General features: G+C 38.3%; 1 protein-coding gene across 1 annotated transcript; it reads left to right on the top strand.

Annotated features, from left to right (window-relative positions):
* Positions 1-6609: 6609 nt before the first annotated feature.
* On the top strand, positions 6610-60936 carry LOC149278797 (integrin alpha-2-like). Its single transcript, XM_089501725.1, has 31 exons — positions 6610-6705; positions 19673-19718; positions 27558-27657; positions 29073-29182; positions 29704-29795; positions 30362-30476; positions 31269-31396; positions 31704-31852; positions 33082-33232; positions 34189-34354; positions 34936-35012; positions 36620-36758; positions 37749-37894; positions 38063-38203; positions 39624-39827; positions 40369-40499; positions 41202-41341; positions 43871-44022; positions 44961-45071; positions 45355-45437; positions 49039-49180; positions 50216-50308; positions 51112-51188; positions 51291-51374; positions 52292-52394; positions 54615-54731; positions 56085-56180; positions 56818-56931; positions 57619-57708; positions 60492-60608; positions 60859-60936. Exons 1-31 carry the CDS (start codon positions 6610-6612, stop codon positions 60934-60936), a joined length of 3588 nt encoding a protein of 1195 aa, XP_089357851.1.
* Positions 60937-61704: the final 768 nt, after the last annotated feature.

Here is a 61704-nt window from a genome sequence, read left to right as displayed (position 1 = left end):
AGCTTGTTAGTCCAACCATTTCTTAACTATTCCTCAACCCACTGGTCATCCTCCACCCATATTTAACAATGCCCTCCCCTCCCCCACCCATGTCCCACCCACATTATTTTGATAATTAACCCAAACCTTCTAGGTACAGTTTTTTCTCAGTATAATATTTATTAGTATAATGGCAACTAGGTAAAGGTGTGTAAATATTACAAGTCTGTGCAATGTGGCTAATAGACAGCTTGCAAAGATTGAGAAGGCTGAGCTTGACTGATAGGTTGGGAGATGAGTAATTTAAGGGTGATACTGAAAAAGTAGTGAGATAGTATGGACAAGAATGGCGTATGGAATAAGAGAACGTTAATCATATAGAAGGTGGTATTGACAACACAGGGATATGAAAAATATAGCCGTAATATCAGGGTTTGAAATCGATGGAGTTGTAAGGATTATTGGTTAAAAAGACCACTAAATAGCAACTTTAATACCCTTTGATCTATTTCATTGAAAAGAAGAAAAATATGGGAAGTTTCCAAAGATAAAATTATCCAAAATTCTTACTAACCAAAATTTAACAGACCTGATCATACAGGTATGGCAGGCAATAATCTTAAATAGGTACAGAAGATCTTCTCCTATAAAATGACAACATGAATGAATTGAAGATACTATTGAAAAAGGATGAGGAAGTGTTGGCCATCTTTACTTATACTTATACATGACACATGTATCTAGTGCCAACATATTGCCCCATTTGTACAATGAAGATATACATAAAAAAATACATATACTGCATAAACAGTGACAGATGGTGGGGAGAGCCCTGTTCATTGGAGCTTACAATCTAAAGGACAGACATATTTGTACTCGGGCCCGTATTGGCCATCTTGCACACGCGGCAAATACATAAAAACATAGCATGCAGCCATCACCTGTACCTTTGTAATCAGGAGGCCGCTGGACTTAAAGTGACAGTGCCGCTTTGTTTGTATTTTAATCTCTACATTTTTCTCACCTTAACTGGAAACCCCAAATAATGCATTACTAAATATTTTAAAACATTTTTCAGCATGGTATTTTGTTATATTTTTCTACTTTTGCACTGAGTTTTATTAGATATTCTTATTTCCACTTTTTAATGCATATAGTATAATTTTAGGAAACATTTTGTGCACAGAAAATGATGTAAATATAGAGTGTTTTATTTTTTATTGGACACAAAGTGAAACAAATGGTTTAGCACAAAGTATTAATAAAATGTATCCCCAGAAGGTCTGTTATGATAAGAGCTAAGAGCCAAACTCTTCTCTTATTGCAGTGGGTTATTTGTGGGTTCAGATGAACATCATAGGAACTTAATAGCACTTGGTAGCTGAGACCTACAAGTTTGAATCAGGTTTATCTGAAACTCTTTATTCAAGTGACGGTTGTCAGGAGAGGAGTTGTTTTAACTTATAGACTTCATTATTAAGGAAGCCCAAGCCAGTGAGATTCTGCTTGGCTGTCCCTGTATAGTTAAATAAGTGATATTTGTTCTTAATTATGCATTATACGGAGCCTCCTCAACACTTCTTTTTGTAGAAACGTGGCAGCATTGGCCCTTTACAATGAATAGTGAAGTGGGAATGTTGAAACCACAACTTTCCGCTATACTCTCCTGTTGACTCATCTGAACGCTCTCTATAGTGAATAAACTCCTCTCTCCGATGTTTTTGTTATCCTTCTGAAATAATAAATTAATAGAAGAGATAAACCCAAGTTCTGTGTAAAGAATATGGGAGCTGATCATTTTTTTTATCAGTTATTCACCTGAACTTGGATGCTCTTAGCATTTAATGTGGATCTCCTAACATAAATAATGACCTTATTTTATATAGTACATGGTTGTAATAATGCACATTAAGAAATGGAATGGTATGTGTTATGTACACCACTCTTTTTGAAGCAAGGATAAATAATATGTATACTTGGTTTTCATGTATAAATAAAATATCATAAGGTGCAACTTGTGGATAATATTAAAAATAGCATATAAAAAGTATAATAAATACAATTAATTGTGATATTTTGTTATACATTTTGGTTCTACAAATACACAGTCCTAATTGATGGGATGTTCCTTACAAATAAAACATGTAACAGAAAGAAAAGATGGTGGTTATAAAAAAGGCAGATGACAGAGAGATTAAAGAGACAGCTGGGAAAGTATAAGGGATCGGTAAACGAGCTCTGGGGGAGGGGAATGAGAGTGGTAGGCACTGGCCTTCCAAACATCTGCAACTTGGCTCCATGCCTGGGAGATATCTGTAATTATCAATGTAACAAAAATAGCTTAAAGTGAAAGAATACAAATATAAAGGGATGAGTCAGTAGGGTCTGGAGGTTGTGGGTCGATCAGATGGCTTGATTAGGATGATGGCTGTTGCACATGGAGATAGTGATGTAGTTTCCCTCCAGTGCAGCTCCCATCTGCCCACTTATAAAGGGTCCACTTGAGATGAGTCCACTGCAGCTACATTTCCAAGCAAGGAGTTCAGAGGTGGATCAGATGCAATGAGATCATTATACCTGTCAGAGAGGGAGATGGTTGAGATTAATACGTATTGCAGGTGAGCAGGTGGATTAAAGCATGAAGCCCAGGGATGGGTGTCTGGATAGTCCAGTGCAACTCTTATCTCTCCGCTTATATAGAGTCCAGGACGGTTCAGGGGTGGATCAGATGCAATGAGATGATCATACCCGTAAGAGAGGGAGATGGTTGAGATTAATACAGGTTGCAGGTGAGTAGTTGGATTAAAGCATAAAGACCAGGGGTGGGTGTCCGGATAGTCCAGTGTAACTCTTATCTGTCCGCTTATAAAGAGTCCACTGCAGCTACATTTCCATTTCAGAGGCAAGGACATATATACCTTTATTCATAATGCTGCAGTCTCACAATTCTAACAGAATGTTTCAATTTACAATGAGGTTGAGCAAACAGTACAGCCAGCACAGCGAAATAGGAATACACAAAGGTGCATATTTTAAAATCAAAGCGGAATTATCCGTATTGTTGGAAATTTATTTTATTTTACTGCCCTTTAATTAGATAAAATATTTGCATCTACTTTTTGTTGTTATGCCGGCACCTAATTACAAGTAACCTGACGTGCACAGTGCTCTCGATAAATCTGAAGGTCTCATGAGCTCCATCATTCAGTCTCAGGAAGACATCCATTGAGGTCTAAGTGCTGTGCTGTCATTTTGGGTGGTGGTAACGTCGTTATAAATCTGAAAAAGCAGCACTCGGGAATGCATGAAATAAAATATGCCTGAAATAAAACATTTTATGTTCACAAAAATAATCACACATTATTAAGCCAAAATAAAAAGCCTGCACTTTAATGTTAATTGTGGAATAATTGTGAAAGGTATATGTGTTATTAAATACCTGCATAGATTAGAGAAAGGACATTATGATAGACTGAACAAATATCGAATGTGGTGAAGAAACAAGTGGTGTTAAGTCTAGGTCAATTGACTTATTTTTAACACTTAAATGTGCAGTAAAATTTGAGAACATTTCAGACACACACACACAGCTGGATCCACAATTTTTTTTTCTGTCATTGACGAAACAGAAAAGGAATAAAAGGAAGACACAGATACACGGTCCAAAAACCGATATTTCTTTAACCTTTACTTTCTATATTATTTTGCTTATTTGTGACTCATAAATTATTACTCTTAAAGGGACAGTTTAATGTCCCTGAGAATTTCACTAAAGAGGAATGCATATTAAAGTACGTTGCGGGAATTTTAATATACATTCTTTAAAAAAATGAATGACTTACCCAAGGTAGAAACTACCGCTGCCTCTGTGGTCAGCCAATTCTTCAATGCTTCAAGCAGCCAATCCGTGGCAGGAAGAATAAAATCATGGAGGGGTCTTATTACAGCCAGCACTTGGGCAAAATGGGGGTAAGTATACCACATGCCAGGCGCCAAACACATCTCTCGCATGAAAAATTTCAGGTAGTGGGCAACGGGGCAGATGCTTTTGGAGGGGGTAAGTGGCAGGGAGCAAAGATTCTCCGAAGGAGAATTTTTATTTAACTTAAATCCCCATCCCACTACAAACAAAGTGGGGAATAAGAGGACGCCTATAGGGGTTTTTATATACTATTTCATTGCCCCCATTCCTGGATTTCCACCAGGAAACTTTGAGTCACAGGTGCCATTTCCCAGTTAAACAGCTGTGCGCCCCACAACATCAGTGTGAATGGGACCACCCGCCTATGTCAACGGGACCCCTGACTGATGTCCCGTATCCCGCAGGGGAAGGTTCCGGGTAGCCAGAGCCATAAAGTTCCCAGGTATTAATATATCTCCTTAGGTTTCTTTAATTTACCCCACCACACTGCAAGCTCGTGTTTTTTGCCAACTGACACTTTAGTGAATAGATCACCACATGGCAGTGTGAACAAAGTCTGTTCCTCCATAATCTGTCAGGATGGGCTGAGAAATAACAGAACGAGAGCACATACAGAGGGCTAATGTGCATTTTTCCAAAAACATTATATCATGTAAAAGCTAGAAAAAAGAAAAAACTGTTTTGAAAGCTTTGTAAAATTATGAAGACTTCCTCTTTAATGCCACAACTACCTAATATTTGAATTAATTTCCTACAAATGGAAGAAACATGTACTCCGATGTCTAGAACGATACCGGAGATGTCTGATCTGATAAACAAACCATCTACACATTTCATATTTGGCCATTTTTCTAATGTACTGCCTAATGGCTTTTGCTGGCCTCCTCGTTTCACATCCTGCGGTTTGTTTTCTATAATTAATGTAATTATTGGCTTTTCTGTAATCATACTATACATTAGATGTATACGTAAATGTTTTTTGCGTCTGAATAAGTACCGTATGTATATGCCATTAGCTGTGAACAGAGAAATGGGAACGTTTTCATTCATATAATCATGCCAGGATGAGTTCCTCCAAGGTCAGAGGATTAAATGGTTTAAATTCTTAAAAACTAAACATAAACTTATCCACCAGCTGTGATAATGAAGTGATGATTTAGGGAAAACAAGTAAGAAAAAAAAAATGCTGAGCAACACGTTGTACATGGGAACGATTCTGGGATTTTACAGGTAAATTGAACACTACACTTACACTACTGATATTTGAAGACAAATAAATAATGAAGCATAGTTGCCAATTGTTTTGGGATAGATAGGCCTGGACTGGCCATTTGGCACAACGGGCAAATGTCGATTAGCATACCCGGGAACTCTCAACCCCCAAATCCTCCAGGTTGTGGGAGCGGGTCTTGACATGCCCCATTCCCCACCCATTGGGGAACCCCAATGGGGGTGTCAGCTGGACCGCCCACCAACATTAGCGGGACCGCCCACTGACGTCAGTGGGCAGTCCTGGCCTTGTCCTGCACGGGTATCCTCCTGGTAGCCGGAGCCTACAAGTTGCCAGGTGTGCCCATTAGGCTGGTGGTTCATATGGATGCAGATTGCAACAGGTCCTGACACATCCAGACCCCGACTGCACGTACGTTACTTGCCAACTGCAGGCCTTAAAGTGCCAGAGCCACTTAGTCATCCCAAGTCTGGCCCTGGGCACTATATACACAGAATTTATACAGATATTATGCCATCTTGCCACCTCAAAGTTCTTTGTTCATCTGTCTTTATACAGTATTGGAAACTAAATGTAAATAAAATTAGGGCTAATAGCATTAAAATGTATAAACTTTTATACAAATGCTGGAGACAATTGTAGATCATTATTAAATGCTTCATTTTACAGCAGTTCACTTACAATCCACCCAACAAACCTTACAGCTGCTCTATGGGTTTCAACTATGTGATCTCTTTGTAAACCATATGGATATTCATAGATATTTCTGGATTTCTCGATGTCTTCTCTTAAACATGGCTTGTAGTATTGTCTATAAAAAATAACTGGAAGAATTGATTATTATTTATTATTATTATTATTACCTTTTATTTATGAAACGCCAGCAAATTAGGCAGTGCTGTACAATTTATGTGAGGCAGTTTCAGATGGTGCTTTGCAGAGGGCTTGGGGTGTTTCAGGAAAGCTACCTAAGGTGACAGAGATGAAGAAGAGAAGATATGTATTATTTAGAAATTATAGAATTATATACATCTATTCAGAAAGATAGTAATATGAATAGACTTTGTTATTTTTTCTATTCCTAATTTTAAAATGAGCTTCAACTATTTAAATCCTAGATGCATTTTCTAATTTTGTCACAAGGTGGTGCTATTGTATTCTGTGTTGGAAGTTTTCCAATGTTTGCAAACTTGTGTGAAAAGAAATTCAGCTTAGAAATTACAAATCATGGTAATGGTTAATGAAAAATGTATAAAATGAAATGTAAAATTAAAAGTTATAATCTTTAACATTAACATGAAAAAGCACCACTATAACACTCAAGATTTTTGTTGGAAACAAACCTGGGAGTTAAATGTAGGAATAAAATTCCCATAAAACTGAAACTTGTTGGTTGTTCTATTTAACCATAAGAGACAGACACAGGCTGCACCTCCTACTTTATAATCAGTATCTCTGGTATTTATGGATACTCGGGATGGCTAGTTGTCTCGGCTCCAATCAAGACTCCCACAAAAGACTAATCCGTGCTCTGCGAACCATGGAGCTGGACACCAAAGACAATCCACAAAAGGTAGATTTAATAGAAAGTATTAAATGAACTCCATCAAAGTAATATAGTTTAACCCATTTCGCACAAGGCGCTTAACCAATTCACAAAGGCTGCACTACCTGCCTAGCCCTTGTGCATTGCCTGGTATTTATGGATATTGACAACTGAGATGTAAATCTGGGTCTGTCCTGTTGAAAGTATTTAAATTCTTAGGTGCTCACCAAGCATCATTGAAGCCTTTCTTTTGGAGGAATGACACACTCTTTAAGAATTTGGTTGCATTTAAACACAGGAAGGTGGACTTATTCCTGGTGTTCTATTGGATGCTCCTTCTTCTTCCATGCCGCTTTTACCATTAGAGAGCTGAGCGTCAGCATATGAAATTTTTTAGGCACTTAGCCTCAGAAGGTGACAAGTAGTGAAAGAGTGTCAGCATGTAGGTCTGTGACAATTGAAGTATAGACTGTACACTCTTCCTTGGATCTCAACCAACCAGCCCTACCACATATATTGTAAACGTCTTCCCTCAGCATGTCCCTGTTTAGATTTAGATTGCTAGTACTTTTTATAAGTCATGTGATTTTGTTACCCTCTTTGACTGCCCTTACGTGTCTTGTGTGAGGGCGACTTTAGCCACATATGAAAGTGGGCCTAACTGCTTAAGAGCGTTAATAGCTGTGAGGGTGAGGCTAGTCCTAAGTGTCGTTAAATGGGTCTGGAGTGGGAGGAGGATTGGGCGGGTAATGGGTGTGGCTCTGAGACCCAGGAAGGCAACACTTCACCTTTAGAAGATCAAACCTGAAGAATTCCTAGGCATGGCAATTATGGACTCATGGCTGGGTCAGCCCACTCACTAGAAGGGAAGGGGAGCTAAAATTGGGGGATGCATCTTGACGTGTATGGCACCGTGTATATTATTGGCCATAGGAGCTTGTGTGCTTGGTAACATCCAGGAGCTGTGGTCGGTGACCGAAATATAAAGGGCATCCGGTGCTACTGGTTTGGCTCTGCAGTGACATACAGTGCATATAGTTTGTAGTTTGTATATATATATATATATATATATATATATATATATATATATATATATGCATTCAGTAGCTGTCTCCTGATTATACATTGTCTACATTTGCAAAGCTCCCTTTTAATTTTTTGTGCAGTCATTACTCAACTCATTTTTGCTCTAAAACTCAATAATCTGTTTATATCAATGACACTGTATGTGCTAAATGTTTGTTATTCTTTACCATATTAGTGAATTCACACATACTTCTGTAATAATATTTTTACTTTCCAAAATCACTTAGGTGAAGTATTATAAATATACTTATAAATATCTTATTCCAAATTGTTCAGCATTTCCTAACTGATGGGATCATTTGCTCCATCCACTAGTTTCTACTCAGGCTCATTTAGTGAGGACTAATGTGCCGGGCCGAAACTCCACAATGTTTATTTCCTCCCCAATATTTGAGGTGTCCCAAAGCTGAAGGTGGAGGGCAGGACCGCGTAGGAGCTGCAATAGAGGTCTGAGTTACAACACGGAGCTCCATTCATTTCCCAGCTGTTTGAAATGAGATATGAGGGTCTCTGAAGAAAAAGACCACGGGACCACAATGTCAATATCAGTAAAGGTGTATTAAAGTGTCATAACTGACATTATTGTCTGAAATGCGATAATTCCCAGTTTGGTACTGAGGTTGTATCTTTGCAAGATGATCATTTTTAAATATTCTGAGGATGCATTTTAATAACTAATTAAATCATTTGCTGAAACGCTTCTTACTTCAATTCCCAGAAATTGTTAATTTTTAATGAGATGCTTCCGTATACATTACATATTAAATTCTTGTTTTATAGATGAATGCATATTAGTAATCTAACACGTAGAGCTTTGAATGCTTTTATTTCCTCTATACAAAAACAGAATACATTCACACATGCTCTATAGGCAGTCAATGCTTTACATGGATTTAGCTAACGGTTATTCACACTAGACTTGGGCACCAGGGGGCTCTTCGTGTTCGTCTTCGTGCTCGTCTTCGGCAAAAAAAAAAACTTCGTATTCCGCGAATATTCGCCTGGTCCTGTCTTCTCTTCGGGCGAATATTCGCGGACATTCTTCGTGCTCGGGTTTTCTTCGTTTTCCCCGGTTAAGGGGTTAAAACGGGGTTAAAGCCGCTCTGGCGCCAGGAGTTTAAATGTCCGTATGAGCAACTCTATTGGTCGTCAGCAGGGGGCTCGTCTGCCATTGGTTGATGGCAGACGAGCCCCCTGCTGGCGACCAATAGGGTCGCTCGTACAGACTGTTATACTCCTGGTGCCGTAATTGTTCGGCAGATCCCGCTGGTCTCCCTGTTCTATCATTTATTAACTGATAGAACAGGGAGACCAGTGGGATCTGCCGGGTAAGTTGCAGCATTGGGATTTTAAAAGTCTGTACGAGCGACTCTGTTGGTCGCTCGTGCAGACTTTTAAAACCCCAATGCCGATGCCACTGGTCTCCCTCCCTGTTCAATTAGTTAGGGGTTAACTTTTTTTTAAAGGGTTAAGGGGCCGTGCAAGTGAGCCTATTGGTCGCTTGCACGGCCCTTTAACCTATGGATTTCTGCTCCCGTTAACCCCTTCGATGCTGTGTTAACGCAGCATCGAAGGGGTTAACGGGAGCGGAAATCCATAGGTTCGCTGTCAGGGGCTACAAAGACCGTGCGAGTGAGCCTATTGGTCACCTGCAGGGTCTTTCTCTGGCATCAACCAATTGGTTGATGCCAGAGGAGGTCCCTGTAGGCGACCAATAGGCTCATTCGCACTGCCCTGTAACCCGTGACGGCGAACCTGCGGATTTCCACTTCCGGGAACTGCCGCGATGCCGCGAAGCCGCGAAGACAAGACAAGGTAAGATGAAGGGGGGAATGGTAGACGAAGACAAAGACAATCACGAAGATCTTCGTGGTGTGTGTCTTCGTCTTCGCCTACGTTTTACCGCCGCCGTCTTCTCTTCGGCGTGTCTTCGGAACGAACACGAAAACGCACTCTTCGTGTTCGTTTCCATGTTCGCCCGAAGACGAATGCACAAGTCTAATTCACACTAACAGTATGCCTTTATTTTAGATCTGATCTTACGTTATATCATGGCATATTTGGGCATCACCTTCTAATCAGCATCTCCCTGAAAGATACGTTTTGTCTACATTATTGTATCCGCACCCCACTTTTCACTGTGTTCCACTTTTTATCTATTAGGCATGTTTGGAGGGATTTACATGCTAGGGGAGTTTGCTGCATGTTTCATCTAATTATTCTGGAGTGCCTGTATTTTTCTCACAATTTTTTACACAATTGTTCTAATTATTATATTTATTCAGACCATTAAACTTAATTCTAACCCATGTGTCTTTCCATTTAAACAATCGCCTCCCACTATGGCATAAAATGGCATATGTAACACTGTAAATGCATGTTTCTCCATTCTCCATTCCATTTCTCCATTGGGAGACACATGTCACGTTCCATCTGTGTGCAACAAGAGATACACTTCCGTGGCTTCTCCATCTCAGTCACTGGTACTTTTACCTCTTATGTAATATACCCCCTTGTCTTGGTAGTCTTGGTAGGGGAGCCATAATGGACCCAGAAATGTTCATTAAATGATCCCAGGTCAAAACTGAGAATGCAATGACTTCTTTCACATTCAGAATACAAGGAGGTGGCTTGAAGCCAAGAATGAAATGTGTTAACACTTCTCCAAATGAGATCCAATTGAAATGCATTTTTCCAGTTGTATTTACCCCTCCTGGATTTCCTAGAAATGACAGACTAATGGGAATGCATATGGCTTGAGGAATACATAATATTGCAAACATTTAGGATGAAAATGATGAATGATGAAAACAGAGACGTAACGTAAGGCAGGTTTACCTTACCAAGAGAGTAATAGATAAGTGGACCGGTTTTCCAGCAAAGATAAGTGGTACAGTGAAAGAATTTAAACATGCATGGTGCAGGTATATGGTTACCCTGAATCTAACAGCGGAACAAGGGTTGATAAAGGTTTGATTATTTAACCCCTTCAGTCCCAGGTGTTTTTAGAATTTTAGATTTTGTTTTTGTCATTTTTAACATGTTTGTTAAACCTCTTTCCATATTTCATGAATCCACACAAAGTATATATATCTTTTATATATTTTGTTGAGGAAAAGTAGGCACGTCTGTTAAAATCATAGAAATACATTAAACATAATAATATTAGTGATAATAGCTAAAAAAAACCACTATTACAATAGAAAAAAAATTAAAATTTTGCTTCATTTCTCTTCTCTACTGTAGGTGCCACAGCTGAACAATGACCCAATATGTGTTCAGCAACATCTCCCGATTACTGTCATACACCACATACATATTTTTCATGTTCAAGAGGGCCAAATCAATACTTATTACATATTACCCTGTCATATATTTTTTAATACTATTGGTTAAATGGGTTTGAGGGGTAGTGTTTTTTTTTTATAATTTGTTTATAGTGGCAAGTTTAACGGTCACTTTTTTTAAATAAAAAAAAAATACAATTATTTTTTTTGGAAGGGGAGAAACTTTAATTCCTCCTGATTTGTCTATGCTCATCACACTATGATCAGTAAGCAGGGTTCTATAGCCCTGCATTGCTGATTGCAATATGTGCATGTTGGTTGTAAACTTCTTCCATCAAATTCTGTTTCTGTTTATAAGGAAAAAAAAAGTAAAACACACAGACCCCACAACCAGGGCCGGACTGGCCAACCAGGATACTGGGAAATTTCCTGGTGGGCCGGCTGGTCCATGGGCAGGTAGACCAACGTTGAAGTTCCTAGCATTCATCGTGCGGCTGTAAAACCATCTCTGCCAGCTGCTTTAACTTCATTAGACAGCAGCCGCATGATGGCTGCATTGAAATTCGGTGTTCAAGGGGGCCGGCTCACAGAAGAGGATCATCACATCAGAGGAGAGCAGGAAAAAATGTAAGTATTACCAAAAAAATAGTTAGGGGTTATAGGAAAGCGCACCCATATTCAGGGGGGGTGGCTGGGTTTTGGCATTACAAAGTCAATATAAACAGGGGGTGGGTGGCTGGGGGTAATACACATGGGAGTGGGGGCATCACAATAACAAATACAAAAGGGGTGGAGGCATCAATACACAAGGTTGGGGATTGGCTGGGGCATCACATAAATCAATACACAAGGTTGTGGGGGGACGCATTAATAGTAAAGTGGGCCTGGCTGGGGCATCAATACACAAGGGGCAAAAATACAAAAGGGTCAGTTAATGACAAAGCAGTGTAGATTTATTTATTTTTATACTTCAGAGTGGCAGAGCCTGTCCTGGCGTGTGTGTTTGGGTGTCAGTGTGGCAGAGCCTGTCCTGGTGTGTGTGTGTTTGGATGTCGGTGTGGCAGAGCCTGTCCAGGTGTGTGTGTGTGTGTGTGTGTTCGGGTGTCAATGTGGCAGAGCCTGTCCAGGTGTGTGTGTGTGTTTGGGTGTCGTTGTGGCAGAGCCTGTCCTGGTGTGTGTGCATGTTTGGGTGTTGGTGTGGCAGAGCCTGTCCTAATGTGTGTGTTTGGGTGTCGGTGTGGCAGAGCCTGTCCTGGTGTGTGTGTGTTTGGGTGTTGGTGTGGCAGAGCCTGTCCTGGTGTGTATTTGGTTATCTGTTTTCTGGCACTTTACTAACTGTAGAAATAAATAGAACTATTTAATGTTTATTTATCCAGAGATAAAATACCCTCCTGAATTTGTAGTCGCTTCAAGAGCTCGACCACGCGATACAATACATGTGGATGGTGTCCAAATATTTCTTGGGCTGCTTTTCATTCCCAGTCCGGCCCTGCCCACAACTTACTTCCATTCCCCTTTAAAGCCATTCAAATAACTTATTATGCATAGTGAAGGTCAAATTCTATTAAGCTTTCTATATCGAGGTTGGCAGGCAGGCAGGTTGGCAGGTTGCTGCCTAGCAGACCCAAATACTTTGAACAATGCCTGCCCAGTATGACCCATAATGTTGAGCTGGCCTGCTCTGGGACGGGGCACTTAGCGGGGTCACATAATGTTACTTGGCCCAGCATTTGATACCATGTGTGAAGTATAAAGTCATTTAAAGACATGGTATGCAATTAAGCAGAGAAAAAAGTTGCTCTTGGAACAACAGCAAACAACACTACCACCAAGACTTAATAAAAAAATCACCTCTTTGTTTACTTTGTGCTTTTATGTGGGAGCTGCCATCTTCTGCCCCATTCTAAGATATGTGTGATAATAGTTTTGCAAAGGAACTATATAGTCATCATCACGTAAGTGCTTGACAGTCACGCTCAGTCTCCTAAAACAGAGAAGTGTTACAGTTTCCTACATGGGCTGACAATGAGATTCCAATACAATTTTTATAGCGATATAATGGAAAATTCGGTAACATTTGCATGAAATGTCCTGTTTATGTCTTGGGCAGGATAAGAACTATAATATAAATATAAATATCAAGTAGTTAAAATTCTAACATTGAAAAATATAATATAATAATAATAATAATAATAATAATAATAATTACAATATCTAGATGGCTTTTAGATTTAGTTAGGGACTTTTCTAAGATGTGACAGCTCAGCTTGTGTTCAGTTCATAATTCTCACCTTTTTTTCTTACTAGTATGAAATAAAAAATGTTTTTAAAAAAATTGTGCTTTGCTTTAAAACTAGTTTTGTGTAATATAATATTTCTGACAGCTGCATATTAGTTATTTGTATGTGTTAAAGCTCTGTTATCTTACTAGGCAATCATCCTGATACCTTGTCATACTACCTTGTAGTAAACAATAGAATGGCTCAGTCTTAATTCCGCAGCCTGATCCTGTAGCCTGACACTCTGACTAGCCCTCTATTGGTTATACATTGAGTAGCATTGTTCTATATGCTTGAAATCCAAAGTTATTATGCTACTCAATGTATCTTACCAATAGAGGGCAGCATTCTGCCCGAAGATATATTAGCCAAATATGGTAGTGTGATCATTTTCATTTATTCATTATTCAAATAAAATATATTCTCATGATCCGCTGGTCTCCCTGCTGCAACAGTTAAATGTCAGCACTCGCGGATCATGGGAATATATTTTATTTGAATAAATGCAAATTAACACACTGCCACATATGGCTAATATATCTTCGGGCAGAATGCTGCCGTCTATTGGTAAGATACATTGAGTAGCATATAACTTTGGATTTCAAGCATATGGAACAATGCTACTCAATGTATCTTACCAATAGAGGGCAGCATTCTGCCCGAAGATATATTAGCCATAGATGGTTTTGTGCTCATTTGCATTTATTAAAAAAAAATATTCCCATGGTCCTTTCGTCTAACAGTTTAATACAAAAAACCCGCGTGTGCAGACATTTAACTGTTGCAGCGGGGAGACCAGCGGATCATGGGAATATATTTTATTTAGATAATTAATAAACTAAAATGAGCACACTGCCATATATGGCTAATATATCTTCGGGCAGAATGCTGCCCTCTATTGGTAAGATACATTGAGTAGCATAAGAACTTATTATGCTACTCAACGTATCTTACCAATAGATGGCAGCATTCTGCCCGAAGTTATAATAAGTTATTATGCTAAGTTAAATGTCCGTACAAGCGACTTTGTTGGTCGCTGGCATGGACATTTAACTGACACAGCGGGGAGACCAGCGGTGTCTCCGCTGTGTCAGTTAAATGTCTGTACCAGCGACTTTGTTGGTCGCTGGCACGGACTTTAACTGTTGCAGCAGGGTCCCAGGTTGTTTTTAACCTACGGATTTCTGCTCCCGTTATCCAACGCAGCATCGCAGGGGTTAACGGTAGCGGAAATCAGGAGTTAAAAAGGTCGTGCGAGTGAGCCTATTGGTCACCTGCAGGGTCTTCCTCTGGCATCAACCAATTGGTTGATGCCAGAAAAATACCCTGCAGGTGACCAATAGGCTCACTCGTACTGTCCTGTAACCCCTGACGGCGAACCTGCGGATTTCCGCTTCCGTCAACTCCTGCGATGCCGTGAAGATAAGGTAGGCTAGACGGGGAAGGGACCGGGAGAGTGGTAGACGAAGACGAAGACGTTCACGAAGATTCTTCGTGTGTGTTTCTTCGTCTTCGCCTACGTTTTACCGCCACTGTATTCTCTTCTTCGTGTCTTTGCAACGAATACGAAAACGCACTCTTCGTTTTCATGTTCGCCCGAAGACGAATGCGCAAGTCTAGTTTTTGTCAATGTCGACTTATCAGATCATGATACCTCCTCTTTAAGGAGCCTTACATAGATCCCATGGGGTCTGATTATCGTGACACCCCTGTCTGCTTGTGGGCATTTAAATGATGTGAACCAAAGAGATTCTGGGACCAATTTTAGATATTATTTTGTTGCAGAAATACAATTGGAGTGTAAAATACGTTTTTTTTCATTTATTTTTTTTATTGCCCTTGTAGATTATAAAAATGTTTTGTTTCAGTTAAGACCATGTACGTGATGTAAAAGGGGTTAATGAAACCAATATCTTAGCTCTGCCAACTGCTCTCCCCGGCTGCGTACGGGGTCAAAGTCCAATGAAGACAATATAGGGATTCTTACTTCATACAATAAACTGCATACTTTCATTGGAATTAAGTAAATGCAAGGAAGGAACCTGCGAACGACAGGATACAGACAGAGGATATGTATAACCAAAAAACTCTGGCCACTTTCAAGATCACCCTGTCACAAGCAGCCGCTGTAACTTAATACTCAGCAGTGAGAATGGCTAACTGCGGAGGTGGACTACTCCCATTCTTCTCAGCCACACAAGGGAGCTCTGAGCATTATAGGAGCTATTATTGTTTTTTTTATTTATTAACATATTCTGCCTCACTGTACAATTTAAATATGGTGGCTTAATACATACTCCACTGCCACATAATGCTTTTTATTAGCCACAAGGGGTTTCTTATTAGCCAAAATGGCAAACAAGAAAGCAGTAATCAGTTTGCCCATAGGGAAAACAGCAACTGCATTTTTTCGGCCATCTAGTCTCCTCATGTCTAGACTCAAACCTTAATAATCCCTTGCTCTTGTCTTAGATTCAAGACAGCTTTATCCCATACATTCCCTCATTGCATGAGCCTCTACCGCTTCTGCTGGGAGGCTGTTCCACTTACCTTCCGCCCTCTCAAGTAAAACTGTAGTAGGAGTTGGAGTCCACTGGTTACCAGAATGATTGCACCAAATTGACCACGATGTAGCAGAATTGAGAAATAACCCCTACAGTTCTGTACAATATACATTACATCTAAACGTCTGACCCTCTAGTTTTAGATTATGACCTCTTGTTCTAACATCTCTCCTCCTTTGAAATAAACGTCCCTCCTGTACTTTGTTAAATCCCTTTATGTATTTAAATGTTACCATCACATCTACCCCTCTCTTCACTCCTCCAAGCCGTACATATCGAGATCCCTTAGTCTTTCCTGATATTTTTATCCTCCTAGATCTTTTATTTCCTGTTTCTTCACTTAGATCAGCAAAGTGCTGATTATTTACACTCCAGGTATCCCAGGGTGTGCTGCCCACCCCCACATTGCTGTCACAGTGAGTGGGCACCCAGTGAGTCAGACACTCAGTGCCAGCCTCCCAGGCAGTGCAGCAGGATGGAGGAGGGGTGAGAACACTTATTGTGAGTGGGGCTGGATGCTGCCTGTGTGTATAAAGCTCAGCCTCACTAACACGCTGCGCTGCAAACTTTCCAACCGGCTCGGTGTTCACGCGTACCGTAACCTGAGATATAAGGATATAAGTCTTATGTGTACGTAACATCCTGACAAATTATTACTGACCATGAAGAGAAAATCCAGCACACCCCTACTGCTGCTGATCATTCAAGGTAATGCATTCAAATACAAGTTCTGAAGTTCTTTAAGGTCAGTTTTGATACTTTGTAGCTTTGTTTTTTGCAGGTATGTTACATTCTTCTTTTATATATATATATATATATATATATATATATATATACATACACTATGTAGATATATATATATATTAATATATATATTAATATATATATATATATACACATGCATATAAGTATATTATAATTTATTATTACTGTAATAAATGTTTGAATGCCCTGACGGGCACACGCCTCTGGGGTTCAAGGAATACATTTTATTCTTTGTACATCCCCACTGAGTACGTAAGAGAGATAGCTACTCTTCTTAGCTACTAACCCCAAAATAAGCAGAATTTAAACCATTTTTACATATATATATAAGTGAACTAATGATTTGTGAAATACTGCAGGGTCCTGTTAACTGCTTTATCCAAAGCAATAAATCCCTACGGTCATTGAATCTAATGTCTGGAGCTGCGGATCAGTCATTTCTTTGAAGTTAAACAGTCCTGGAATTTAGAAAACCTTTATCTGTAGACCTGGAGCTGATGTTATCAGTGAGTTTGCAGGCAGTTATCAACTGCTACATATTGATCCCCATCCATAAATTCAAATAAATACTTTATTATTTACGGCATATATATATATATATATATATATGTGGTTTATAAAATTATTATTTATATATATATATATTTAAAATGTTTATAAATATATCATTCATGTGATGCTTTATTATAAATTAATTTATCAAAAAATATAGGTTGTTATCTGTAATGAGTATAATTTTGGACAAAATGGTAACAACACAGAATTTGACGGCAGGTGAGAACCATTCGGCCCATCTAGTCTGCCCAATTTTCCTGATGTAAAAATTCAGACCTTAATCGTTCGCTGGTCTTGTCTTAGATTCAGGATAGCTTTATGCCTATCCCATGCGTTTACATTCCCTCACTGTATTAGTCTGTACCAGTTCTGCTGGGAGACTGTTCCACTTATCTACTATTTTCTCAGTAAAGTAAAACTCTAACTAATAGGAGTTGGAGTCCACTGGATGTGATTACGATAACATCTAAATAAGTACTATGTAGCAGAATTGATTCTTAGAAATAACCCCCTAAGTTCCTTACAGTATTTTCTGTTGTCATAATGTTCATATCTCTTTGTAATTAAAATAAGCCAAATGCCAGTATGATATCAGTAATGTGTGGATTTCTATTGCTTTATTTGTCAGGTGTAAAACATCTTTATTATTCCATATTCTTATATTTTGGAGTTATGTATAAAACAAAATGAAATGAATTTGATTGGACTATTGTGTTGGTTGATATGGCGATCCATGATAACACTACTCTTTATGCTTTGCACCAAAATTGCTCTTTCGAAATAACCCTTTTACATTTTTAAGAGGAAATGGAAAAAAACATTTATGCAAATGCATGTGCACTTATGCTAAAAGGCCCCAGGGACATAGCCATAAGAGCTTGCAATCAAGCCAGATGCGGACAGTTACGTTTGAGCTAGTTTTACGAGCACTGTGCTGCGGTTACCAGTTGTGTTATTTTGTGTAAATGCAGATGTGAAGCTCTGATCAGGTCATTTTGGGGAGGTAATCGGAGCTTGGGCTTTATAATATAATGCCTTGGATACGTGTTTTTTGAACGATGTTGGCTGGGTACGCGCTGAATTCTTGGTTTGTTTGGAGGTATGTTATGATAGCCTGACTAGCGTGTCGAAGGTACAGACAGGTCCTGACACGGAAATGCTATTGGAAGCGCAACTCCTTCCTACTACCTGTGTATTGACATGCACAGTACACGCGGCGGCCAGGAGACACGCAGCCTCTGCCAGGAAAGCAAACAAGCAATGGAATGACAACACGAGAATCAACGAGGGCAAAGCAAGCATGGCTGCCCCTTCATAGTGCATTAGACAGAAAGGTTTTTCGGTTATATGCCACCTGGCCCAGTGAGGATGATCGGAATCCAATTAGGACGTAGGTTAGGAGGATAAACAAATGATATACGCCGTGAGGTGCACGCTGATTCATTTTGATGTCCATGTCTTGGCTTGTTCTTTCAGTAACCATGGGAATCATCCTCGGTGGAATGCATGACTGCAGGGTGTGAAGTTAAATGATAGAGAATTTCACCACCCTGCAGATTTCACCTTGAGTAGGCAAATTGCCATATCCTAGAGTTTGGAAAACATGACACTAGGTGGACGGCCCCATCTCCTGTGTATCCACTCTGAGGGTCATAGGGGTTCTAATCAAGAACGTTAGGATAGCTGCAGATACCCCAGATCTGTCACATCTCTATTGTACTGTAACAAAACTCAGCGTCTGTGAACTTGTATCTCCTGACTCTTTTAAAGGGACACTCCGGTCATCTTAAACACATGATTGGACATTAATGGATGAATCAAATTTGCTGCATCCTCAGCCGACTCGCACTATGACCAGCAGCCAGCTCCAGAGCTATCTCATCCAAGAGTCCCAAGGACTCTAATAAGACCCCCCACACACATGCCTAAAAAGCTTCAAGCGGCCAAAAGTGGCGTGGAAATGAGTCCAAACAGGGGATAGTGCTCTGCAGCTCTAAAGCTGCAGCTTCTCCTGAATGTGATTAAATCTTTTTTTTTTCTGTACAGGTAAATAATACATATTAAACTACTTACTAAACACTTTAATATTCTTCATTGGTAAGGGTTTAGTGGGACAGTAGATTGTCCCTTTAAATATATTTTGCATCAACCTGTGGATGGCTGATGCTGATGATGGTTTTTGCCCAACCCGAACCTTTTCACGTTTTGTTTTGTGGGGTTTAGTACGGTTCAGTAATCTTTTATGTACAGTAATCCTTGCTTTGTTCACCCACTCACATACCAGTCTCATTAAATGATTGCCTATAATAGAAACATTCAGTGTGTGGGGGGGTTACTACTGGCTTTATGTGATTAGCTGCATGGGAGCTGTGAAGAAAGAATGTGACATTCAGGGTCACGGTGACATCAACCAGTCAGTAGTTCATTAAACAAGTAAAAACACTATAGATGGGTTTAGTGCAAATTCATCTACAATGAGAAAGGTTTCCTCTCTTGCTGCATTGACCTGCTTTCAAAGCATTTGTGGATGTGTTATACATTTAGCACTACTGGGACTTTTGAACATTCAGCTGGATTTCATTGGCCAAGACATTTGTTTGTGTAAAGTACAGTCATATAATTGCTGTCGGATTATATTAGTTTTAAAATGTTTTGGTTAAATGAATGAACTTTGGTGCTGCATTTGAGATTTCTTTAAAAGCTCTAAATATATAAAGCGAGGTGTCACGCAGAGCCTCCTAGAAGGTGCAGAGGTGAGACTGGCCATGGGGATCTTTGATATTGGAAACAAGGCCAGTTCCATCACATAGACACACTAAACAGCTGCATAATGGCCTGTTCATGTAGCATGGGCACAGTATTTTTTTGTTTGAGTACAATTGCACCAGGCACTTTTATTTTTTCCTGCCACTAGCCTGGCCTTTTTAGGATCAGGCCTTGATGGGTTTTTTTTCTGTTTGTGCATTCTGCTTTCCAGGAAAATCTTCAAAAGTTGTTCCACATAACCTAAAATGCTAAGCAAGTGGAATTGTCTGTGCTGAAGTGATAAGAGAGCCATGATATATCTCCCAACCCAATTGCTTCCTGAGTCTTTTCATTCTTGCTCTGTCTGTCATCAGACAGTTCCCTGCTTTGTGCTCATGTTTACAAAGTGCTTCCACTGCATGATGCCAGAGCAGAAGCTTCACTCTACCCAGCCCTCCGCTCACGGTCATACTGCTTCTCCAGGTCTACATCCAAATCCACCGAGTTGAGGGAGCGCGGTCCTGACACCCCCCAACTATTGGCCAATCACAGTGATCATAGTGATCACATGACCAAGTCAAAGGTTCAAAACATTAACAATGTATTCCTGGCATCCTCTGTACCTCACACATTGATCTTAAGGTACAGGGTATGACAGATCAGTGTTACAGTGTCCCAGCTTCTTCAAATACATTTTGACATTTCTGTCCCTGACTGATCACAGTACATAATTGTGATTAGTCCGATCACCACAGTTAAAGTTTACATTTTCTTTAAATGACACATATATATACTATGCTGAGGAGGCTTACGCCATTCTGGCTTCAAGCTCAGATTGTGAAACCCTCACTGCAACAGACGTGGAGCCCATATCTGACATATAAAGTGTCACTTCAAATGACACTATTGTTCATCCACAGCCAAATAAAAGAAAGCGTACTAATCCTGTGCCTGTCCAAGAAACTTATACATGCCCCCCCGAAATCCAGTGGTTCCACTCCCCCCCATTCACAGTCTCCCCTCGTATCAGCTACAATGTTAACATTGGTGAGCCATATCAATATTTCCAGTATATTAAAAAGGATTCAAGTTACAAGTGCCACAAATTTCTCCAAATGTTTAAAAATGGAAATTAAATTGACAGTCCATTATCGGTCCTTGATATCATTATCAAGATTTGTATTTTTTTATTGAATACGTTACTTTTCAAAAATATAGACTAGTATGGGTCTTATGAGATTCAACAAAAAAGTGCAGAAAAATAAACTACCCTTTACTGTCACAAAAAAGTTATGACACAAGGGCTGCATGAAACATCTGAAATTAAATACACCAGGTTGTCTGTTTTTCTGGTAGGTTATAGATTGTTTGACCGCCCTGGACACTGAAGCCTTGGAAACAGAAACGTATACCTTCAAACATTTGCCCTATATGTGCCAAAAAAGATTGAAATTCTTATCCCCTGAAGTATTTTGTAAACCAGACATCGCTAAATATATATTGGTGGTTCTATTTTTCAGCTTCACTAACTACACATTCTTTACGGTATTTTTTCGAATTTATTGAACAGTAAATATGGATTATACATGTGCAAAGTGAGTCAAAAGAGAGCCCGATTTCTCCTTTAAAAAGAATATATAACTTGTGTGGGTACCATAAATATTTAAGAGGGCAACCGTGGTTTAATGAACATATGGTTAAAAGTGTCAAATAGCCCACGTCATGAAGGGGTTAACAGAAATACACTTTCTATACTTCTCATTACACTGTAGTTTTATTCCTTTATTATGCTTCAATATATGGGAAAATAATAAACATTTACAAACTGTTGAGACAGGATAGAATTGAAGTAGACAACTAGCTACCTATTACTTAGGGTCTATAAATAGGAATAAGCACGTTTCCTAGTGATTACGTTGTAGGTATAAATAGTCATTTCCATTTTCCAGTGGTTAATGATACATTGTAGCTAAAATATTCCAACAGTAGTTCAGTTTTTCATAATCGGGTTTATAAAACACATTTCACCTTTAACAAACAGTGTTACATTAGTGATAATTATTATCATTTTTGTTATTTTTAATGTAGCTGTACTGCCTAGTTTTCTATTTATGTTTTTTGGAGCTTTTTTGCCATTTTTTTCCTTATATCTTCGTACACCCATAATTGCCCTTTTCCATGTTTTATTTACCATTTTGTGAGAATTCACAATAGAAGAATACAGGACAGCACAGAACACCTGAGATTTGATGGACAGGTTATAAGTGTTTACATAAGAGGTCAAAGTCCAAAATGAAGCAAACCAAACGGTGTCTCCAGGCCCTTTTCCGAATTTCTTTGCGATGCTGTGTTGCTTGTATGCACATGTTGGTCGCACCATGTCCACGATGTAAAGTCGCTGCTTGTATCTTTACTGTAGATAAGCTGGGGTAGCTTATTGATGTGCATGATTGATTTTGGAATTTAAAATCTAGAATTTTAAATTGAGTCAAAGAACTGGAATGCATAAAAAAACTGTAGAACCGATAACAAGTGTTTCCATCTCTCTTCCTCTCACCCATTGCTGCATAAAATCTCTTCTCTTGCCTGGAATGCTCCTTACTTTACATTTTCACTGTGTGGAATCTAGTCTCTAACGTCACCTTGGGATGGTACTGCCAAAAAGCAAAGTGTTCCGGGAACTATAGACACATTCTTAAATGTTGGCAACCTGAAAATAATCCTTTTCAAGTTAACTTTGGTTCTGTTTAAGTGTATGCTTTCAAATGCATGTTTTGATCATTTATTTAATCTGGTTTTGGTTTGCTAGATTTTATTTTCCATCTATCTGTGTTATATCGTGTCTGGGGATCCTGATGATCTAATTCAAATCCAATCAATATTTTGTGTGATCACCCTTTGCCGTCAAAACAACATCAATTCTTCTAGGTACACTTTCACAAAGTCGGGGATTTCATAACCATATAGTTAGGCGTATGATTAAACAATTATACCAAACAGGTGATAATGATCATCAATTTAATATATAGATTGAAACCCAATCATTAACTTAAACAGAAACAGTTGTGTAGGAAGAATAAATATGGGTGAGAAACAGCCAAACTCACTAACAAGGTGAGACTGCAGAAGACTCTATACACCATGGAAAGACACATCGTGCTTACTTCCCTTCACAATCAGAAGATGTCCAGCAGTGCCATCAGCTCAGCATTGGCAGGAAACAACAACCCTAAACATACAGCCAAAGTCTTTAAGAACTATCTTCAGCTTAAAGCAGAACAAGGAGTCTGGAAGTGATGGTATGGCCCACGCAGAGCTCTGAGCTCAACATCATTGAGTCTGTCTGGGATTAGATGAAGAGCGAAGCAACCAAGGCTCCCTAAATCTAAAACTATCTATGTGGAAGTCTACCTAGAAGAATTGATGCTGTTTTGATGGCAAAGGGTGGTCACACCAAATACTAATTGTATTTCGTTTAATGATAAAAATAAACTGTTAAGATGTCTATTTTTGAACGCATTCTTACTTTACAGCAGTTTTTTTACATCTGCCTAAAACTTTTGCACAGTACTATATATCCACTTAATGTCTATTTACCTACACACTCCTCTTGTCTATTATGTTGTAACATATCCTCAAGATTGTAAGCTTGCGAGCCGGGCTCTCTCCACATAATGTATCGGTTTGTCTTAGTCTGTCAATTCTCGTCTTGTCATACCCCTTGAATATATGGATTGTATTAAGCTCTGCGTAAATTGTTGGCGCTATATAAATAAAAGATAATAATAATAATAATAATAATAATATTTTCCTTCACTCCAGCCATCATATGCAATTTAATGCATATAACAGAAGAGGGGTCTCTTTGAATTTGATCTCCCCATTGGAAATGCTGCACAATCTCCCATATTCATTAGTCCCTTAACCCAACCTTCAGTTGTTTCCTTGTGAAATACATAGTGCCAGTAAGAGTCGGTGACCACTGATGGCAGAGGGCTGTGCAGACCCCCCATGTTCATGCTTGGAATGCACTTTTCTTGTGAGCTCCCAGGGACACTGGAGGATCCCTTTAAACCAAAATATCTGGGATCTTCCATTAAAAATGATATAATTTAAGATAATATTTTATTGTTGCTTTACAAGATACCTCTCTCTTAAAACTCTACAATAGTTTCAATTCTTATTTTTATCTACAGACAAAAAAAGAGATGTCATTGCAGTCTTACATCACAATTTACTAGACTTGTGCTTCGCTTGGGTCATATCCTGTTTCTTGACTCAAGATTGCGATTCGATAAAGGATCCACTGTCCTTGACTCTTGAGAATCTGACTCAGTGCACATACCTTGCCCACATACAGTGTGTAAGATACAGTGTGACCAGAGTCACAGGAAGCTGTGTTTATGTTTCTAGACACAAGTTACACATTAACTAGTCTTGTCTGGAAATGATATGAGGCACAGCAACGATATTAATACACTTTTGCTGCATTCTGTCCAATGGAAACAATATTATAACCTAGGTTTAACCCCTCAAGGGCCATTTTATGGCATAAGGCCAGAGCAGTGTTTGTGTTTTTGCTATCAACTATTATTTCCCTCTTTCTCGTTAAGTGAACAAATTATATGTATTTTTTTAGGGAATATTGAATTAAAAGTGTTTTTCCCCTCTAAAAATAACATTTATTCACAGTTTTACAGGTATATACATTATATACAGCTAAAATAAACAGGGAAACATCCAAGAATGTACATTGATTAACTTGTCCAGATTTGGAAACCACTTTACTATTTAATTTTCATTTACCTTATGTTTTTTTTTTTTATTGTTGTAACCCCTAATTAAACCTACCCTAAATCCCACTAACTCCCACCTAAATAACTACACAATATAGACCAAAAAGTAAAAAGTAAATATAAAAAAGGGTTGAGTTAATATATGTATATATATATACATATATATATATATATATATATATATATATATATATATATATAATTTGGGTCTTGGGACCCAGCACTGCCATTGTCATATATAGATATAGAAGCCCCTGCACTGCTTTTGTTACACCCCTGATATATAAAATGCACTTATGTCAATGTGGTATATCTACAAATAATCCTGTTCTGAAATAAAAGAGTGCAAACTTTACAAAGAATTTCTAGGTAGGGCACATTGGCTCTCTAATTTATGTAATTAGCCTCAGAGTTCTACATATGGCTGTTTCAATCTTGTGAGACCTCATCAGTGCAGTATGTAATGTAAAGATTTTTTAATTTATTACGAGGGTGGGTTGATAAGTGTAACAGCATCCCAGCAGATGTGGTAGAGGTCAAAACAGTAAAGCAATTTAAAAGTGCATGGGATGGGCATATGGATATCCTGAATCTAAGACATAGCCTCAGATTAAGGTCTGAGTCTTTACAACGGGAGAAACGGGCAGACGAGAAAGGCTGAATGGTTCTTATGTGCCATTAAATTCTATGTTTATATCAATAAACCAAGTTCCCAAAGCATTTTTTAAGTGTTCTAGGCATGTATACACACACACACACATATATATATATATATGTGTATATGTGTTTGACACTGACACTTTATGACTAATTTCCTGCTCTCGATGGGATGGCCCAGGAGTAAATAGAATCATGAAACAGTTTCTAAAAATCATTTGTTGCATAATTTCTCTAAATGTCTAGGTTTATTTACACTGGAGCAGGATATTGCATACTCACACTATACACACAGACATGGCTATACAGTGAGTCACACTCAAGGTACCTTTTTGTTTTGACTCATGTAGGCTGTTAACGCTGAGCATGAAATTAATAGAGTATTATGACTATTATGAATGGTAAGGATAGCAAATACTACAAGATAGAAATAAATAATTAGCAATTGATAATCATACACAACCTTTTAAAGAGTGGACTGTACATATAATTCATAACATTTGTAGCGTGTGCCTTAACTGATAATGTCAAAAAAGGTTATATTACTAGAATTTTCATTTTAGAATGATTTATATTGGTAAACATGACAAATAATAATTATTACTTACCAAAATAACAAGAATAAGAAATGAAAACTAAAAGAAAATTAAAAAGAAAATGAAAAGTAGGAGTCATTTGGTAAACATTGATGTTCTTTCATTAACCATTGTAGTTATACTTTCAAAATAAATACTTTTGATTGGAATACCTTTCTCTTGTGAAGTTGTTCTCTAATTGTTTACTGTTTCTATAGACGTCTACCAGTGACGAGTGTCAGATGTAGTATACACCAAGAAGCAATATATTTCCCTCTTTTAAGGTTATTTAATTATTTACCATTCTGTCTCTCACCAGATAGGAAAGAGGGGGTGCAATTCCTGCCCACCCTCCTTACTTAATAGGCGCCCTGGGGACCCCCACTTTAGGTTTATTTATCTTTAATATCTTGGCAAAATTTAAAGTTGCAGGCACTCATAAGCCATCACAAACAAATTGCACACTAGTAAATCTGCAAGTTGTTTTTTGAGGGTTAGTATGCAATGGTGTGTGACTGACGTCGCATTGGGTCAGTCAACGTAACCCTTAACTCGACTTCTTAGAGAACAGACCCAAAAAGATGCTCTTTCACCTGTTCTGCTGAATGTCATACATTTGTGACTTAATGCAGCATTAGAAACACAATTCCTGGTGCTGTTGAATACCCGTAAACTACAAGTTTAACATGTTTTAGGAGTTTGTCTTGAAACAACCTATAACAAATCAATTAACTACACAAGTTATAGTCCCATACAGCATCACCAACAAATAATGCATATTAAAATACATTGCAATGCAGTGGCCAACACGTTTTGTCATTGGTTCCCCATCAGGAGTTAAAGGGCCATAAGAATGACTTTATTGGTCGCCGGCAGGGGCCTCCTCTAGCATCAATCAATTGGTTGATCCCAGAGGAGGCCCCTGCTGGCAACCAATAGAGTCACTTGCATGGCCCCTTAACTCCTGACCACGGACCTACGGAATTCCTCTCCCGTTAACCCCTGTGATGCTGCGTAGATAAGGTAGGCTAGATGGGGAAGGGACCAGGGAGATTAGTAAACAAAGACGAACATGAAGATTCTTCGAGTTGCGTGTCTTCGTCTTCGTATACACTTTGCTGCCACCATGTTCGTATGTTCGGTATTTGGGCTGAACAACGAAAACGAACCCTTCGTGTTTGTTTTCAAGTTCGCCCGAATAAGAATGCACAAGTCTAGTATGTATAACTACTAAAAAAAAAAGAAAAGTACTCTGGTTTCCAATCCTTAAAGTTCTTGTGTAAATATAATGTATATATATAAACTTCTACCCAGTACTGGAGAAGTCCAGGTGATATTAATCTGAATGTATGCCAGTTGTGCCTTATATATACTGACATCCAAGATCGGTCAACTAAAAATTACTGTAAATGACCAAAACCTGGAGAATATATTTGAAAAAGCAATATGAAATATGAAATTAAAGTTGGCTTGGGAGTTCAGTAAATTGTGTGTCAGTAATTATTTTATTTTAGCTATTTTCTTATTATTGTTTCTCTTGTTATAGGTACTTTTTTACCGTTCTGTTTGCCGTATAATATTGGTCTACCTGGGGTGAAAATATTTTCTGGTCCACGGAATGAACAGTTTGGATATGCTGTCCAACAATTCCATAACCAAGATGGAAACTGGTAGGAATTATTCCTCTATTTGGTATATTATCTATCTGTGCATTTCAAATATATTGCTTTGTTAATTAAAGGGAAAGTCCCACTGAAAAAAAGACATATTTGTCTTTGATAATTAAACACAGGGCTGAATACAATAGTACAGCGTGGCACTGAAGAAGTGGGTTTTATTTTGTATTGCTCTAACACCGTGCTGATGTCTTGTTTATCTAGCATTAGCTTCATTCACCAAGTCTTTATAGTACTGCTTTTTTGGTCAGAAGATCCCTGTGGGTGATAGAGATAGTCAAACATTTACCAAAATCCAGCCTTAGAAGGACTTGGTGAATCTTATCCTATAAGATAACCGACATAAAACACATACTATGTAGCAAGAATATTGATATCAAAAACATTGTATTATGTGAAACAGAAAACAGCATATTTTAAAAGCCTTTTTAAGTGATAAAAGTGGGAGCTCCCCTTTACGATATCGTGGAACATGGAGCATTGCGGTTCAGCCTCCTGGCAGAAGTGGTAGAAGGCTAATACTGTGGGGGAATTTAAACACACATGAGATAGGCATAAAGCTACCCTCGTTTTCCGCAAAATAAATAAATAAATAAATTTTAAATAAAAATAAAAAAATAAAGCTATCCTCAATCTATGACGAGAATAAGGACTGATTAAGGTCTGAGTGTTTACATCAGGACAAATGGGCAGACTCAGACCTTAATCAGTCCTTGTTCTCGTCATAGATTGAGGATAGCTTTATGTCTATTCCCACACCGTGTTAGCCTCTACCACTTCTGCCAGGAGGCCCATAACAGAACTGGTAGCCATTGAGCTGTTTCTTGTAGTGATTAAAATCTATGTCAGCAGGTGCGTAAACATTTTATGCAGCGTTATGACATGTTTACCAGTGTCTGTAACATATATAGATTTTTTGCACCAGGATCTATTTAGGGGTCACCAGGATCTATTTAGGCCTTCATAGAGCCACATAGACGCAGTGTACAATTCTAGATGACAGCATATACAGTTTATCGTTTAATTAACATGTTTGCACAGCTTACTTAAATATTAGTTTAATATTATTATTTTTTTTATTTTATGAAGGTTAAAATGTACAGTTTCTTTAATGTTTAACTCTATAATAAGGTATCTATATGGAACGCATTGATAAAACAAATTCATATTTTAAACCAAAACAACTATAACTAATAAAACAAGAAAAAAAAACATTATTAAGAAGCACTTAATAATGTAATATTTAAGACCATATTTTATTGTATTTTTCATAGAGTGCTGTGTTCTTTTTTTTTAATAAAATGTAATTGTTTTAAAATATTTTTTTACAATATTATTGTAAAATCTATGTAATATCATAGACATGCGGATATATGACAGTTGATGGCAACTAATATTCTTATCATTAGGTTACTTGTCAGCTCCCCTTGGAGTGGGTACCCAAAGAATAGGATGGGAGATGTTTACAAATGTCATCTTAATCCTCAAGCATCCACATGTGATAAATTGAATCTTGCACGTAAGTAATATATGTGTAGTGTAACAATAGAATTTTGGACTATCGCATTATCATTTTGGCAGACATATTAATGTGGATGGAAATATGCAAATTCATAATTTATAATGTCAAAAGGTTTATGGTAAATTGTCTCATTTGAGAGAAATAGGCATAGAAATAGAGTTGGCGTTTCAGGTTGGCTGCTGGTTGGTACCAGGTTTTTCAGTCTGTTCCATGATGATAGCATCGCTGCACTGGGAGCTGACATGCACCATGCAGTAAAAAGTTACTTAGCGGCCAAACAGCCACTTTCTACCGCATGCCTTTTACCTGTCCTGGCAGAGTCGGTCGGCGACAGTGTCAAATAGGTTAATTTGGCTGGCTTTTCTCTATGACGCTAAAGTTGCCAGTCACCATTTGCCTTCACTCTAATTTTGCCTTTTTTTTTTTTAGGAACATACTTTGAAAATAAAAAATCTCTCAGCTATTTTGTGAATATAAAAAAAGATCACATATCAATATACAGTTTTTTTGTTTTCCAGGTGCGACAATTATTTCAAATGTTACTGAGATAAAAGACGAAATGAACCTTGGCTTAACCCTGATTAGGAACAAAAACACAGATGGATTTTTGGTGCGTTTGATGAAATTTGCAATGTCCCCCCCCCCCAATCATACATACAAATTATTTGCATAGACACATGGATAATAAACTGAGAAAGTTAAATTGCGTGGAGTTTTATGACTTTTTTATATGATAACGTCCACTATGTTTAATTAGGAGTAACTATTATTATTATTATTATTATTTGTATTAAACATATTCCTGACATATATTGAACTGTTAAACCTATGCATCTCTGTAGAGACCTAATAATTATGGCAAATCCAATGGTGTTAAAAAGAGTTATTGGCACAATGTTTGAATCCTAATTTTATCCCATAGTAGCCAATTTAGTGGTCCTGCTGAATGTATAAATCCAACTTCATTCCCACCCCTGCCACGTTGATACAGTGAGCAGGACCTTCAGGCTTGACCATGACAATTTACAACTCCCATAGTCTTTCTATAAAAGATAAATATATCAAAAAGTAAATCTTATTGCTGTAGCTCATACTCAACTAAAGGGTCCACACAGACCCTAATATATACTGTTTTCTATTTCTTCAAAATAATATTTAATATTTTTTGTGCCTCAGACTTGTGGACCTTTATGGGCACAGCAATGCGGAAACAATTACTATTCAACTGGAGTGTGTTCTGACGTAAGCTCAAATTTTCAAGTAGTAAGAAGTTTTTCCCCGGCTCTTCAAAGTAAGACATTTTTTTAAAATACAAAAACTATACATCTATCTCTAGTTTCAAGCTTGTGTTCCATTGTTATCCAAATGCTTTAAATGACCATATCCATAGGCTCTGCTACATTATATAATTAATCTAGGGCTGCCCAAGCCACCAGACTACTCCCTAATAGTGCAGCCATCAACAATGATGCGCCTAATCTTTGTGTTCTTGTAGGCAACTGCTTGTATGTCATTAGTATAAAGAAATTTACAAATAAATTTAGTTTATGTAAATTCCTTTACAATACGATCAGGACTTACCTCTTTATACGAAGAATGTCCCAGTTCTCAGGCTAAGGTATTGCAGAGATTTACTGCAGTTTAAATAGGGAGATCTCTGATCTTTCACCAACTGCCCAATCGAGCTATAGCCCACTAGCATATATGACGACTCTCTAGGTGAAGTTCTTCTTCAGGCAGAGGATTTTCATTTTCCCACCACCACTACCCACTTTCCTCTCATCGCCACCCACATCTCCACCAAGTTGTCTAGGGTTTATTTCACCCCAGTGTGCAGATAGCTCATCTCTGCCCCAGAAGAAGGAGAGCTCTGGTCAGCTTCCCATATGAGGATCCCAGGTATGCCCACCAGACAACCTGCCCATCTAACATGGTAAATCCATATGGCCTATGGCAACCTAGGACAAAATATACTGCTAACATTGGTAATAACTAAATTTAAAAAAGACAACTATTATTTTCATAACAGTGCCAATCGTTCTATTTATTTCTGTGTAATTTTTTTCTCCTTTTTGTTTTTTAGCTTGCTCTTCTGTTATTGATATCGCTATTGTGTGCGATGGTTCTAATAGTATTTATCCTTGGTCGGCTGTCCGGAGATTTCTGGAAAAGTTTGTACAGGGGTTAGATATTGGACCAACAAAGACTCAGGTGATTGAACCGTTTTTTGTCATTGTTGATGTGCATAGTTTATAGTTTACAGTGACAGGATAATGCAAAGAAAGTATGGATATTACCTATTAAAATAATTACATCAAAAAAATATTTTATTCTGGCAGGATCCAAGTGATTCCTCATTATCAACGGATAATATCAACTTTCCTATGCAGTTACATTTGAATAAAATAGAAACCTGAAATACATGCAGATCGTAGCAGTTTATTGTATTTTCATATAGATAGATAGATAGATAGAAACATGTATAAATAAATTCTCATTCTGTGTAACATCTCTTTAGGTGAGCCTTATTCAATATGCCAATTATCCCAGTGTGATGTTTAGAATGAATGCTTACAAAACTAAAGATGACATGGCAAGGGCGATATCTGTCATTAATCAGATGGGTGGAGATCAGACAAATACTTTCAAAGCTATTGACTTTACAAGGTAAGTGTAGACTTGAAGGTCCATTGTTTATTATGGTTTAGAATTAGATAATATATTGATAAGCTGGCATTCTGACTAAAATATTGTATGTGCCTTCTGGGCGTGCTGGCGCCAGGATCCTCGTGTGTAATACAAACATAGAATCTGACAGTAGATAAGAAGCTATACATTCTGTAAATCATTTACCATTTTAGTAGCCCTTCACTGAACTCTCTCCAATGTGTCGATATCCTTCTGTAGATGGGGTCACCAGAACTGTTCCCAATACTCTAGATGAGGTCTGACCAGAGATCTGTAAAGGGTCACAACCTCCTCCATCTCCCTGCTACTAATGTTTCTAACTAACCCTACGTACTTTACTGCATTGCCTACTTGATTTTTAAGTCCTCAGAAATAATAACTCCCAAGTACCTCTCCTCTGTTATTGCCGACCGCACAGTACATTACAGTATATCTAGTATCAGGCTTATTGGGGGCATGGTGTACAAAACGTGTCCCTTTGTGAGCTTAGTACATTGACTCATTTGAAAGTCTATTCATAATGAAGTTACTTTACAGCATATTGTAACATATTGATTATAGGTAAGACCAGTAAATATATAACTTTTTGGTTGATTCATTGGTACACCAGAGAATCCAATGCTGTGTTTGGACATGTGAACTTAAGTTAGTTGCTATTTACTTACTTAACTTATTTATTTCCAGCGTATCAATATATTTGCTTAGATGCCCATACGTACATCTGTTCCACATTATCCTCATGACAGCCTTAGACAGACAATCTATTAAATCTTTTAAATTCTTAGATAAGACACTTTATTGTAACTTTTTTCTTACACATTGATACTAACGTGCTGAAACATTCCAGTTATTAGTTACTCTGCATTCCAGTGTATGCACTAAACTTACATTCTATAACTTCTAACCCTTGAAGATCTTCTGTCATCTCATATCTGGAGAAATCATCATGATTTTTAAAAAAAAAAAATATTTCACAATGTGTCTGGTGCATCAATGTACAGGACCATTATATAGAACATTACAATAATTATATAGGTATCTGGGGCACAAATACACCCCACGCCTAGAAATGTACCCAGTCAACCTGCAGAAGAAGTTAAAGTTAAACAACTTAAATAAACTCGGAGTTTAGTGAATGAACCTCATAGATCTTAAGAAAATATGATGTATACAAAACACAATTTACTTTTTGTTTTGTTTTTATGTAGACAGAATGCTTTCTCTGAAGCATATGGTGGGCGTTCAAATGCAAATAAGGTGATGGTCGTCATAACAGATGGGGAATCGCATGACAACGCAATATTGTCGCAGGTCATCGAAAGATGTGAAAAGGAGAAGATCAGCAGGTTTGGCATAGCGGTATGTGAAAATAATATTTGTTGGATATTTCTACTGTATTTAGTAAGGCAGCGATTACTTTGAAGATAATCTGACATTCCGGGGTCTTCTGTTATTGTCCTGGAAAGTGTTCGTCAAGGATGTGGACAACTCGTTAAAATGAAATGACAATCCAGGTCGTGTACGTACTTCCCATGCCAGGGCTAGCCAATCAGTAGCTCACCATGTGTTCTTGAAACAACAAGTGTGACAATGATAAAATGGTTGCTCGGACACTACTCATTGGCTGTCTCTTTCTGACATCATCCAAGTTTTCTGCATCATGGAATGCACCCCCTCAAGAAACATTTTTTTTAAAAGTATTTTATTAAAATGATCACAGAGCATATATTGTGTAAAGACATGTTACAATCGACAAAAGTTTGCTTATAAACAGTTATATAGGGCAACAAAGTGTAAGCGCACTTATAATCATGGATCATATGTTGTGTTTTATAATAATTATATAGAGTAACAATGAGTATAAGTCTAGATTGTAAGCTCGTTTGAGCAGGGCCCTCCTCACCTGTTGTCTCTGTAAGTCAAATTGTTATGTTACATACTACTTGTTTTGTCCTGTCCACCCATTGTACAGCGCTACAGAATTTGATGGCGCTATATAAAGCAATAAATAATAATAATAAGTCGGTGGCACAAACATATAGCTAATATGCTTCAATAATCTTACTATGAACAAAATAGTTCAGGAAAGTAAGAAAAGAACAAAGAGTAAAGAAACATTTTTAATTCATCTCACTCAGTAAAACTAAATTAATTTGAATTGTTTTTCAACCAATTATGCAAAATAAGCATCCCCAAACACACAGTTTACTTTATGTAGATGCTTAGTATAAAGAATCCAGTGACTAATTAAAGGTCATGTTATTCTTGATTTAATATTTTAATAGAGTAATCGTAAATATCTATTTTCTTTAAAGGTTTTGGGATACTATAACAGAGAAAACATTGACAGTAAAAATCTGATTCATGAAATCAAATCAATTGCAAGCAATCCCAAGGAGAAGTTCTTTTTCAATGTGTCGGATGAAGTTGCGTTGTTGGAAAAAGCAGGAACTCTTGGCGAACGGATTTTTAGCATTGAAGGTAAAATTTTCTCCTGGTGTTTTAACCTGGGAAGTTTTGACATCGTGGAACATTAGTGGTGGATGGTCCAGCCATAGCATAGTGCGAGCGGAGACCCAAGCCTTGCTCGCCATGCTGGTGTGAATGCAATCCTAGCGTTCCAGCCACTAAATTGTTGGATTTGGTTAACTTTTTTGTTAAAATGACATTTTTGTTTTACCTTAGGGACAGATAAAATAAGAGCTATTCGACCTCATCTAGCCTGCTCATTGTTCCTGATGGTTTTGTCTTAGATTCAGGATAGCATTTTGCCTATCCAGTGCATGTTTAAATTCCCTTACTGTATTAGCCTCTACCACTTCTGACGGGAAGCTGTTTCATTTATCTAGCAATAAAGTATTTAACTGTTTCTATCACATCTCCGCTTTCTCTTCTCTCCTCTATGTTATATAGATTAAGGCTTAGTGCTTTCTGAGAAATAGGACACTAACTTGCTTCAAAGAATGGTTTAATCATATATAATTTTCAAACAAGTAAAATAAATTAAATTTAAGTTATTTGGTGTAGAAAGAATATTAAAAAACTGTTTTTTTCCCAAACAGGCACCACCCAAGGAGGTGAGACGTTCCAAATGGAAATGTCTCAAGTTGGTTTCAGTGCACAGTATACAGAAAATAAGGTGAATTCAATGGTAATTATTCTTCTACCTGTCTTACTTGAGATATAAGATGTGGTTGTTACAAGAGGGTTTAAAGGGGTTAAAGGAACAGTCATGGTCCAGAAATTCTAAATCTGTCCTATCCCCCTACGCCCTTAGCATTATTACTGTAAATAAGAACTATACCCCCCCACCCCTCATTTATATGTTAGTATAGGTCACACAATGACAAGGAAATCCCGCTAAATTGCAAATATTTTGTGCCCTGCCTTACCAACCTTTAATGATAACCATCTGTGCGGAATTTCTGGCTCATGGTTTGTGTTTAAGAATGCATATTAATTGTTCTGAAACCGAGGTGGTCCTTGAAGAATGGTTTGGTAAATGCGGATTTAAAAGGCTTGTATGGATGATATAGGCAGTGGAAATTGTATAAGCAAAGATGGCTGTACATTACTGAAAGTGATCTGGGCTTATGTGGAGGTGGTTGGGGGCAACACTATGTCTCTTCCTCCACTTTCCATGGTCCCTCGAAAAAAATAGGCTGTCATTCCAGAAATTGTGCCTGAACCACTGTTTTAAAAGAGCTAGACAAGACACTGTTTCCACCTTCCAAGCTTTGCACTTTTACAGACTAAAAGAAAATAAAAGGGGGCGGAGGGGTTATATCTGGGGAAAAACATGGGGTAACATGGATGGAAATCCCAAAGATGAAGATTAAGAAGAGTCTGTGAGTGATGGTGGAGCTATGAGGGCAGAGAAAGGCTAGGGCCAGAAAGATAATAAGGAGTTGGGGAAAAGGGATCTTTGGAAATAACAGATAAAAGGCTACGGGGAAGAAACTCTAGGGAGAAATGGCCTTATACGTATGTCCCACCTCAAATTCTTGAGAACACTAGACATATGCTAATGAAATATTGATATAGCCTTTTAAAGCGGGCAAAAGGATATATTTCAGAGCTGTTTCTGCAATTTTTCAGGGTTCTTATTAGAAATAAGTTCCAGAAACAGATTTTTATTACATGAAATGGTAGCTAGCTTACTGCATCCTTCATATCTGTACGTTTTGATTACGATGAGATCATTTACCGAAAAATTATACAACTGGGCAAATGTCTTCTGTGATATATGAAATAATGTAAGAACTCTCTTGAGATTACTATTCTAAGAATCTGTTACAACACAGCAAATGAATATAATTGAAAACAGGTTATTTAGTACAGTACAGTATATACGCTGGTAAAAAAAGCAATTTTTCACAGCGGGTTTAATGAGCTCCACGTGGCAGATTTGCACAAGATAATTTAGATGGTTGTGGTTAACAGCTACTTCTGCTGGAGGGAAGATGTAGACCAATTTAGAGTCAATTTTGAAGAAAAGCTATATGGCTTTCTCTGTTAAAAAGCATTCCTATTTAAAAAATCAAAATAAACAGATGAGTATCCACTAGATGATGAAGATAAAGCTAAAGAAAGAAGTAATTTTGGGTGAATTAGCAGACCTTTAATAAAAACACAATCTCACTTTTTTGTAACCCTAGACATATTTGTATTAGCACTTTATACCATTGGGCTGTAAGTTATAAAACAATACGTAATATTATTTATTAAACTGTTCATCTCCGATAGGGCTCACTGATGTTGGGTGCTGTTGGGGCGTATGACTGGAGCGGTACTGTTGTCCATCAAAACTCAAAGCAGTTCTCCATTTTTCCTTATGATGCATTTGAAAAAGTTCTTCATGACAAGAACCAAAGTTCTTATTTAGGTAATGTTACTCCATAATGATTACATTCTGATTAAAACAATTGAATTGCTGCTATAATTATGTTTTATGTTACCAGCTTATTTTTATGATGTTGTTTTTATTTGCTTCTATACAGTATTCTACACAAGGAACTGGTAGTTAAATGTATATGAGGCTATTATATGATCTGGCTCTTTGGCGCACCACTGCTCCGTAGCTGGCTGGGTAGCACAACAGAGCTCTCCCTTATAACTATCCCATATATACTATGGAGCACTGTACTACCTAGCGCATACCTGGGAACTTCTCGGCTCCGGCTACCCGGAGCCTTCCCTTGCGGGACGTGGCCAGGACTGGATACTGACGTTGGTGGGCAGCCCCGCTGATGTTGGAAACATGCTCATTTTAAGGGAAAAATGGGCGGGGCGTGTCAAGACCCCGCGACCCGGAGGATTCGGGTCTTGACCAGGAGAACCGAGGAGCAGCGCTCACCTGGCAATCTCCGGGTCAAACCCGGAGAGTTCCCAGGTATGCCTAGCAGGCATAGCCTCCATAGTGTACATACTCTGCACACTATATCTTTAAAATGCAGCAATCATATTCTGTTGCTCAGAGAACTGCAGGCATTGAGGTAGGTGGTGGGGATGGATGAGGGCACTTCCCTGGGTCAGGCCTAGGGCAGCTCACAGCCAAGATACATGACTGGCTGCAATTGGTCTTACTTTGAATCAGAGAATTATAGTATGGACCTCTGAATGCTTCTAAATCCTAACTGATATTTTCCCACCATACCCCCCTCCAAGGCATATGGAAATGACAGCCAGGCTAGATTATATAGGTCCATTTTGTTCCAGTCAACTTATCAAACACCTTCTCTTATAATGTAATATTTCAGTTTATATATTTTTTCTGCAGTCGTTGTAAGAATGTTACAGTTTACTTATTGTTACATCCACAAGTATTTAGTATTATCATATAAAATGTATTCATTTGTATGACTTTATTTTCTAGGTTATTCTGTGGCCGTTCTTAATAACCAAGGCTCTGTCCATTTTGTTGCTGGAGCACCCAGAACAAATTATACTGGTCAAGTTGTGGTTTATACCATTAATAACCAGGGAAATATTACTATTATCCAGACACAAAGAGGGGAACAGGTATGTATACTATACATCTAAACATGAGGCTTAAACCATTTGCACGTAACTTATGTCAGTGAACCATCCTGGTTCAGAGTCACTACGTAGTACATGCTTGAACATAGATGAGTGAACATGTTTGCCTGCATTAATTAAGATAATTGTTATTGGTTTTGTCTCTTTCAGATAGGCTCTTACTTCGGCAGTGTTTTGTGCTCTGTGGACGTTGATAGGGACTCTTTTACAGATGTTCTCCTGGTGGGAGCTCCCATGTTCATGAAGAACAAGAAAGAAGAAGGACAGGTCTATATGTTTTCAGTGACCAAGGTAAGGGTTTATTATAGCTTTGTTTATTGTTTTCTACCTTTTTTCAAATGGTGTTACTTCCATTTAAAAAAACAAAAATACATTACAATTGTATCCTTTTCATTCAAGTTGATTCAGGCTTATTTTTTATAGATTGCCATGCAAATTATCTGATTTGACGGCTCTTCATTTTTAAAACTAATCTTCACTGTTTCCAGGAAGTGAGATGAGTTTGTACTCATAAAACCTGACTCCATTCTTCCCATGGCCATAACTTCCATGTTGTAAGAGGGGTAGCTTCCCCAGGTGGGATGAGAAGTGCTCTTGAGCCATCTGATGGCAATACCCCAGGTGTCATGAGTCCTACGTATGGCTCTGTTGCCTTCTATACCACTGGCTCACCCATTGTGGTGTGCCAATTAGTCAATATTAGTGTGTGTGAAACACATGTAGGCTTTATCTTAGCTCTGGAGTATAAACTAGTTTTAAACCAAAAGAAAAGCAGGAGGAATTGTATACATTCCTAGCAGAAGCAGGAAGATAAAAGAAAAAAAAAAATACTGCTGTTTTAAATGAAATGATCTGTTTTTTAGATCTCTATCTTTATGGCCTCTTAAAATTTTTACAGGTTCTTTTAAAATTTTGGAGTCCTATAAAACCAGAGGAAAGACAGGAGTCTTTGACAATAGATAAAGAACAGATGTTGCATTTTAAAGATCATTCTTAAAGATAGACACATAGGAAGACACGTTTATCATGCTTATCATGTCTTAATGACAGTAAGATAAGTTAATTGACGTAGAAATTAAAAAAATGTTTTAGATTAGTAGGAAGAGCCAACCTAGATTTATACTTTTATTACCTATAAAATATAAGTAGGCATGTTATACCACGCATCACTAGAGCAATGCAGTGGTCTCTGAGCCATGGCAATGCTTTGACACCACAGGCTACTTCCATTGCTTTACTTTTCAGTTACATCATACCACTTGACGTGTGTTTTATTTTGACAGCAGGAGGTGAGTCATAGTACTACAGCGTGAGATGGTTCAGTGATCTTAGCTAAGTACTGAAAGAATTCAAATAAATCCTCAAGAAGAGCAGTTAACATAGAAATTAAGTGATGGATCCTTATGATGACACAAACTTTCAAAAGAAAAGCATTATAGTTTAAGCTTGCAACAGGGTTCCAAAAAGTGTCATTTCTTGCTGGAGCATACCTGATTTATTTTAGGTGTAGAGGAACTGTACTTTTTTTAAGGGTATTATTTGTCCTCTAGTGGTGACTGATAAGCAGTCCTTAATTATATGGAACTGGAATAGAAATTTACAACATAATTTACACCTTCTAAAAATATAATTGTTTTCTGGAACATTATTCCTTTCACACTATAATAATTTTGTATATTATTATTATTATTATTGTTATTATTTTATGCAGGGAATATTAGGCAGACGTGAACAACTGGAAGGTCCTAACACTTTGGATAACACCAGATTTGGAGCTGCCATTGCTGAACTTTCAGATATTGACTTGGATGGTTTTAATGATGTTATCGTGGGAGCACCATTAGAAAATCAGAACTTTGGAGCAATTTACATTTATAACGGCAAAGAAAACACAATACGCACTAAATATTCTCAGGTAACACACAATTGATATAGCTGTGCTTGTTAGACATACTAACATAAGGCAATGACCATTTGATTACATGAGTTGATGTATTATGACATAAAATCTTAATGATCATAAAGTTATTACTTTGAAGGAGTTAGGATAGAATTTGGCTGCAACATTCCCAATATATCATAAATAACTGCATAGATATAGATATTTCTTTTGCAAAAGTTAAGCTTAGAGATAAAGAATAAATGTTTACTAATCCACATATTGTATTATTTAATATAGGTTACAGTATAAAAAATTCTGGAAGCAAAAGTAATATGAAACTGACCAAAGAATAAAAATGTACTGTAGTGGCTTTCTAGCAAAGATTATAGAATGTTAATTAGTTTGTACTAGCCCTCCCTGCTTTGCTAATTCAGTTACTGAGTTTGTTTTAAGTTTCCATTTTTTGTTATATTATTGTTCTGTGTGTTAACATAAATGCCCATTTCAGAGAATATTGGTTCATTTTGTTTTAGGAATAATAACATGAATTATTGTTTTTTTCCCTAACATGCAGAAAATCTTGGGGTCTTCATTCAGCCAGCCGCTCCAATATTTTGGTAGGGCATTCGATGGACATCGAGATTTGAACGGTGATTCTATCACAGACTTATCAGTTGGTGCTTTAGGAAAAGTTGTTCAGTTATGGTAAGATGCATATAAATTGGATTTATCCAACCTGTCCACAGTTCTTCTTCATCTATCTGCATCTACCTTCACTCATCTCACTTCTGGAATTGAATAGAAACATGGAATTTGGCCCAGTTGCCTTCTGTAATTCATCAAGCCTTATTTAGTCCTTGTATTATGTTCAGGATGCCCTTATGCCTATCCATATATACTTACATTTCTTTCCTGTATTAACCTCTACTCCTTTTTGTAGAAGGCTATTACACTAATCCACCATCCAGTCATTTGTGATGTTGCCTGATTTCCTTTGGACGCTATCAGTGTTTACAAAACATGCAAGCGATCCAGTGATCCCTGCTTAAACATTGGTGAACTAAAGATAATAAAATATCCTATCATAGTTCTCCACCTAGACCCAATATATCCTCATGTACTGGGCTGTTGCAGCTGTCCCACAGGCTTATATTAAAACAAGCTCCCTGTATCAATACATGTCACAGGCTATTACACCTCATATACCCAACAAGGGTGTCCCAGTTTGGACACCTGAAATATTGACGATTATGTGAAGAGGGACTCCTTTCCGTAAAGAGGGACACTTGGAAGATATGCACAAGGGATGTTTCACAACATAAATATGCATGCTGTCAACATATTTTGTAAACATTGATGTTTTCCTCCATTTCTCCCATTGTTTTGTTTCCATTTCTTATCTTTTAGGTCACAGGGTATAGCAGATGTGTCTGTGAAAGCTTCATTTACACCAGAACAAATCGTTCTCACAAACAAAAATTGTGAGGTATCGGTAAAAATATGTTTCAGCGCTCTGTTCAGACCTGCTAACTCCCCAAATAAAATAGGTAAGTGACCAAAGATCTATTTCCAAAAAACTTCAGCAGGAACATGCTTGGGAGAGAATGACATGTCAATAGGGTAGTAGCATTCTCTCACACACAGTGGAACATGGAAGGGGTATCAGGCACTCGAACGTGACGAACGAAGGAAAGAATGTGGGGATAGAATCAGATTATGACGAAAACAATCTGGGTCATACACCATGAACAAAGTAAAATGAAGAAAATAAAACATGGTAGCCTGTAAGCTTTCACCGCATATGTAAATTTGCATCAATTGTACAATACCATAGAATATGAAATCAATAATTTAATAATAATAATAGTAATTAAAGTAGCCAATAGTGCCTACCAACTATTTACTATTTGTTCTAATTCAGGACTGTGACATTGATAACAGGGCTATTTGTTCCATATCGATCAAAGGAAAGTACCAATCTTGGAGCTCTGATGATGCATAATTAGCCTTTGACCCATAATTATCACAGTTCTCCAATGAGAGATCATTGAGAAGACAATGATAAATCAATGAGATAGATACTTAGACAAGGCTAGATAATTTGCTTTTGATCCCATCAGTCGAATTATAGTAAGCAAATGGTCATTACTAATACTCTTGCTTGGAAAGTGGAAAGTGACAGCACATTCTCTATAACTATATATCGTCGTGAACCTAAATAGTTATAAAGAAGGAAGTGGAGCGCTAAATTGAGTAAAAATAAGAAAAATAGAAATAAATATATACATACGGTAATGTGAAAACATTTTACCACTTCATGATTTATCCTCTTTTTGCATATTTGTCACACTTAAAGGTTTTATATTGTCCAACTACATTTAATATTAGACAAAGTAAACACAAAATGCAGTTTTTAAATGATGATTTCATGTAGGAAAAAAAGCTATCCAACCCTGTGTGACCCTATGTGGAAAAGTAATTGGCCCCTTACTAAAGCAACCAATTAACCAAATGTAATTGATAATTGGGTTTAATTTCAGCATACACATAGGGGCATGATTACTGGCAGCCCTGTTGAATCTAAACATTGATTAAATAGAACCTGTCTTGCAAACGGAAGTAGATTTGAAAAAGCAGCACGTGAAGCCGCAATTCAAAGAACTTTAAGAACAGATGAGAAACAAAGTTATTGGCATCAATCAGTCTTGAAAGGGTTACAAAGCTATTTCTAAGGCTCTGACTCCAGAAAACCACAGTGAGAGCCATTATCTACAAATTGAGAAGACCTGGAACAGAGCTGAGCCTTCCCAGAAGTGGCTGTCTACCAAAATTCCTCCAAGAGGTAACAAGAGAACCCAGACTAACATGTAAAGAACTCCAGGCCTCACTTGGATCAGATAATGTCAGTGTTCACAATTCCACAATAAGAAAGAGACTGTGCCAAAATGGCATCCATGAGAGTTGCAAGGCAAAAATCACTAACGAATAAAAAAAAACACAAAGGCACAAACATCTTAAAGACCCATAAGACTTTTCTGATAATATTCTGTGGACTGATGAATGGAAAGTGGAACTTTTTGAATGTTACGTCTGATGTAAAGTTACACAGTATTCCACAATAAGAACATCATACCAACAGTCTAACACGGTGGTAGTAGTTATTATGGTCTGGGGCTGCTTTGCTGCTCCAGGACCTGGGTGACTTGCCATAATTGATGGAATTCTGCTCTCTGCCAGAAAATCCTAAAAGAGAATGTCCACCCAGTTTGTGACCTAAAGCGCAAGCACAGTTGGGTTATGCAGCAGGACAATGATCGGAAACACATACGCAAGTCTGCCTCTGAATGACTCAAAAGAAACAAAATTAAAGTTTTGGAGGCCGAATCAAAGTCCTGACTTTATTGCGATTGAGATGCTATGACATAAAACCATAAAAAGGCAGTTCCTGCTCAAAAACCTTCCAATGCGACTGAATTAAAGCATTCTGCCAAAAGGAGCAGGCCACAATTCATCCACAGCGATGTAAAAGTTATCTCACAGGAATGATTGCAGTTGTTGATTGCGGCCAAGGGTGGCACAGCCAGTTATTAGGTTTAAGGGACAATGACTTCTTCACTTGGGTGGTATAGGCTTTGATTAACTCTTTTCCTCAAATAAATGAAATAATCATTTAGAATTTGTCTTATATGAAAATGAGTTGGATGATCTGAAACATTTAAATGTGACAAATAAGCAAAAATAGAAGAAATAAGGAAGGGGGCAAATACTATACACTATAGCGACCTTTCTTTATTTTACATAATATTCACATATGTGTAATTACTCTTCACTATTTTTACAAATCAATGTTAGAAATTTTTTTTTTATTAAGAATAACTTTATTTGTTAGTCCACAATTTGTTGTGATGCACTACTACTACTAGTTCTACTACCACTACTACTACTACTCCTACGTCAAATTCTGTTTACTTATCGTACAGCGCTGTAGATTATGATGGTGATATATCAATAAATAATAATAAATATGACGCGTTTAACTTAACCTTAGTTTTAATTATTATTTTGTATTACACCAGCTATCATCTATAATGCTACATTAGATGCCGATCTACTGTCATCAAGAGTGACTTCCAGGGGGCAATTTAAAGAAACTGGTGATCGTTTTATACAGAGAAATATTGACATCAGCTCAGGGGAAAAGTGTTTCGAACATATTTTTAATGTTCAGGTGAGAAACAACATAAGGTCTAAAACATAATTGGCTCGTTCCAGCAAAGCAGGAACAAATGTGAGAAATGTAAGAAATATTTGTATGTGTTGTAGCATGTATGGCTTATTATCTATGCATAAAGCAGAGCAGCTGGTGGCCCACATTGTGTTCACGCATAGTATTATAATGCTGGAAAAAGTCCTTAATATTACTCGGGGGATCTTTAGTATACAAATATTAAGCTAATACTGAAATTTGAGAAATCTAGCTATTTATTTTAACAGAATTACGTTTATTTTTTTTAAAATGCAGTAAATCAGATGATTTGTTTTTCTTTCCAAATGTATCTAAATTCAAGATTGGTCTGTAAATTTGTTTAATCTGAAAAGGTACAAACGGTCTTCCTGTTCTGTGAGTAGTAATGGCTAACAGTAAGTAGATCAAGGACATGATTTGGTTAACGGTGGCCGACAAACTGGTGGGAGTGAGTGAAGTTTACTAAATTCAGTTAATCTGAGATATTACTAATTGCATTGATCCAGTTGACAACACCATTTTAAGCATGACTCGATGTACAGTTAACAACTTTTAAGTAAGAATATGTACCCCTGAGTTCCCCTTTCATGCCACAAAGCAGAGCTGTACGGCACTTAAACGTCCTTATCTGTTTAGGTTTGAACCATAAGACCTCCGATCATAATGAGTGGCCCATTCTTACTGCGTTATATGTGGGCTGAAGATTTCACATGCTAGTGCTTCATTTGAACATATTTGAAATTATTTATACATTGAGATGAGGTTGCCCCTCAGGTGCTATTTCCTATTCATAGCTAAAATCCCCATCAGGAAAAATGGGCAGACAAGATGGGCATAAAGGTTCTTATCCGCCATCAAATTCTTTGTTTTCATGTTACCTGTTCATCTTTCACTAGAAATATTTTCATTCATATTCACAGGAGACATCAGACTCGGACAATGCCCTTGCTCTGCGTGTTCATATTGCAGCTCAGAAGCCTGGAACAAGCCCAACTCTAAATCCTTATTCATCTGGCTCAAGTGAATGGTTTGTAAGTAAAAAAAAGAAAAAAATGGCACGTGTACAAGCATGTAGTATGCACTTGTTTATCTAGTACCTTCTATCTTGTGAAATCTGTGTGTCTCTGCCAAGCCCAGTCCATCGCTACTCTTCCATGTGAAAAAAGAGAGAAAGAGTAACAGGGAAAGACATATGTTGGAAGAATAGATTTCAGTTGACAAGATCTCATGTGAGCTACTTAGACTTGAATCATATTACGTAATCACTTTTTTGAAATTGTAATTTTATTTTAGATATTTAAAATTTGATTTTAGATACCCTTTCTGAAGGACTGCGGGGAAGATGAAGTCTGCATTTCTGATCTTTCTCTACAAATTGTACAGAAACCACGTGACATGTAAGTCCAGCTATTTTCCGGTTAGAAAATGTCATCCTGGTTGTAATTAGTACATACATATTTAGTCATAGTCATTCTTTTAATAGTATTCTTAAATATAACCTTGTTTTGTAGACTATAATGATTTTGAAGGCAACATTAATGTTTCCTTTCGAGGTGGACACCAAAAAGAAGAAATGTGTTCTGCTCAATAAAGTCTTACTTATCACAAACATCTCTTTGAACAATCCATCTGTAGCAATTTGTACTGAAGGGAACACTAGGGAAAGATGGCAAGGAGCGATGAACACATGATGGGAAATGGTTAAAAATGATATGTTAATAATAATAATATGAATAATGATATTTTTCAGCAATAAGCCAACACACAGGGGCGTAACTAGAAACCTCAGGGCCCCGGTGCGAGAATCTGTTAAGGGCCCCCCACCCCCTTTCTCACTATCTACCCTCTCCCTCCCTCACCCCCTTTCACGATCTCCCCTCTCCCTCCCTAACCCCCTTCTCATGATCTATCCTCTCCCTCCCTCCCCCCCTTCTCACAATCTCCCCTCTCCCTCCCTCCCTAACCCCCCTCTCACGATCTACCCTCTCCCTCCAAACCCCCCTTCTCACAATCTACCTTCTCCCTCCCTACCCCACTTCTCACAATCTACCCTCTCACTCCCTACCCCCCTTCTCACGACCTACCCTCTCCCTCCCTACCCCCCTTCTCACGATCTACCCTCTCCCTCCCTCCCCCCCTTCTCACAATCTCCCCTCTCCCTCCCTCCCTAACCCCCTCTCACGATCTACCCTCTCCCTCCAAACCCCCCTTCTCACAATCTACCTTCTCCCTCCCTACCCCACTTCTCACAATCTACCCTCTCACTCCCTACCCCCCTTCTCACGATCTACCCTCTCCCTCCCTACCCCCCCTTCTCACGATCTACCCTCTCCCTCCCTACCCCCCCTTCTCACGATTTACCCAGTCCCTCCCTACCCCCCCCCCTTTGTAGGTCACTTACCATCAACTCCTGTGTTGGGAGAGCGAGGCGTTTGTCTCGGGTGCCGGCGCTTCACTGCTGAGCGTGAAGCGCCGGCACCCGAGACAAACGCCTCACGCTCCCAACACTGTACTCTGGGCAGCGCTGAGGCAGGCGGCGGCGGTGACGTCGGCAGCAGTGGCAGCGGCGGGGAGCGGAGGCATCCTGGATTTCTGTCAGTCAGGGGGGCCCAAGAGTTGCCGAGCGGTTTTCAGCAACCGCTCGGCACCCCTTGGGCCCCCCTGACTGGCAGAACTCCAGGGCCCAGTCGCAGTCGCGACCCCTGCGACCCCGGTAGTTCCGCCACTGCCAACACATTAGATAAAGGAAATAAAACAGCATGGGGAGTAGGTACAACTAAGGTGACCACATGGCCCGATTGCCCGGGACAGTCCCGCAATGGGACTTTAAGTCCCAGTCTCCACCAATCAGGAGAGACTTCTCAACTCTCCTCATTGCCTGAGAGTTCAGAAGCCTCTCCTGATAGGCTGAGTCCCTCCTTCACACCAAGCTCAGTGTAAGCTGCAGCCAGCACCAGGTATGTGTGTTTGACTCTCTGTGTGTGTGACTGTGTTTGCCTGTTTGTCACTGTGTTTGTCTGTTTGTGTGACTGTGTTTGTTTGTGTGACTGTGTGTGTAATGTGGAGGAGTGTAATGTGTGTATTGTGTGTGTTTGGAGGAGTTCATTCTCTGAATCTGCTCATGCCTGGTAATAGAGGGGTTAACACTCTGAATCTACTCATGTCTGTAATGATTGTATGTATATTATTAAATCTAAAATCAACATGGTTTTCAAAGCTTCCTAATAATTACCGTATTGGCTCGAATATAGGCCGCACTTTTTTCCCCCACTTTAAGTCTTTAAAGTGGGGGTGCGGCCTATATTCGGGGTCTAGCGCCGGGCAGGGTTAGGATACAGATCCCCCGCAGCGGTGCAGGGGACCTTCATCCTACTCCCCGATACGCTTAGACAGCCTCCCCTGCCAGCACTTTCCACGGGGGGGGGTGCCGGCACGGGAGGTTGTCTAAGCGCATCGTGCGGATGGTCACCGGCTGCGGAGGTTGTTTACCCGCATCGCCGCAGCCGGTGACCGTCCGCACGATGCGTTTTACCTCTGCCCCCAAGGCTTACCAGAGGAGACTCCCGGGTGTCTTGCGGGGCCGGCGGGGGACATCTATGCAATACGCGTATATTGAAGTTGTATACGCGTATTGCGTAGATGTCCCCCGCCGGCCCCGCAAGACACCCGGGAGTCTCCTCTGGTAAGTCGGGGGGGCAGAGTGGCAGCATATCTCGGGGGGGGAGGAGGACAGTGGCAGCATATCTCAGGGGGGGGACAGTGGCAGCATATCTCGGGGGGGAGGACAGTGGCAGCATATCTCGTGGGGGAGAGACAGAGTGGCAGCATATCTCGGGGGGGGACAGAGTGGCAGCATGTTTTTTTGGTGCTTTTTTAAAGAAAAAAACTTTTTCTTTAAAAAAGCACCAAACTTTTAGGGTGCGGCCTATATACGGGGGCGGCCTATATCCGAGCCAATACGGTAATATATAATAGAATATGTGAATATGTGAATCAGTGTGTATGTGATATATATATATATATGTAATATAATATAATATAAAATGTATTTTATGTGTATGTGACGGTGCGTATATGTAAATCATTGTGTATGTGATATATATATATATATATATATATATATATAATATAAAATGTAGTTTATGTGTATGTGACGGTGCGTATATGTGAATCAGTGTGTATGTGATATATATATATATATAATATAATATAATATAAAATGTAGTGTATGTGACGGTGCGTATATGTGAATCAGTGTGTATGTGATATAGCGTGGCAGAAATGTCTCCCTAGGTACAACACATTGCATTAAACTTTTCAGGAAACAATTCAGATTTTACTTACTATGAATAAAAGGCTTTTTTATTCAAGTGTTTTATTTAAAGCAACATTTCAGGCCAGAAGTTTTGGATCACCTTAGTCACAGAACCTAAAATTAAATTAAGAACTGAGTCACCCAGCCTGAGGAAGGTCATTCATTGCCCATAAACATGCGTTATAAAGTATTTTCACCAAATGACTAAAACACATTTGTTTGTGGAAAGAAAGTATTTATTGCTTGATTTATTTAATTTCTAAAGAAAAGAATGAAGAAAATCTTTTTCACTTTTCTGATTGTCTAGCACTGAACACAATGAACATCTTTTTTGTAAAATATAATGATAATATAAGAGGCAGATTTAATGATGTGTATAGAATGGAAGTAATGAGTCAGACAACATGATCTGGTTTACTTTTTTCATTATTGATTATTGATACTGTGATATTGTTGCCATAGAAGCTGCATCTTAAGTGTTTCCGTAATTTAAATGTAATTACTAAAGAATAGAATTCTAAGGTTTATTTGCATAACTGTCTGAGAACTTAATAACTGGTTTTGTTCCACTAAATAATGTAAAATTAATGTAAAGAACAATACAGTATAGAAAACCAAACATTTTGTATAAAAATGTGAGTCCATGTGACCATGACATGAATGTTTCTTGTTCTTATTAACAGAACCCTGCCCTTTATCGTCAGCAATAAAAACAAGCAGTTATTATTTCAAGTCACACTAAGCAACACAAAAGAAAATGCATACAACACAAAGCTGCATGCCGTCTTCTCTGAAAATCTGTTCTTTGCATCTTCGACATCTCCAGTAAGTATAACTGTGCATGGCACTCCTGGGCCACCGGAGTCTTCTGTGCCCGAAAACAGAATAAAATGTAAAATGTTTTAAGCTGGGCATAGAAAAGAACCAGGCAGAAGTGTATAGCGCAGGACTACGTCTCCCATACTCCTCAGCCAGCCACTTAGCTGAAAGAGCATTATAGGAGATGTAGTCCTGCAGCAGCTGGAGGGCCGCAGGTTGGACACCCCTGGTATAGTGCATGATCAAAGGTAACAGAATATGTGGGTTTCTTGAAGGCTGATTATAAGTCATACCACATTCAATGTTCTCACACAAGATCTAATCTGCTTAATGGGGAGTTTGGCCTGATTGCCAAGCGTCTTATAAAGCATGGGGCATGGGGCCAGTTAACCTATTATTATTATTATTATATGACACAGATATTAGTGGTCATTTCTCCTTGTTTTAAGCAATACTTTGCATGCCCATAAACCTTAATTTTTCAACCATTTATGCGCCCACTGAGCTGTATAACACATGGTTGATAGAATTCACAGTTAGTCACAAATGATTTAAACAATTCCAACCCCCTGTCCATTTCATGAATATGTCATCAATATACCTAATCTACAAAGGATACATGTTGTAAATAGGAATGGCTCACATTCAGGATAGTGGCCTCCCTCCTTCCTTGGAAGAGTGTTGCATAACTGTAGGCCCCCATCGCTACCCCCCCTAGCTGCCCCTTAGCTTAAAAAGTTAAAAATGGGACTTTTCAATAGGAAAAGACTGGGGTGAACTTCAAACTACCCAGAATTAAATCAATACAAACCCCAGACAGGACACCATATTGTTCAAGTAAGTACCGGCGCGCTTGAATTCCACAATCATGTAATATATTGCTATATAACAACTCAACGTCCTAACTTGCTAATTAACCATCAGCTGGAATCGTAATTTGCATTGGTAACCACTCTGACACTCTGTATTACAGTAATTCTCTATTGCATTGCGTTTGTAATTATAATTTTTTTTTAAATCAGCCTCTATTGTCTTTTGCAGAACGATGGAACTGAAGTTCTATGTCAAGTTGGCAATGCACAGAGCTCAGTCAACTGTCTGGTCGGTTTTCCTTTTTTGGGAGAAAAACAAACGGTAAACTGCTTTACAGTACCAAATATGATCATTTCTACCTGTTAGAGACAGGGTTAATGGAATAACTAAAAAATAAATAAATACACTGAACGCACAAATCACTGTTCGGTTATTTTAATGGAGTAACTGTTCTGTGCCCAGCCGCTTACAAGCATTTGAATACTAGCCTCCCTGAAAAGAACATAAAACATTGAGTGATTCTCTTAATAGACTTTGAAATCAGTTGCATTCATCTATTTTCATATGTGTTAAGGGCTTAGGCCTAGGGGTCCAGCTACAGAGAATTCTATGAGAGATGATTACCAGAAAATAGTTTGCCCCATCTCCCCCATGGTCTAGCAAGGAGCTCTTTCAACACCGACCTTTCCTCTCCTGTGTCCGGACACTGCTTGTTATTGTGGACTCAGAACATATGGTTATGACACTGAGCCACTGTTCTGACCTGTTCAAAGGGGTAGAGAGTAGAAGGACACCCACCGTTTAGTTGTACCTGACTGGTTTGCTTATCCATGTCCAACCATTTTCTTTAAGAAAGGAGCAGAAACATACTTCTAAAAAGAGAAACTATGTCGTTTAACAGCATTAAAGTATCAGAAATGTGAGCAGCAGGATTAGGCAGAATGAAGTTCTTTCATTATACCTCCCCTGGGGTACAGCGGACATATAAACAGGAAAGCGCCTGTGTGCTGCGGAGTACTGCGTTTACACAAGTTACAACACCATATGTTGGATTCTCCTACTTTACTTCTATAGATACTCTGTAAAGTGCAATATACAAGCAACATACTTTTTTCTATATTTAGGTTACATTTGATATTGGATTTGACTTCAACCTCAAATATCTTCAAGACAAAGCATTTATATACTTCAAAGTTTCAAGGTATGTGTGTGTTGCTCTAGACATAATGGGACTTTCACATATAGGTTCAAAGTGTATTCTGTTGGATTGATCTAAAGACCATTTGTTCCGCTGTCTTTACAGTGAAAGTAAGGAAGAAAACGAAAACAACAATGCGTTCAACGTATCTATTCCAGTACAGTATGATACAGAGATTCATTTTACAAGGTGAACAGTTTTCCAGAATAAGTCACATTGGGATATACATCAGTCTTAATATTTCATGTTATTATTTTGATAATAAAAAACACAGAAATGTTGAATAACAATTTCAAGGTGCAGAGGTCAACCCAGCCCCGGAGTGACCATTGGGAAATGGTACCTTTACTGCCAGATGTGCGGGCGGTCACTCATATATTCATAAAGGATAAAATGTATTTCCCTGTCCCATTCTGTGGAACTAACTGCAGAAACAATAGGATGATAGATTGATGATTTAATTGATTAATGTATAGATAGCATCAGTATATATATATATATGTGTGTATATATATATATATATATATTTATATATATATATATATATATGTATATACAAATAGCATCAGTGCATAGCAATTGCATGTTTGTAGGTTAGCTGGTGTTGGCTTGAGCCAACATCTGAACATCTGGCTCAGCTTGGCTTCAGAAGAGTGAAGGAATGCAGACCGGAGTCAAACTGACTCAAAGTCCCCTGTAGTAAAGTTTTTTTGTTCCCCTTGAGAGACCGTGGATGCTCACTAGAACTTTCCTTAGGGTGTGATCTACTAGATTGGCCACTTCTAATACCTAAGGGGACAGGGTGAGAAAAAATCTCTTTCTTTCTGTGTTTTGAAGGGGGCGTATAATATCCCATTTGATAAATATAACTTTAAGATTTAAATATTAATTTAAACACAACTTTTAAGATTTAACTGAAATATTTCCTCCATAATTTATCTAGAGTAGGGTTTTTTCATATTATGTTTACTTTGTACCCTTGGTGAACAGCCCTTATGCCTTTTTACATGAATGTTTTATTTTTATGTGCCTTTCACAAAATGTGTTGTACTTAAAAGAAAGAGACAGTAAAATATACTGGTTTTTTTCCTGATTTGCATTAATAGGACCACCAGCATAAACTTTTACGAGGTTTTTCCTGATTCTAATGTTGCATCAGTGGTAAACAATTTTGATGAAATTGGTCCAGAATTCAACTTTTCATTGAAGGTCAGTAAATTAATTTGCATTGTTCAGAGATAAATAATGGAATTGAAACGTCTGTGGTGCTCTGCTAGCCACATTTAAGTACATGAATATTAAAGTACATGACTGGCAGATCATCATATGAACTTCTACTGTTGAACCTGACCATCATCATTTACCGCCTGGTTATTTTTCTGCGGATATATTCTTTCTCTTGGATACAAAGGATTTCAAATAATTAATGCATGGTCTTCTTGTCTCAGTGTGGTCAAATAATTTAAGGGTAAAGATTATGATTCATAGCACCAGTCATACACTACAGCTGGTCTAATAAAATCAATTCAAGATAAGTTTAATTAGTTCACCAGTGTAAATACATGTTTCAAATTCACTAGCTTAATACATTTTGCAGGCATCCAGATAAAAAGCCAATTATATACTAAAAGAAAATCAGGACCAGAGGAAAGCATACAAAAGTATATTGTTTATTTGTATAATGGGGTAAGAATGTCTTCAGACAGGAAGATAAATTGGTGGAAACAGTGGGTGTCAAGTAGTTGCTCTTAAGTAGTGACACCAACTGGTGGTAGAGAGTACTACACTCTGTAATCAGCACAAGATTATGGGTATTTCTTTACGTAGCATCCCCTGGTGGTGAGAATATGGCACTGCACATTCCATAAAACTAAACATTGATTTGTTGCCACTTACCGACTTATTTACTGAAAGTCTTATTTCTAGTGGCTTATGCATACAAAACATTATGAATGTAAAATTAATTGAAGAAAAACTAATACACACCTTGAATAGAGAGAGTGGTAGGTTTAATACAGAGTATTATTATATATATATATATATATATATATATATATATATATATATACCGTATTTTTCGCTCTATAAGACGCACCTGCTGATAAGACGCACCTAGATTTTAGAGGAGAAAAAAAAGGAAAAAATATTTTGAGCTAAAAAATGGGCTAAAATATTTATTACAATAACTGAATAAGCTATGAACACAGTAAGACACACACAGTAAGACACACACAGACACAGTAAGACACACACAGACACAGTGAGACACACACACACACACACACACACACAGTAAGACACACACACACAGTAAGACACACACACACACAGTAAGACACACACACACACACAGTAAGACACACACACACAAACACAGTAAGACACACACAGTAAGACCTCCCTCCCTAACCCCCCTTCTCAGTATCCCCCCTCTAACTGCCTAACCCCCCCTTCTCAGGATCTCCCCCCCCCCCCGCCCCGGTCACTTACCTTAAACTCCTGTGTTGGAAGCGTGAGGCGTTTGTCTCGGGTGCCGGCGCTTCACTGCTGAGCGCCGGCGTCTGACGTCATATGCCGGCGCCCAGCGTAAAGCGCCGGCACCCGAGACAAACGCTTCCAACACAGGAGTTGAAGCGCTGAGGCAGGCGGCGGTGGCGGCCGCCGCCAGCAAAGGATTCCTGTATATCTGTCAGGCAGGGGGGCCCGAGAGTTGCCGAGCGGTTGTCTTCAGCAACTGCTCGGCACCCCTTGGGCCCCCCTGACTGGCAGAAATCCAGGACTCCTCTGCTGGCGGCCGCCGCCGCCTGCCTCAGTTGCGACCCCGGATTTATCGGCGTATAACACGCAGGTAGGGTTTAACCTCCGGATTTTAGTTAAAAAAGTGCGTGTTATACGCCGATAAATACGGTATATCGTTGCCCCCCCCCCCCCTCCCTCCCTCCCTGCCTGCCTGCCTGCCTGCCTGCCTGCCTGCATGCATCTTCGCTCCATAAGACGCGGCTGATTTTTCATCCTACTTTGGGAGGAAAAAAACTGCGTCTTATGGAGCGAAAAATACGGTATATAGTATTATTATATAGTGCTAAATACACAATACTTACTAGGCTATAGTTAGTCTTATGATTGAAAAACTTCCCACAGCCCCAGAATTCTAAAACTGCTTATTGGCTTTTTATCAAAGTAGTTTAAAAATGTAATTGCATAAAAACAGCTTTTAGATTGAATGTCTAAAGCGGCAACAGCATTTCACTTAAATTACTAAAATCAAAGATTATTTTTATTTTCCAACTTAATGGTTATTTATGCTGGATTACACCTAACTTCTGTGAGGACAGGTATATCAGTATGATTTTGTGGTTTTCTGCTGTTTTTCTATATTCTTCCTAATTATTATTAGTTCATGGTTAATATACATATTTTTTCCTGCAGATTAGTACTGGAACCATCCCAGTTAATGGAGCATTAATGACCGTCAATATACCACAGTTCACTAAAGAAAACAACCCACTAATGTACATTACTGGAGTTCAAACAGATCAGGTATGGGTTTATTTGCGTAAAAAGTTTTCCAAGCTGCAGTGCCATTATTGCGCGGTTACTTTACAAATACAAGTCTGAACTGTTCTGTTGACTTTTTAGGGCAGAGACCAACTATGTCTTCCTATACTGCTTTAAATATGGTCGCTCCCCTTACAGGAGCAAACAAAATATATTTTATTTAAGATTGGAAAGCAAGGTGGATGCTTTGTTGAATTTTCGCTTTTAAATGGTTAAAATAAAGAAGAAAAAATGTGTTGAATTTGCCAACTTTTTTTTGCAAAGCCTGGGACTCTTCTTAGCATCTCTAGTTAAAAGCAATAAAAAAGATGATATCGCTCCGTACACCTGCAATACTGATCAAAGCAGATCTGCCTCTTTCCCAAAATATTATTACTGCAGTTCAGTACACTGAAAAAAAACACCTTTTTTAATGATATTCACACATTACAGAGCTGTATATTGGTAGCCGTCCTTATATAAATACCATGAGACCAGTTGCTGTTCTTAGGATCATCATGATTGTCATCTCCAATAATTTATCTCTCCCCTGTCTATAAATTGAGGATTACTGATGATTGACAGCAGGGGTAAAAGAGCCCCAAGATTTTAAACCAAAAATCTCCAAATTAGGTTACAATTACTGCCTTAGGTTTCCATAATAAGTTATTGCAGTTATTCTAAAACGTGTGGAGATGAAACTTTCCTTTTAATTAACCGATTAACAATTCCCTCACCATACTGACTACATATCTTCTTATCCGCCATATAGTTTTATTTTAGCACAGATTGCTAGTATGAAATATTTCCATGTCACTGTTTTTTTGGGTGCATTTTAAGGACATTTTAAACACCACATGTAAAAGTAATTATTGTGCCTAGGTATTACCATGTGGAAAGACACTTCATGAGTCTTTATTGGCCTGATGCGCAAGAATGAAAGAATTTTAAACTTGTGTTAAGAATGAAACCCTTGCACGACTGGTTGGACAGCCTAAAAATACAATAGCCTTTATTCAGGACTTTCTGACTCCGGTGTTTCAGTATTTTAATAGATGAAAGAGACGTGCCAGATTCATTAACATTTAAGCGTACTTAATCTTCAGTCGCACTTCTTTCCACTTACCTCCTTCAGCAAATATTTTGGAACATCGTTGTTATTACCGTATACTGTTAAAAAGATCACATGAATAAGTATCATTTTCTAATGGGACATAACAGTTTGGAGAAATGGTTTGGGCAGCACATACAGTGCCTCTGAAACTCTTCACCTTTTAGCCAAATTTCAGATCTGGGCCATTGTTTCTGGAGAGGTCCCCAGTGGAAAATATGAACATACTTTCCTTTTTGTTCCATGTTTAGGTTACATGCAATGCAAATATAAACCCACTTGAAATAGGAAAAAGGCCACATTCAAGTTCTTTTAAAGAGGAGACCTTTACAAACACACAAGAATTGGTAAGTGTACCTTATTATTTACAAAATTGTTGGCATTGTGGCAGGTTTTGGAAGAGTAAATAAAAAGTAACTCCCCCCCGCACAGTGACAGTATTCTGAGTTTACTGTATATTCTTTGTGAGAATTGTTTCATTATGTGTAAAACACTAAAGCTGAAGATGACTGCCATAGATTTGGAAGTAGCAAAAGTACTAAAACAGTAGATGCTTATGTATTAAAATATCAAGTTTTCCAAATTTTTTCAGGTAGCGCAGTTTAATCAACACAACATTATCTGCTTTTTTTAACACTGGCTAAATTTGGTTCAGCCTATTAAGTCTGAAGAGTTGTTGGAAAACCATCTACTTCAGATCCATTGTCTATGGCCTGAACTCATAAATGATGGGGCTATGGTGGCAATCTTGGCTAATGCAATAATGGTTTCAGGTGGAAGACTGCATTAAGAGTATTTTAACTGAAGAAGAATATGCAAATTGATTTTAGTTTACGTTATTACAACATGCACAAGAGAATCTGCTATTTTTTTAAGATTAATTTAAGTGACTGTAATATATGTTATACATATAATATTCTGTACCCACACCCTATTTTGAGTTTACTCCATCTTCACATAACCAATTTCCCTTTTCTTTTAAAGAATTGTGATAATGCCAAATGCACATCATTTAAATGCTCATTTAAAGATCTGCCGGTCAGAGAAGACTATTTTGTCAACGTGTCTACTAGGATCTGGAATGGTACTTTTGCAGCTGTAAGTATTGCTTTGAATTTTTCATTATTTTACCTTTACAACAATAAGATATACGGGAGATTAACCCATCCTGCAATAGTTTTATCATGTGCTACATATCCGTTGTATGTAATAGCTTCATGGCACTTACTAGTATCTTGTATCAATGTATCTCTAAAAAGAAATGTTTCCAAAACTATCAAAATACATAAGATATTGTAGGTGTCACACCCAGTTGAGCTCAATCGGAGCTCCAAAGCATGGCCGTCATGCGTTAGGAAGGATTTAATTTGGATCTGCATCTGGGACCTACAGATACCTTAATACCTTTGGCCGATAAATACAGGATGCATTTATACAACTTGTGCTTCTTTCATCCCTTAGTAAATATTTTTCAGTCTTGTTTCTCATGAAAGTGTTATAAGCCATGCTTATGAAGAGCAATTTGGGTGGAAAGTACTCAATGTTGTTATAACTTTGCCCAAGAATAGTTCCCTATGTTCCTTAGAATGCTGGGTAACACCAGCACCTTCTACCCTTATGGCAAGCCAATGGATTTAAATGTATATGTTTTATAACCAATACATTTGCACATGTCCTTACCACCTAATGTAGAACAATAAAAGTGAGGTCCCTTTTCCAAACAGTTTCTAGAATACAGTATTTTCCTTTCCTCTTATTTGTCTCTTTTGTTTTTGTTTTTTTAAGTCATCTTTCCAGTCGTTAGAGCTGGTAGCAAATGCGAAACTTGAAACCCTGAACTCTGAGATATTTGTTATCAACAATAATAAACAAAAGGTAAGCGTTAATATAATTTAATATTTATAATTGATATTCACATTCATGCTACTGCAGGCACCGGTTACATTAGAGTAATGTAGTATAGTATCATACAAGCAACTTGGTAGGGAGACCATTGAATGTATTGTCAAGAAATAACATTGAAACTTCAAACTTCACTAAAATCAAAGTTGCAAGTGATTTTCTTGTCTATTTAGTAGTCTTGTCATTATCTGTACCATACCTAAATTTCAAGCTCTCCGTTACAATGCATACATCTTTACAGATGCAGGTTTTGTAAGAGTAAATAAAAAGTAGCTTTGTTTAAGAAGAAATACCGTATTTGCTCGATTATAAGACGACCCTGATTATAAGACGACCCCCCAAAATCTGAATATTAATTTAGGAAAAAAAGAAAAAGCCTGAATATAAGACGACCCTATAGGAAAAAAGTTTTACCAGTAAATGTTAATTCATGTAAACTGTTACATTTTTTAATAAAAGCTATGATTGAGAAAAATATTTTTTTGTTTTTATTTCCTTGTATTTTCCAACCTGCCCCCCAGTTACGCACATCTTGCCACTCCAATATGGCACTGTGGCCCATGATATGCCTTTTAACCCTCTATATGCCACTGTGCCCCATGATATGCCTTTTAACCCCCTATGTGCCACTCTGTCTCCAGAAATGCCTTATACCCCTATATGCCACTCTGGCATTTAGGGGGTTAAAAGACATATTATGGGGCAGAGTGGCATATAGGGAGGTATAAGGCATTTCAGGAGGCAGAGTTAAAAGGCATTTCATAGAGCACTCTGCCTCCAGAAATGCCCTATGCCCCCATTTAACACTCCCCCCCACACACACACACTTACCGGGGCTTCCAATTTCCTGCTGTATACCGGGGCAGCAGTTTTCCTTCTGTCTCCCGCTGCAGCCGGAAGGAGGTGTGGCTAGCAGCGGGGGTTGTCTGCGTCCATGTGCAGACCTTCCCCGGCTGTCAGAGATCAGAGTTCCCCGCACCGGTGCGGGGAACTCTGATCTCTGACAGTCGGGGAAGGTCTGCGCGATGGACGCAGACAACCCCCGCTGCTAGCCACACCTCCTTCCGGCTGCAGCGTAAGTTGTCTACGCGGATCGCGTGGACGTCAACCCGCTGCCCCGGTATACAGCAGGAAATTGGAAGCACCGGTAAGTGTGTGTGGGGTGGGGGGGGAGACAGAAGGATCCAGGTCCCCTGCAGCAGTGCGGGGGATCTGGATCTTAGTCTCATAGTCAGACCTCTATTTGAGGTCTGATTATAAGACGACCCCAATTAGAAGACGAGGGGTATTTTTCAGAGCGTTTGCTCTGAAAAAAACCTCGTCTTTTAATCGAGCAAATACGGTACATAAAATACCTACTTGATTAGTAACAGTGTGTTACTTCAGCAGAGATGGAAGGATTAATGGAAGTAACACATAACGGATAGTACATAGCAAAACCCACGGTCAACGTACATTTAAACTCATTAAAAGGGAAGATAAATTCAAACAAAACCAAATACATTTGTAATGAATGGATGTGTAGTATAAGTAGAAATAAAATTGTAACTTTGACATATTACTTTCTCTATAGAAAAGTTATAAAAGCTCGGTAACTATTACTCATACTGTACCAATAAATGACACTAAAAAAATTTCTGCGTAACATATTGGTGAAACTCAGGGGTATTTGATTACAAGCTTAGGGTGGACAGGTGACTCCTTTACCATAAAAAGTGGATTATGGAGTCTATGTGCCCAAAGTCAAAGAAGAAATGTTATCATCTTGTAGAAGCAGCAGTCTCTAAAATATCATCTTAACCTAGACAGTAAACTTCTTCAATTGGATTTGAATAAAACACGCATGCAGTTTAGTATGGCAGTGCTTTAACAAGACGTTACATGGTGGAAATAGTTGTAGCCTTTTGTTACGAATGGAATTGGTGCCATTGAGAGGAGATGCAAAGTGGTTCTTTGCCTCAGGAACAATGACTGTACATCCAGCCATTTCCGGTGCCGGTGCAGGGAACTCTGATCTCTGACAGTCGGGGAAGGTCTGCATGATGGACGCAGACAACCCCCGCTGCTAGCCACACCTCCTTCCGGCTGCAGCGTAAGTGCATGGGATCTACACGCTGCCCCGGCTACATGACAGGGAAGTTAGAAGCACCGGTAAGTTAGGGGGGGGCCGGGGGAGTGTTAAATGGGGGGCATAAGGCATTTCTGGAGGCAGAGTGCTCTGTGAAATGCCTTTTAACCCTCTTAATGCCACTCTGCCTCCAGAAATGCCTTTTTAACCCTCTATACGCCACTCTGCCTCCTGAATGCCTTAAACCTCCCTAGATGCCACTCTTCCCCATAATATGACTTTTAACCCTCTAAATGCCAGAGTGGCATATAGGGGTATAAGGCATATCATGGGGCACAGTGGCATTTAGAGGGTTAAAAGGCATATCATGGGGCACAGTGGCATATAGGGGGTATAAGGCATTTCTGGGGCAGATGTGCATAACTGGGGGGCAGGTTGGAAAATAGAAGGAAATAAAACCAAAATATTTTTCTCAATCATAGCTTTTATTAAAAAAAATAGTTTACATGAATTAACATTTACTGGTAAAACTTTTTTCCTATAGGGTCGTCTTATATTCAGGCTTTTTCTTTTTTTCCTAAATTAATATTCAGATTTGGGGGGTCGTCTTATAATCAGGGTCGTCTTATAATCGAGCAAATACGGTATTTACAACTATAATATTTTACTCACTCATTTTTCCTTGTAGATTCCACTGACAATCATAAAGCCAGGAGAGAAGACAGAAGTGCCGATTGGAGTTGTGATTGGAAGCGTTATTGCTGGGCTGCTACTGCTTGCTGCCTTAATTGGTGTTTTGTGGAAGGTAACCAACATATCATGCCCAAATATTTTATTACAATGCATACATGATACTATTCATTTAAATACCCTATCCGAAACAAAATCAACTTCTAATTGTATGCTAACATGTATGATTCCGCTCATGTTTAATTATAATTTGCCCATCTGCCCTTCTGATACAAAGCCAAAGAACGCAACAATGGAAACACCCTATACAAAATGTTTGATGTTAATATATATTTATCTTTATTGATTTATTTTGGTCATTGTAGCTTGGCTTCTTCAAGAGGAAATACCAAAAACTTCAGAAAACAGAAGATGAACTCGCAGAAACGACACAATTAAACTAATATATGAACAAATAGGACTGGATTGCCCGTGTTGCTGCCTTGCTCTAGCACTGAAATCAATGACTGAGGTGTCTTCGCTTGACAATATATTTTGTAAGGATGAATGACAAAATGTTATCTTTGGAAGAAATGTACTCTTATATGAAACTGCAGGGCAGTTTTTGGCATACTTTTTTATATAGCAGTTAAATTGACTAGCTGGTCTGGGGTACTTTGCTATACAGGTGTTAGGTGCTAATCCTTAAAGACGTGCAATTTTTGCATATAGTAGTGATGTACATTTTTTTATACTTTTTATTGTGAATAACACAGAAGTCAGTGATATTCCTTGGTTTGTGACCAAATCTGCACTAGTATTTCCACCGCCTTCTAATTAATACTATGCAGACAACTTTGAAGGCTATTTTTGTACCAAAAACATAGGGACCTCAAAGTAGCCTTCATGTATTCCAATGATCTCAGAGTTTATAGCATATATATGATAAATCTAATTTATAAACTGCAAATCAATATACAGATGTTTATACTAGCCTGAGGCAGACTGTTTGGCTTAACGGTAGCGGCCTGGAACTGTTGCAATAATGCCAGAAACAGAACTAATTCAAACCTGACCTTTCATAGAAATATAGAATTTGACAGCACATAAACGCCATTTGACCCAGTTAGTACACCCATATTGCTGCGGTCTCACGGCATGGTCTTTTATGTATCCCATAGAGCTTAGACCCTCTAACTTCCTAATACAGCCTTACATCCTAACATTCATTT

The sequence above is a fragment of the Sceloporus occidentalis genome, unplaced genomic scaffold, assembly GCF_023333645.1.
Source record: "Sceloporus occidentalis isolate IW3139 unplaced genomic scaffold, rSceOcc1.0.p SCAF_180, whole genome shotgun sequence".
Taxonomy (NCBI): domain Eukaryota; kingdom Metazoa; phylum Chordata; class Lepidosauria; order Squamata; family Phrynosomatidae; genus Sceloporus; species Sceloporus occidentalis.
This window is presented reverse-complemented; position numbering and strand designations above follow the sequence as displayed.

Excerpts from the sequence above, each read along its gene's own strand:
- LOC149278797 (XM_089501725.1), top strand. The coding sequence starts at position 6,610 with ATGGCTAGTTGTCTCGGCTCCAATCAAGACTCCCACAAAAGACTAATC. Across the intron at positions 27,658-29,072 it reads CATAACCAAGATGGAAACTG|GTTACTTGTCAGCTCCCCTT; the intron begins GTAGGAATTATT and ends TCTTATCATTAG. Across the intron at positions 29,183-29,703 it reads TGATAAATTGAATCTTGCAC|GTGCGACAATTATTTCAAAT; the intron begins GTAAGTAATATA and ends TTTGTTTTCCAG.